The 72,089-nt window shown below is 36.5% G+C and overlaps 4 protein-coding genes and 1 long non-coding RNA gene across 5 annotated transcripts in view; all 5 read left to right on the forward strand.

The window, feature by feature from the left end:
* The window catches only part of LOC107785988 (uncharacterized), an 8,537-nt gene extending 5,809 nt beyond the window's left edge, over window positions 1-2,728 (forward strand). Inside the window, exon 3 of the long non-coding RNA XR_012700968.1 lies at window positions 2,447-2,728. This is a non-coding gene — a long non-coding RNA (uncharacterized LOC107785988). The remainder of the gene's footprint in view (window positions 1-2,446) is intronic.
* A 25,300-nt stretch (window positions 2,729-28,028) lies between these two features.
* Window positions 28,029-28,490, forward strand: LOC142171878 (uncharacterized). The gene has a single exon (XM_075235588.1). It carries the CDS (start codon window positions 28,029-28,031, stop codon window positions 28,488-28,490), a length of 462 nt encoding a protein of 153 aa, XP_075091689.1.
* Window positions 28,491-39,143: 10,653 nt separating this feature from the next.
* LOC107819166 (uncharacterized) lies at window positions 39,144-39,689 on the forward strand. The gene has a single exon (XM_016645254.2). It carries the CDS (start codon window positions 39,144-39,146, stop codon window positions 39,687-39,689), a length of 546 nt encoding a protein of 181 aa, XP_016500740.2.
* A 13,666-nt stretch (window positions 39,690-53,355) lies between these two features.
* On the forward strand, window positions 53,356-56,016 carry LOC107819167 (pentatricopeptide repeat-containing protein At5g66631-like). Its single transcript, XM_016645255.2, has one exon. The coding sequence runs from the start codon at window positions 53,645-53,647 to the stop codon at window positions 55,610-55,612; it is 1,968 nt and encodes a 655-aa protein (XP_016500741.2). The 5' UTR covers window positions 53,356-53,644; the 3' UTR covers window positions 55,613-56,016.
* A 920-nt stretch (window positions 56,017-56,936) lies between these two features.
* On the forward strand, window positions 56,937-59,205 carry LOC107819168 (serine/threonine receptor-like kinase NFP). Its single transcript, XM_016645256.2, has one exon. The coding sequence runs from the start codon at window positions 57,118-57,120 to the stop codon at window positions 58,948-58,950; it is 1,833 nt and encodes a 610-aa protein (XP_016500742.2). The 5' UTR covers window positions 56,937-57,117; the 3' UTR covers window positions 58,951-59,205.
* The last annotated feature ends 12,884 nt before the right edge of the window (window positions 59,206-72,089 follow it).

Here is a 72,089-nt window from a genome sequence, read left to right on the forward strand (position 1 = left end):
TTGGACGTATGCCCGGAATTCAATTTGGAAGTCCCTAGCTCAAGTTATAATCATTTAACGGATACTAGTAATTTAAAGGCAAAAGATTTCCAAGTTTGACCACGTGGTTGACTTTTTTATATCGGAGCCGGAATCCAGTTCCAAAAATTTTCATAGCTCTGTTATGTTATTTATGACTTGTATGCAAAATTTGAGGTCAATCGGACTTGATTCGATAGGTTTCGGTATCGAATGTAGAAGTTGGAAATTTCATAAGATTAAAGTTTCAAGTGAGTTCGCACAAGAGATAACTTCAAATGCGCCTAACTCTCATGATACGAAGTTTTGTATAGTGTATTACCTATCAAATGAAAGATGTTAGAGTCTAGTTTCTAACGCTTTAAACTGTTCATCATTTAAACATTCCTACAAGAAGTTATGACCAAATTACCAAAGGCTGACAGAATGCGATTCTGCGATCATTATGCGATCGCAAAATGGTTATGCGACCGCAAACAGGACGCAAAATGGTACAAAACAGCCCAATTCTGGGCACCGAATTATGCGATCATTTTGCGACCCGCACACCAATTGTGCGGTCCAGTATGCGACCGCATACCTGTTTTCGGAGGGGTAATTTTCCTATTTTTATAACCAGACCCCATTTTGATAAATAGGCTTTGGGGTTTATTTGGGGAATTTATCTGATGATTTTAGAGAGAAGTGAGAGTGTTCTAGAGAGAGGAAGTAGATAAAGTGTCTTGTTCATCAAATTCTTATCCAAGCCTTGAAAACCAACAAGAAATTCCTCAAGTTCTTCATCAAAGAGGTAAGGTTCTTACCCCTAATCTTCAATTTCGAGTTTGGGTAATGATGGGTGATTAAGAGTATGATTTTTGGGGTAAGTGTTCCTTATCCTATATTGATTATATTTCATGATTCCATACTCATTTAAATCATGAATCCGTGAATTTAGGAAAGAAAAATCAGATTTTTATAAAATCTTCCAAAAATAAAAATTTAATATTTGAAGGTCCATTTGATATCAGAATTGGATAATTTTTGTATGGTTGAACTCGTAGCGGAACGGGTGTTTGGATTTTGCCAGTTTTTTTTTTTAGAGATTTGAGATGTGGGTCCCACTATCAAATATTTAAATGAATTTCGGATTTTTATCTGGAAAATTAGTAAATTCATATGGAATTAATTCCTATGATTCGTATTGAGTATATCGAATTGTTTGTGAATAGATTTGAAGCTTTTGGAGACAAATTTAAAAGGAAAAGTTGTGGTCGAGTAATTAATTGGAATTTACAAAGCGAGGTAAGTGTCGTGGTTAATCTTGACTTGAGGGAATAGAACCCTTAAATTATTTGTTATGTGAAATGTATATGAACGACGTATAGGCGAGGTGACGAGTGTCTATACATCATCAAATTAATTGTTTGCCTGCTTACTTGAAAAATCATAAATTATTTTAAATCATAAATTAATTATTATAATAATTATTTCTCTCCTATCCTTTGTCAAATATTAATTCTTGAATTCATGCATTAATTATTACATGCTATTTGAATTATGTGTTTTAATTGTTATTTGACATTTAGCATATTAAACATTAAATTGCCTATTTTCTCCCTGATTTCCATAATAATTTGCTATTTATCATTATTTGTTTCATAATTAAATGATAATTATTGTATGTTTGTTGTCTTATAATTTTATATTAATTGTTATATTTATTGGGGAAATTTCTTCTATAAGAATTGGTAAATGGATATATTGGAGGATCGGGTTGCACGCACGCCGTAACAAACTTATTAAAAAGTCCATATTGGAGGATCGGGTTGCACGTCGCAACATACTTATTAAAAAGTCCATATTGGAGGATCGGGTTGCACGCCGCAACAAACTTATTAAAAGTCAATATTGGGGGATCGGATTGCACACCGCAACAGACTTATTAAAAGTCACTATTGGGGGATCGGATTGCACGTCGCAACAGACTTATTAAAAAGTCCATATTGGAGGATCGGGTTGCACGCCGCAACAGACTTATTAAAAGTCAATATTGGGGTATCGGACTGCACGCTGCAACAGACTTATTTAAAAGTCTATATATACTTGATTGAAATAAATATATGACAGACTTGATTAAAAGGAATATGTTGTGAGAGCGGGTTGCACGTTGCAACATAATTGAATGTGAATATGTTGTGAGAGCGGGTTGCACGCTGCAACAGATTTGATGGAAATGACAATTGGTTACGACTGTTGAATTGGCTTCAATTATTATAAATGAGTTACCTGATTTATTTCTATTATTTGTTGTTGTTACCAATAGTGCGTACATGTTAATGTAAGTGACCCGCCTTAGCCTCGTCACTACTTCGTCGAGGTTAGGCTCAGCACTTACTAGTGCATGGGGTCGGTTGTACTGATACTACACTTTGCACTTCTTGTGCAGATTTCGGAGTTGGTCCCAGCGGCGTACCGTAGACTTGCTCGAACATCAGCTACCCAGAGGACACTTGAGGTATAACTGCATGGCGTCCGCAGTTCTGAAGTCCCCGTCTATTTTACTTTAGCTGTGTATTTATTTCCAGACAGTTTTAGTTTATTCAGACCTTTATTTGTATTATTCTAGAAGCTCGTGCACTTGTGACACCAATTCTGGGATGGTATTTAGACACTGTTGTTTTTTATTATGTATTATTCACTACATTTCAGACTTTACTTCCACATTTATTCTTTGTTATTAATAAATTTAAAAAATATTTTTAAAATAGATAATATTATTCTAACGTTGGCTTGCCTAGCAAGTGAAATGTTATGCGCCATCACGGTCCGAAGGTGGGAATTTCGGGTTGTGACGGTTGGTATCAGAGCACTAGGTTACATAGGTCTCATGAGTCACGAACATGCTTAGTAAAGTCCGAAGGATCGGTACAGAGACGTTTGTACTTATCTCTTATCGTGCGATATTGATTTATCTTGAAACATATATCTCATATTCCTTTGTATCCACTCGTGTATGACATTGTGCACTCGATATCAGTTATGCGTCGACGGTTCGTGATGCCGCAGATGGACTATGAGAGAGCCAGAGATGCTCAGCATTTCCTCAACGTGTGATTCTAACTGAAGATGCGGACATATTAAGAGATCAACCAGTGAATCATATGAGGGGTGCAACGGACCTTGGCATCTGGTTGATTTATACGAGCTGTGAAGGTTATTATTGTGGATCATGGGACGTGGTGAACTATGACTTCGTGCCGAGTGGGGGGAAGTCCACTTTGGCCCGAAATGTATATATGTGGTACTGAAAGGTTCCCCAAAAATTTACACGTGTTTAAGGCCTGAAATTTTATAGAGGATAAGGTTGGGACTTGCGGTATGTCCGCCTACTTAATAATCCTATACTTCAGTACCAAAGGAGTTAGAGAAACAACTTTAAATTTAGAGAATGTCTACTCAGCGTGGAAATCATGGTTGCGGATTTTGGAGTGCTTCGGAGGAAGTACAGTGGTTGACGAGATTCTGGACTATGTGGTTCGTGCTAAGATTTTCCTGTATGGAGCTCTACTTTTGTGATCGTTGTGTATAAATAGGGGTAAGAGTTACCTCCGAGAAGAATCGAAGAGTATGTTAAGAAATGGGTTAGCTCAACAGTGTTGAGTCAACATTACAAAAGAAGAAATTGGTCTTGGGAGAGGTAATTCTCCACAGGTGTCCGTGACAAGCCTATGAAGAGGGCAGACCAACCAATGCAACACCGCCCACTTGGCTCAGTTCTCAGAAACGCTTTTGAAATAGTTTGTTCCCGGACTCTCCGTAATGTGTGGCGCATAGGGTTTGAACGATTGCGTCAGGTCACCATGACAGTGTCATAATATGGCATCAGGTTCAATAAGTTAGCCCGTCATATTCCTACTTTGCTTCCTACAGCCAGAGAGTGAGTCCACAGACTCATTAAAGGACTCAATTATAATCGTAAATTTTGTACAACTTGGGAGCTACAGGCTGATACTTCATTTCCGTTAGTGGTAGAAATTGCCAAGATATTAGAACGTGTTCGGTGTGAGGAAAAAGAAAACTAAGGAGACCAAGACGTCTCAAGGTTCTAGGGGATTCAATGGATTCTACTCTGCAAGTGTAATTCATTATGGCGGGAGCTCGGGCAGTCGACCATCCCAGTCCGCACATCGTATTACTCGGGGTGCTCCAGTAAGTTCTTTTAATGCACCACCGACATGAGTTTCCTACAATGGTTATTCTAGTTATCTGGCACAAACTTAATATGAGCAGCCAAACCCACAAAAAGGGTTGTTCTGAATACAGTGATACTAGGCACATCATGAGAAAATTGTCCCAAACTTGGGAGAGACATATTTCATCAAAGCACTCATGCTACGTGCACCGTTGCAGTTACTACTCCACCCACACGACCAGTTAGAGGTGGAGAATAGGCGGGTCGAAGGCGTTCTAGAGGTGGAGACCCAGCCGTCGTTATATTTGTTTTATGGAATGGCGGAGGTCATTACATCAGATGGTGTCGTTATAGGTACGACCTCGATTTAAAATAAAAGAATAATTTCCTTAACTTAATTTGGTTCTGAGTATCAGGACGAGTCCTCCTATTATGCTCCACTTATGAGTGAACTTCGTAATTCTATAATCTACTTATGTGTTTACTCCTGCTGGGAGGTTTTATGGAGATAACTATGCCTATCATTCCATGTTGGTCTCTAATAAGAGTTGTGAGGCTAAAGGTGGCTTTCTGTTACTCATTTTGGTAAGTTTTGATGTAATTTACGGATAATTAATTACAAATTGAGAATTATATGCCCTACCAGTGTAGGGTTCATTATGTGTTGTGATTTTGTTTAACGAAAGTTATTTAAAAGGAGAAAATGGAAATTTTTGATTGGCAAGATGTGCATATTACTTGCGATTCAGAACTGAGGCTGAGGTCCTCACATTTTAAAATAAATTGATATGTTTTAAACCGGGCTATGAGCTACGGTGGAAGTTATATAAGGCGAGATCCTTGTGATAAAAATTCTTGTGTTTAAATTCTCCCTTATGAAATTAAATTTGTACTATAGTACTAATAGGGAGTCATGCCTGCTAGGCTTATTTGAAAAGTTTTGTATGAAATTCTCTGTATATACTTGCCAAATTCGTGTTGTAATATTGAGTTGTAACCTACGAGGTAGGTGCCCACCCAGGTGACGTTATATGTGACTCATTAATTCGAGTAAATAATTATGAGGTCTTCATGCCTCGCATCTCGTTATTAGTATTGTGAAGGTTTGAAATGAGATTTTTGTTAACATGAAGTTAATTGACGATTCTGTAATTGATTATGAACAACTATTAAGACCAGATTGACCCAAAAGGTGCCCCATTTAGATGGTCAGACGAGTGTGAGTTGAGCTTTCAGAAACTCAAGACTGCTTTGACTACGACGCCAGTGTTGGTATTACCCACAAGTTCAGGATCTTATACGGTGTATTATGATGCATCTCACATTAGGCTTGGTGCAGTATTAATGCAAGATGGCAGGGTGATTGCATATGCATCACGGCAGTTGAAAGTTCACGGGAAGAATTATCTTATTCATGACTTAGAACTGGCAGCCATTGTTCATGCGCTGAAGATTTGGAGGCATTACCTCTACGGTGTCTCGTGTGAGGTATTTACTGATCATCGTAGCCTTCAGTACCTGTTCAAACAAAAAGATCTTAATTTAAGGCAGAGAAGATGGTTGGAGATTTTAAAGGACTATGATATCACAGTTTTGTATCACCCCAGAAAGGCCAATGTGGTGGTCGATGCTTTGAATAGAAAGGTTGTGAGTATGGACAGCCTTGCGTAAATTTCGGTTGGTGAGAGGTCGTTAACTGCAGATGTTCAGACACTAGCTAATCAGTTCGTGAGGTTAGATGTTTCAGAATCCAGTCGGGTTCTAGCCTACACAGTCGCTCGGTCTTCTTTATATGAGCGCATCACAGGGCGACAATATGATGATCCTCATTTGCTTGTCCTTAAGTACACGGTGCGGCATGGTGATGACAAACAGGTTGATGTGGGGGAAGATGGAGTTCTAAGAATGTTGGGTCGTATTTGTGTTCCTAATATGGATGGGCTTCGTGAATTAATTATTGAAGAGGCACACAGTTCCATGTATTCTATTCATCCAGGTACCGCCAAAATGTATCAAAATTTTCGGCAACATTATTTGTGGAGGAGAATGAAAATGGATATAGTTGCATATGTAGCTCGGTGTCTGAATTGTCAGGAAGTTAAGTACGAGCATCAGAGACCTGGTGGTTTGATTCAGAAGTTAGAAATTACTGAATGGAAATAGGAGTGTATCACTATGGATTTTGTTGTGGACTCCCATGACACAGAGAAAATTTGATGCAGTTTGGATCATTGTGGACAGATTGACCAAGTCAGCACATTTCATTCCAGTGGCAGTTACCTATTCTTCAGAGAGATTAGCTAAAATCTACATTCGTGAGATTGTCTGCCTTCACGGTGTGCCTGTGTCTATTATTTCAGATCAAGGTACGCATTTTACCTCACACTTCTAGAGGGCTGTATAATGTGAGTTCGGCATGCGGGTTGAGTTGAGTACATAATTTCATCCACAGACAGATGGACAGTCAGAGCGCACCATTCAGATATTGGAAGATATGCTTCGCGCTTGTGTTATAGACTTTGGAGGTTCTTCGGATCATTTCTTGCCACTTGCGGAATTTGCTTATAATAATAGCTACCAGTCGAGCATTTAGATGGCTCCATATGAGGCATTATACGGAAGGCGATGTCGATCGCCAGTTTGTTGGTTTGAACCGGAAGAGGCTCGGTTGTTGGGTACCGATTTGGTATAGGATGCCTTGGATAAGGTCAAAGTTATTCAAGATCGACTTCGCACATCTCAGTCTAGGCAAAAGAGTTATGCCGACCATAAAGTTTGTCATATTGCATTCATGGCTGGAGAAAGAATATTACTCCAGGTTTCACCTATGAAAGGTGTAATGAGGTTCGGAAAGAAGGGCAAGTTGAGCCCTATGTATATTGGACCCTTTGAAATTCTTAAAAAGGTGGGTGAAGTAGCCTACAGACTTGCATTACCACCTAGTTTATCAGCGGTTCATCCAGTGTTCCATGTGTCTATGCTCCTGAAATATCATGGTGATCCGCCCCATGTGTTAGATTTCAGCTCAGTCCAATTGGACAAAGATTTGACTTACGAGGAGGAGTCGGTGGCTATTCTAGCCTGGCAGGTCCGACATGTGAGGTCTAAGAGTTATCCTTCAGTTCGAGTGCACTGGAGAGGTCACCCAATAGAGGCATCTACTTGGGAGTCCGAGTCGGACATGCGGAGTAAATATCCACACTTATTCACCAGCTCAGGTACTTTTTCTAACTTCGTTCGAGGATGAACGTTTGTTTTAAAGGTGGAGAATGTGATGACCCAAAATGTCATCTTTAAATCTAATAATTAATTATGTGTGGTAAGACCTCGAAAAGTACTATTTTGTCACTCCTCAACTTGCGTGCGAAGTCCGTCAAATTTTCCGGAAAGGTTTTATGTGAAAAATGGATTAAACTGTGAACTAGAGCCTTAAAACTCAGCTGAGTTGATTTTGGTCAACATTTTGAGGAAACAGACCCGAATCACTATTTTGACAGTTCCGGTAGGTCCGTATTGTGATTTGTGACTTGGGCGTATGCCCGGAATTTAATTTGGAGGTCCCTAGCTCAAGTTATGACCATTTAACGGAAACTAGTAATTTAAAGGCTAAAGATTTCCAAGTTTGACCACGGGGTTGAATTTTTGATATCAGAGTCGGTATCCAGTTACAAAACTTTCATAGCTTTGCTATGTTATTTATGACTTGTGTGCAAAATTTGAGGTCAATCGAACTTGATTCGATAGGTTTCGGTATTGAATGTAGAAGTTGAAAATTTCATAAGATTAAAGTTTCAAGTGAGTTCGCACAAGAGATAACTTCAAATGCGCATAACTCTCATGATACAAACGAGTTCACGTTAGGTTTTTAGACTGGTGTGGGTGTTTGGAGCCTCGAGGGCTGGGGCGAGTTTCAGATTGATTTTGTTAAATTGTTGAGTATTGGTACTGATTCCATCGCATTTGCGATGTTTTGTTCGTAAATGCAACTCCCACATTTTTGAGGTAGTCCTCACATTTGCGAACCTGGGCTGATGGGGGAGGGATCGCATTTGCGAAGAAATGATCGCTTTTGCGAAGCCTGTAGAGTTTGCTTTTGCGAACTCTGTATCGCATTTATCATGAAGTCCTAGGCTGGGTAGGGTCACTTTTGCGACAAACTGGTCGCTTTTGCGAAGACCCGTGTCCGTATTTGCGACATTTTCTGTCTCACTTTTGAAGGCGTCAGAATTGTTCAAGCTTCGCTTTTTCGAGTTCGCATTTGCGAACCCAGTGTCACAAATGCGACATCTGCAGCTTGCTTATAACTGAGTATTCCGAAACTTAGCTTCATTTTATCATGTTTTGAACCCTAACCTCGATGGGAAACGATTTTGTGGAAGGAGTTTCATACCAAACCATTGGGTAAGTGCCTCTAATCAGTTTTTAATTATATTTTATAACTATACATTAGATTTAACATCAAATTCATGAGAATCTAAGCGAAAAATTTGGGGATTTTGTCAAAGTTTTGAAAAATAAAAATTTGAGATTTGTGATTCGAATTGTACTCGGATCTTGGAAACAAAACAAGTATATGGACTCGAGGGTCTATGAGTAGTCAAGACCTACCCTTGGACCCGGAGTTTGACCGGACGAGACTGGGGCTGACTTTTTGTTGACTTTGTTTAGAAGTTGTATAAAGATCATAGATTTGTTTATTGAAATTATTTTCTCTTGCATTATTTGATGTATTTAAGTCGTCTTGGTCTAGATTGAGCCTAGCGGAGGTGAATTTATAAAGAGAAAAGCTAATTTGAGTATTGATTTGGTCGAATTGAGTTAAGTGTCTTGCCTAACTTTTTGTAGGGGAAACAACCCTTTAGGATTCGAGTTGATTGTGCTAAGTGTGTTATGTGAAAGCCGTGTACGCAAGGTGACGAGTGGGTACACGGACTATATGTGGTATTTGACCGATTTAGGTTATCTAGACTCTTTCCATGCCTTTGAGTGAATTGTTACGACGTGTTATGTCTCTCATCGTTAATCTACTCTTATATACTTTATTTGATGTTGTTAGCACTCACTGTACTTCTTAATTGATATTTTAAACTTATATGCTTTAGTTGAAGTTGTTGCCTTCCTTATTGTCTTGTGACCTCTTAATTGTTGCGTTCCTTCCATGACTCTGTGCTTATCTGCTACTTGTTTTAATTGTTGTAATTTCACGCCTTAGTTGTCTCGTGCTTCATTTGTTCTGTCATTTTTGTAATATTTGTTGCGTTCCTTGATTTTTACGCGATTCCTTCATTGTCGTGTAGTCATACCCTATGATTGTATTAATTCTTGTAAATTGAGTATTGGATTATCGATGGTATTGATTTATTTATGGATCGGTGTGATGACCCAAAATGTCATCTTTAAATCTAATAATTAATTCTATGTTCTAATACTTCGAAAAACACTATTTGTCACTCCTCAACTTGCGTGCGAAGTCCGTAAAAGTTTTCGAAAATTTTTTATGTGAAAAATGGTTTAAACTGTGAACTAGAGCCTTAAAACTCAGTTGAGTTGACTTTGGTCAACATTTTGAGCAAACAGACCCGGATAACTATTTTGACAGTTCCGGTAGGTTCGTATTATGATTTGTGACTTGGACGTATGCCCGAAATTCAATTTGGAGGTCCCTAGCTCAAGTTATAATCATTTAACGAATACTAGTAATTTAAAGGCAAAAGATTTCCAAGTTTGACCAAGTGGTTGACTTTTTGATATCGGAGTCGGAATCCAGTTCCAAAAATTTTCATAGCTCCGTTATGTTATTTATGACTTGTATGCAAAATTTGAGGTCAATCGGACTTGATTCGATAGGTTTCGGTATCGAATGTAGAAGTTGGAAATTTCATAAGATTAAAGTTTCGAGTGAGTTCGCACAAGAGATAACTTCAAATGCACATAACTCTCATGATGGGAAGTTGTGTATAGTGTATTACCTATCAAATGAAAGATGTTAGAGTCTAGTTTCTAACGCTTTAAACTGTTCATCATTTAAACATTCCTACAAGAAGTTATGACCAAATTACCATAGGCTAACAGAATGCGATTCTGCGACCATTATGCGATCGCAAAATGGTTATGCGACCGCAAACTGGACGCAAAATGGTACAGAACAGCCCAGTTCTGGGCACCGAATTATGCGATCATTTTGCGACCCGCACACCAATTGTGCGGTCCATTATGCGACCGCATACCTATTTTCGGTGGGGTAATTTTTCTATTTTCATAACCCGACCCTATTTTGATAAATAGGCTTTGGGGTTTATTTTGGGGCATTTATCTGATGATTTTAGAGAGAAGTGAGAGTGTTCTAGAGAGAGGAAGTAGATAAAGTGTCTTGTTCATCAAATTCTTGTCCAAGCCTTGAAAACCAACAAGAAATTCCTCAAGTTCTTCATCAAAGAGGTAAGGTTCTTGCCCCTAATCTTCAATTTCGAGTTTGGGTAATGATGGGTGATTAAGAGTATGATTCTTGGGGTAAGTGTTCCTTATCGTATATTGATTATATTTCATGATTCTATACACATTTAAATCATGAATCCGTGAATTTAGGGAAGAAAAATCAGATTTTTATAAAATTTTCCAAAAATAAAAATTTAATATTTGAAGGTCCATTTGATATCAGAATTGGATAATTTTGTATGGTTGAACTCGTAGCGGAACGGGTGTTTGGATTTTACGAGTTTTTTTGAGATTTGAGATGTGGGTCCCACTATCAAATATTTAAATGAATTTCGGATTTTTATATGGAAAATTAGTAAATTCATATGGAATTAATTCCTATGATTCGTATTGAGTATATCGAATTGTTTGTGAATAGATTTGAAGCTTTTGGAGACAAATTTAAAAGGAAAAGTTGTGGTCGAGTAATTGATTGGAATTTGCAAAGCGAGGTAAGTGTCGTGGTTAACCTTGACTTGAGAGAATAGAACCCTTAAATTATTTGTTATGTGAAATGCATGTGAACGACGTATAGGCGAGGTGACGAGTGTCTATACGTCATCAAATTAATTGTTTGCCTGCTTACTTGAAAAATCATAAATTATTTTAAATCATAAATTAATTATTATAATAATTATTTCTCTCCTATTCTTTGTCAAATATTAATTCTTGAATTCCTGCATTAATTACTACATGCTATTTGAATTATGTGTTTTAATTGTTATTTGACATTTAGCATATTACTCATTAAATTGCCTATTTTCTCCCTGATTTCCATAATAATTTGCTATTTATCATTGTTTGTTTCATAATTAAATCATAATTATTGTATGTTTGTTGTCTTATAATTTTATATTAATTGTTGCATTTATTGGAGAAATTTCTTCTATAAGAATTGGTAAATGGATATATTGGAGGATCGGGTTGCACGCCGCAACAAAATTGATTAAAATGGATATATTGGAGGACCGGATTGCACGCCGTAACAAACTTATTAAAAAGTCCATATTGGAGATCGGGTTGCACACCACAACAGACTTATTAAAAAGTCCATATTAGAGGATCGGGTTGCACGTCGCAATAGACTTATTAAAAAGTCCATATTGGAGGATCGGGTTGCACGCCGCAACGGACTTATTAAAAGTCAATATTGGGGTATCGGATTGCACGCCGCAACAGACTTATTAAAAGTCAATATTGGGGGATCGGATTGCATGCCGCAACAGACTTATTAAAAAGTCCATATTAGAGGATCGGGTTGCACGCCGCAACAGACTTATTAAAAGTCAATATTGGGGTATCAGACTGCACGCCGCAACAGACTTATTTAAAAGTCTATATATACTTGATTGAAATAAATATATGACATACTTGATTAAAAGGAATATGTTGTGAGAGCGGGTTGTACGCTGCAACAGAATTGAATTAAAAGGAGTATATTGTGAGAGCGGGTTGCACGCTGCAATAGAATTGAATGTGAATATGTTGTGAGAGCGGGTTGCACGCTGCAACAGATTTGATGGAAATGACAATTGGTTACGACTGTTGAATTGGCTTCAATTATTATAAATGAGTTACCTGATTTATTTCTATTATTTGTTGTTGTCACCAATAGTGCGTACATGTTAATGTAAGTGACCCGCCTTAGCCTCGTCACTACTTCGTCGAGGTTAGGCTCAGCACCTACCAGTACATGGGGTCGGTTGTACTGATACTACACTTTGCACTTCTTGTGCAGATTTTGGAGTTGGTCCCAGCAGCGTACCGTAGACTTGCTCGAATATCAGCTAGCCAGAGGACACTTGAGGTATAACTGCATGGCGTCCGCAATTCTAAAGTCCCCGTGTATTTTACTTTAGGTGTGTATTTATTTCCAGACAGTTTTATTTTATTCAGACCTTATTTGTATTATTCTAGAAGCTCGTGCACTTGTGACACCAATTCTGGGATGGTATTTAGACACTGTTGTTTTTTATTATGTATTATTCACTACATTTCAGACTTACTTCCACATTTATTCTTTGTTATTAATAAATTTAGAAAATATTTATAAAATAGATAATATTATTCTAACGTTGGCTTGCCTAGCAAGTGAAATGTTAGGCGCCATCACGGTCCGAAGGTGGAAATTTCGGGTTGTGACAGTTGGTATCAGAGCACTAGGTTACATAGGTTTCATGAGTCACGAACATTCTTAGTAAAGTCCGAAGGACCGGTACAGAGACGTCTGTACTTATCTCTTAGAGGCTATGGAGTTTAGGAACAATTTCACTTCTTTCATTCCTTATCGTGCGACATTGATTTATCTTGAAACAAATATCTCATATTCCTTTGTATCCACTCGTGTATGACATTGTGCACTCGGTATCAGTTATGCGTCGACGGTTTGTGATGCCGCAGATGGACTATGAGAGAGCCAGAGATGCTCAACATTGCCTCAACGTGTGATTCCAATTGAAGATGCGGACATATTGAGAGATCAACCAGTGAATCATATGGGCATCTGGTTGATTTATACGAGCTATGAAGGTTATTATTGTGGATCATCGGACGTGGTGAACTATGACTTCGTGCCGAGTGGGGGAAAGTCCACTTTGGCCTGAAATGTATATATGTGGTACTGAAAGGTTCCCCAAAAATTTACACGTGTTTAAGGCCTGAAATTTTGTAGAGGATAAGGTTGGGACTTGCAGTATGTCCGCCTACTTAATAATCCTATACTTCAGTACCAAAGGAGTTAGAGAAACAACTTTAAATTTACAGAATGTCTACTCAGCGTGGACATCATGGTTGCGGATTTTGGAGTGCTTCGGAGGAAGTACAGTGGTTGACGAGATTCTGGACTATGTGGTTCGTGCTAAGATTTGCCTGTATGGAGCTCTACTTTTGTGATCGTTGTGTATAAATAGGGGTAAGGGTTACCTCTGAGAAGAATTGAAGAGTATGTTAAGAAATGGGTTAGATCAACAGTGTTGAGTCAACAGTACAAAAGAAGAAATTGGTCTTGGGAGAGGTAATTCTCCACAGGTGTCCGTGACAAGCCTATGAAGAGGGCAGACCAACCAATGCAACACCGCCCACTTGGCTCAGTTCTCAGAAACGCTTTTGAAAGAATTTGTTCCCGGACTCTCCATAATGCGTGGCGCATAGGGTTTGAACGATTGCGTCAGGTCACCATGACGGTGTCATAATATGGCATCAAGTTCAATAAGTTAGCCCGTCATATTCCTACTTTGCTTCCTACAGCGAGAGAGTGAGTACTCAATTATAATCGTAAATTTTGTACAACTTGGGAGCTACAGGCTGATACTTTATTTCCGTTAGTGGTAGAAATTGCCAAGATATTAGAACGTGTTCGGGGTGAGGAAAAAGAAAACTAAGGAGACCAAGACGTCTCAAGGTTCTAGGGGATTCAAGGGATTCTACTCTGCAAGTGTAATTCATTATGGCGGGAGCTCGGGAAGTCGACCATCCCAGTCCGCACATCGTATTACTCGGGGTGCTCCCGTAAGTTCTTTTAATGCACCACCGACATGAGTTTCCTACAATGGTTATTCCAGTTATCTGGCACAAACTCAATATGAGCAGCCAAATCCGCAAAAAGGGTTGTTCTGAATACAGTGATACTAGGCACATCATGAGAAAATTGTCCCAAACTTGGGAGAGACATATTTCATCAAAGCACTCATGCTACGTGCACCGTTGCAGTTACTACACCACCCACACGACCAGTTAGAGGTGGAGAATAGGCGGGTAGAAGGCGTTCTAGAGGTGGAGACCCAGCCGTCGTTATATTTGTTTTATGGAATGGCGGAGGTCATTACATCAGATAATGTCGTTATAGGTACGACCTCAATTTAAAATAAAAGAATAATTTCCTTAACTTAATTTGGTTCTGAGTATCAGGACGAGTCCTCCTTTTATGCTCCACTTATGAGTGAGCTTTGTAATTCTATAATCTACTTATGTGTTTACTCATGCTGGGAGGTTTTATGGAGATAACTACGCTTATCATTCCATGTTGGTCTCTAATAAGAGTTGTGAGGCTAAATGTGGCTTTTTGTTACTCATTTTGGTAAGTTTTGATGTAATTTACGGATAATTAATTACAAATTGAGAATTATATGCCCTACCAGTGTAGGGTTCATTATGTGTTGTGATTTTGTTTAACGAAAGTTATTTAAAAGGAGAAAATGGAAATTTTTGATTGGCAAGATGTGCATATTACTTGTGATTCAGAAATGAGGCTGAGGTCCTCACATTTTAAAATAAATTGATATGTTTAAACCGGGCTATGAGCTGCGGTGGAAGTTATATAAGGCGAGATCCTTGTTATAAAAATTCTTGTGTTTAAATTCTCCCTTGTGAAATTAAATTTGTACTATAGTACTAATAGGGAGTCATGCCTGCTAGGCTTATTTGAAAAGTTTTGTATGAAATTCTCTGTGCATACTTGCCAAATTCGTGTTGTAATATTGAGTTGTAACCTACGAGGTAGGTGCCCACCCAGGTGACGTTAAATGTGACTCATTAATTCGGGTAAATAATTATGAGGTCTTCATGCCTCGCATCTCGTTATTAGTATTGTGAAGGTTTGAAATGAGATTTTTGTTAACATGAAGTTAATTGACGATTCTGTAATTGATTATGAACAACTATTAAGACCAGATTGACCCAGAAGGGTGCCCCATTTAGATGGTCAGACGAGTGTGAGTTGAGTTTTCAGAAGCTCAAGACTGCTTTGACTACGACGCCAGTGTTGGTATTACCCACAAGTTCAGGATCTTATACGGTGTATTATGATGCATCTCACATTAGGCTTGGTGCAGTATTAATGCAAGATGGCAGGGTGATTGCATATGCATCACGGCAGTTGAAAGTTCACGGGAAGAATTATCTTGTTCATGACTTAGAACTGGTAGCCATTGTTCATGCGCTGAAGATTTGGAGGCATTACCTCTACGGTGTCTCGTGTGAGGTATTTACTGATCATCGTAGCCTTCAGTACCTGTTCAAACAAAAAGATCTTAATTTAAGGCAGAGAAGATGGTTGGAGATGTTGAAGGACTATGATATCACAGTTTTGTATCACTCCAGAAAGGCCAATGTGGTGGTCGATGCTTTGAATAGAAAGGTTGTGAGTATGGGCAGCCTTGCATAAATTTCGGTTGGTGAGAGGCCGTTAGATGCAGATGTTCAGACATTGGCTAATCCGTTCGTGAGGTTAGATGTTTCAGAATCCAGTCGGGTTCTAGCCTGCACAGTCGCTCGGTCTTCTTTATATGAGCGCATCAGAGGGCGACAATATGATGATCCTCATTTGCTTGTCCTTAAGTACACGGTGCGGCATGGTGATGACAAACAGGTTGATGTGGGGAAAGATGGAGTTCTAAGAATGTTGGGTCGTATTTGTGTGCCTAATGTGGATGGGCTTCGTGAATTAATTATTGAAGAGGCACACAGTTCCAGGTATTCTATTCATCCAGGTACCGCCAAAATGTATCAAAATTTTCGGCAACATTATTTGTGGAGGAGAATGAAAATGGATATAGTTGCATATGTAGCTCGGTGTCTGAATTGTCAGGAAGTTAAGTACGAGCATCAGAGACCTGGTGGTTTGATTCAGAAGTTAGAAATTCCTGAATGGAAATAGGAGTGTATCACTATGGATTTTGTTGTTGGACTCCCATGACACAGAGAAAATTTGATGCAGTTTGGATCATTGGGAACAGATTGACCAAGTCAGCACATTTCATTCCTGTGGCAGTTACCTATTCTTCAGAGAGATTAGCTGAAATCTACATTCGTGAGATTGTCTGCCTTCACGGTGTGCCTGTGTCTATTATTTCAGATCAAGGTACGCAGTTTACCTCACACTTCTAGAGGGTTGTATAATGTGAGTTAGGCACGCGGGTTGAGTTGAGTACATAATTTCATTCATAGACAGATGGACAGTCAGAGCGCACCATTCAGATATTGGAAGATATGCTTCGCGCTTGTGTTATAGACTTTGGAGGTTCTTCGGATCATTTCTTGCCACTTGCGGAGTTTGCTTATAATAATAGATACCAGTCGAGCATTTAGATGGCTCCATATGAGGCATTATACGGAAGGCGATGTCGATCGCCAGTTGGTTGGTTTGAACCGGAAGAGGCTCGGTTGTTGGGTACCGATTTGGTACATGATGCCTTGGATAAGGTCAAAGTTACTCAAGATCGACTTCGCACATCTCAGTCTAGGCAAAAGAGTTATGCCGACCATAAAGTTCGTCATATTGCATTCATGGATGGAGAAAGAATATTACTCCGGGGTTCACCTATGAAAGGTGTAATGAGGTTCGGAAAGAAGGGCAAGTTGAGCCCTATGTATATTGGACCCTTTGAAATTCTTAAAAAGGTGGGTGAAGTAGCCTACAAATTTGCATTACCACCTAGTTTATCAACGGTTCATCCGGTGTTCCATGTGTCTATGCTCCTGAAATATCATGGTGATCCGTCCCATGTGTTAGATTTTAGCTCAGTCCAATTGGACAAAGATTTGACTTACGAGGAGGAGTCGGTGGCTATTCTAGCCCGGCAGGTCCGACATGTGAGGTCTAAGAGTTATCCTTCAGTTCGAGTGCACTGGAGAGGTCACCCGATAGAGGCATCTACGTGGGAGTCCGAGTCGGACATGCGGAGTAAATATCCACACTTATTCACCAGCTCAGGTACTTTTTCTAACTTCGTTCGAGGATGAACGTTTGTTTTAGAGGTGGAGAATGTGATGACCCAAAATGTCATCTTTAAATCTAATAATTAATTCTGTATTCTAATACCTCGAAAAGAATTATTTGTCACTCCTCAACTTGCGTGCGAAGTCCGTAAAATTTTCCGGAAAGGTTTTATGTGAAGATTAAACTGTGAGCTAGAGCCTTAAAACTCAGCTGAGTTGATTTTGGTCATCATTTTGAGGAAACGGACCCGGATCACTATTTTGACAGTTCCAGTAGGTCCGTATTGTGATTTGTGACTTGGGCGTATGCCCGGAATTTAATTTGGAGGTCCCTAGCTCAAGTTATGACCATTTAACGGAAACTAGTAATTTAAAGGCTAAAGATTTCCAAGTTTGACCACGAGGTTGAATTTTTGATATCAGAGTCGGTATCCAGTTACAAAACTTTCATAGCTTTGCTATGTTATTTATGACTTGTGTGCAAAATTTGAGGTCAATCGAACTTGATTCGATAGGTTTCGGTATCGAATGTAGAAGTTGGAAATTTCATAAGATTAAAGTTTCAAGTGAGTTCGCACAAGAGATAACTTCAAATGCGCATAACTCTCATGATACAAACGAGTTCACGTTAGGTTTTTAGACTGGTGTGGTGTTTGGAGCCTCGGGGGCTGGGGCGAGTTTCAGATTGATTTTGTTAAATTGTTGAGTATTGGTACCGAGTCCATCGCATTTGCGATGTTTTGTTCGTAAATGCAACTACCACATTTTTGAGGTAGTCCTCGCATTTGCAAACCTGGGCTGCTGGGGGAGGGATCGCATTTGTGAAGAAATGATCGCTTTTGTGAAGCCTGTAGAGTTCGCTTTTGCGAACTCTGTATCGCATTTATCATGAAGTCCTAGGCTGGGTAGGGTCATTTTTGCGACAAACTGGTCGCTTTTGCAAAGACCCGTGTCCGTATTTGCGACATTTTCTGTCTCATTTTTGAAGGCGTCAGAATTGTTCAAGCTTCGCTTTTTCGAGTTCGCATTTGCGAACCCAGTGTCACAAATGCGACATCTGCAGCTTGCTTATAACTGAGTATTCTGAAACTTAGCTTCATTTTATCATGTTTTGAACCCTAACCTCGATGGGAGACGATTTTGTAGAAGGAGTTTCATACCAAACCATTGGGTAAGTGCCTCTAATCAGTTTTCAATTATATTTTATAATTATATATTAGATTTAACATCAAATTCATGAGAATCTAAGCAAAAAATTTGGGGATTTTGTCAAAGTTTTGAAAAATAAAAATTTGAGATTTGTGATTCGAATTGTACTCGGATTTTGGAAACAAAACACGTATATGGACTCGAGGGTCTATGAGTAGTCAAGACCTACCTTTGGACCCGGAGTTTGACCGGACGAGATTAGGGCTGACTTTTTGTTGACTTTGTTTAGAAGTTGTATAAAGATCATAGATTTGTTTATTGAAATTATTTTCTCTTGCATTATTTGATGTATTTAAGTCGTCTTTGTCTAGATTGAGCCTAGCGGAGGTGAATTTATAAAGAAAAAAGCTAATTTGAGTATTGATTTGGTCGAATTGAGTTAAGTGTCTTGCCTAACTTTTTGTAGGGGAAACAACCCCTTAGGATTCGAGTTGATTGTGCTAAGTGTGTTATGTGAAAGCCGTGTACGCAAGGTGACGAGTGGGTACACGGACTATATGTGGTATTTGACTGATTTAGGTTATCTAGACTCTTTCCATGCCTTGAGTGAATTGTTACGACGTGTTATGTCTCTCATCGTTAATCTACTCTTATATACTTTATTTGATGTTGTTAGCACTCACTGTACTTCTTAATTGATATTTTAAACTTATATGCTTTAGTTGAAGTTGTTGCCTTCCTTATTGTCTTGTGACCTCTTAATTGTTGCGTTCCTTCCATGACTCTGTGCTTATCTGCTACTTGTGTTAATTGTTGTAATTTCATGCCTTAGTTGTCTCGTGCTTCATTTGTTCTGTCATTTTTGTAATATTTGTTGCGTTCCTTGATTTTTACGCGATTCCTTCATTGTCGTGTAGTCATACCCTATGATTGTAGAAATTCTTGTAAATTGAGTATTGGATTATCGATGGTATTGATTTATTTATGGATCGGTGTGGTGACCCAAAATGTCATCTTTAAATCTAATAATTAATTCTATGTTCTAATACTTCGAAAAACACTATTTGTCACTCCTCAACTTGCGTGCGAAATCCGTAAAAGTTTTCGGAAATTTTTTATGTGAAAAATGGTTTAAACTGTGAACTAGAGCCTTAAAACTCAGCTGAGTTAACTTTGGTCAACATTTTGAGTAAACAGACCCGGATAACTATTTTGACAGTTCCGGTAGGTCCGTATTGTGATTTGTTACTTGGACGTATGCCCGTAATTCAATTTGGAGGTCCCTAGCTCAAGTTATAATCATTTAATGGATACTAGTAATTTAAAGGCAAAAGATTTCCAAGTTTGACCACGTGGTTGACTTTTTGATATCGGAGTCGGAATCCAGTTCCAAAAATTTTCATAGCTCCATTATGTTATTTATGACTTGTATGCAAAATTTGAGGTCAATCGGACTTGATTCGATAGGTTTCGGTATCGAATGTAGAAGTTGGATATTTCATAAGATTAAAGTTTCAAGTGAGTTCGCACAAGAGATAACTTCAAATGCGCATAACTCTCATGATACGATGTTGTGTATAGTGTATTACCTATCAAATGAAAGATGTTAGAGTCTAGTTTCTAACGCTTTAAACTGTTCATCATTTAAACATTCCTACAAGAAGTTATGACCAAATTACCAAAGGCTGACAGAATACGATTTTGCGACCATTATGCGATCGCAAAATGGTTATGCGATCGCGAACAGGACGCAAAATGGTATAGAACAGCCCAGTTCTGGGCACCGAATTATGCGATCATTTTGCGACCCGCACACCAATTGTGCGGTCCATTATGCGACCGCATGCATGTTTTCGGAGGGGTAATTTTCCTATTTTCATAACCCGACCCCATTTTGATAAATAGGCTTTGGGGTTTATTTGGGGAATTTATCTGATGATTTTAGAGAGAAGTGAGAGTTTTCTAGAGAGAGGAAGTAGATAAAGTGTCTTGTTCATCAAATTCTCTTCCAAGCCTTGAAAACCAATAAGAAATTCCTTAAGTTCTTCATCAAAGAGGTAATGTTCTAACCCTTTATCTTCAATTTCGAGTTTGGGTGATGATGGGTGATTTAGAGTATGATTTTTGGGGTAAATGTTCCTTATCCTATATTGATTATATTTCATAATTCCATACTCATTTACATCATGAATCCGTGAATTTAGGGAAGAAAAATCAGATTTTTATAAAATCTTCCAAAAACAAAAATTAAAGATTTGAAGGTCCATTTGATATAGAAATTGGATAATTTTTGTATGGTTGAACTCGTAGCGGAACGGGTGTTCGGATTTTGCAAGTTTTTTCGATATTTGAGATGTGGGTCCCACTATCGAATATTTAAATGAATTTCGGATTTTTATCCGAAAAATTAGTAAATTCATATGGAATTAATTCCTATGATTCGTATTGAGTATATCGAATTGTTTGTGAATAGATTTGAAGCTTTTGGAGACAAATTTAAAAGGAAAAGTTGTGGTCGAGTAATTGATTGGAATTTGCAAAGCGAGGTAAGTGTCGTAGTTAACCTTGACTTGAGGGAATAGAACCCTTAAATTATTTGTTATGTGAAATGCATGTGAACGACGTATAGGCGAGGTGACGAGTGTCTATACGTCATCAAATTAATGGTTTTCCTGCTTACTTGAAAAATCATAAATTGTTTTAAATCATAAATTAATTATTATAATAATTATTTATCTCCTATTCTTTGTCAAATATTAATTCTTGAATTCCTGCATTAATTGTTACATGTTATTTGAATTATGTGTTTTAATTGTTATTTGACATTTAACATATTAAACATTAAACTGCCTATTTTCTCCCTAATTTCTATAATAATTTGTTATTTGTCATTGTTTGTTTTATAATTAAATTATAATTATTGCATGCTTGTTGTCTTATAATTTTATATTAATTGTTGCATTTATTGGGAAAGTTTCTTCTATAAGAATTGGTAAATGGATATATTGAAGGAAAGGGTTGCACGCCGCAACAGACTTATTAAAAAGTCCATATTGGAGGATCGGGTTGCACGCTGCAACAAACTTATTAAAAAGTCAATATTGGTGGATCGGATTGCACGGCGTAACAGACTTATTAAAATTCAATATTCGGGGATCGGATTGCACGCCGATTAAAAAGTCAATATTGGTGGATAGGATTGCACGGCGTAACAGACTTATTAAAATTCTATATTCGGGGATCGGATTGCACGCCGCAATAGACTTATTAAAAAGTCCATATTAGAGGATCGGGTTGCACGCCGCAACAGACTTAATAAAAGTCAATATTGGGGGATCGGACTGCATGCCGCAACAGACTTATTTAAAAGTCTATATATACTTGATTGAAATAAATATATGACAGACTTGATGAAAAGGAATATATTGAGAGAGCGGGTTACACGCTACAACAAAATTGAATGTGAATATGTTATGAGAGTGGGTTGCGCGCTGCAACAGATTTGATGGAAATGACAATTGCTTACGGCTGGTGAATTGGTTTCAATTATTAAAATGAGTTACCTAATTTATTTCTATTATTTGTTGTTGTTACCAATAGTTCGTACAGGTTAATGTAAGTGACCCGCCTTAGCCTCGTCACTACTTTATCGAGGTTAGGCTCAGCACTTACCAGTTCATGGGGTCTGTTGTACTGATACTACACTCTGCTCTTCTTGTATAGATTTCAGAGTTGGTACCAGCGGCGTACCGTAGACTTGCTCGGATATCAGCTACCCAGAAGACACTTGAGGTATAACTGCATGACGTCCGCAGTTCTGAAGTCCCCGTCTATTTTACCTTAGCTGTGTGTTTATTTCCAGACAGCTTTATTTTATTCAGACCTTTATTTGTATTATTCTAGAAGCTCGTGCACTTGTGACACCAATTCTGGGATGGTATTTAGACACCGTTATTTTTTTTAATGTATTATTCACTACATTTCAGACTTTACTTCCACATTTGTTCTTTATTATTAATAAATTTTTAAATTATTTTAAAAATGAATAATATTATTCTAACGTTGGCTTGCCTAGCAAATAAAATGTTAGGCGCCATCACGGTCCGAAGGTGGAAATTTTGGGTCGTGACAATCGGGTTGCGCGCTGCAACAGGAGGAATAAGAGAGGTTTTATATTGATACATTGGGATCGAGTTGCGCAGCGCAACAGGTGAAATAAGGGTGGATTTATATGGTGAAATAAGGGAGGATTATGATATTGACTTTGATTATATGGTGGGATTGGATTGTTGATGGTAGGCTAGAAACTCGTGTTTTAGTCGCTTATTGCACTCTAATTCATTGCACTTTACTTATGTTGAGCTTTAGTTAATAGTGCTTTGCACTTATTATGTGTTTTATGATGTGTAGGAGTGATTCCGAGTTATTTAGATGTTGCGGAGCGAATTCGAGCTAATTGGAGCTTTGAAGTATGAATAGAAGCCTAAGGGATTAAACCGGGATCGCGTTTGGGGGTCGAGGACCAGGCCCAGATGTCAAAAATTGGAAAAACGAACTACTTTGAGAAAAATGTATAGTCACGCCGCATGGGCCGGGGTGGGAGTGCAAAATCTTCCCAGAATCCATTTTGCAAATCATTCTAGAATTCCTCACAAGCGCGTCGTATGGTGCGGAGCGGTAGTACAAATTTCTTAGAGTATCGTCCCATTTCCACTAAAAAGGGTATTTGGTCCGGGGTTAATTGGGGGATGGCTTAAATACATGGAAAATACCATTTTCGGGACTTTTGGATAGATTTCGGCCTAAGGAGGCTAAGGAGGACTTGGAAGAACACAAGCACAAGGATTTCATCATTCCTTCCTTACTCAAGATCCGGGCTTGGATTGTATTTATGTTTTCCTATACTTTTGTTATATTTGTGAAGACCCTCTTTATGTCTATGGAGTAGATCCTTTTGGGTTTTGATGGTTTTGGTGTATTAATGATTATTTGTGGATTATAACTCTAGTTTTATGTATTTGAATCGTTTTTGGAAGATTTGATTGTTGCATCTATATTCACTTGTTCTTGTAATCGAAAGAGGCATAACTTGTGATATCTTTGCATTATATTGTTGGTTGAGTTCATAGATTCTTCGAAGTAATCAAAAGAGGCTAGTTGAATCATTGATTAAATCTAGTTAGGAGAATAATCGAAAGAGGTTTTCCTAAAGACCGATCCACTACGCATTGTTGCATATCTTCGCAGAGCATAAATTGGTTCATATTGTGAGGTTGAGACTTAATCAAGAGAGGAGTTTCTACTAAACATTTGCATGTGATAATTAAGTGAATTCGAGAGACTTACTTGATTATTGGAAGTGATTTATCTAGAGTTAGATCCCGAACAATTATCTTGCACTTATTCCATCAAAACCCAATCCTCTCCCACTGATAAACTTCCTTACTTACCTTTGTTGTGATTGTCATTAGTCAATAGCTGTAGATTTTAGATTATCAATGATATAAATCTCAATTGTTGATCCTCCTGGATAGCAATCTAGCTACAAAATACGATAATACTGTCTAAATCCAATCCCCGTGGATACGATAATTATACTATACTATCTATGACTAGCGGGCATAATTTAAGTGTGTTTTGCGCTCGTCAGTTGCGCGCCGCAACATATATTTATTAATCGTTATTGATATTTACATTGTGAAATAAGGGAGGATAGTATTGTACGGTGGGATCGGGTTGTGCACCGCAATAATTTATGTATTTTGTATTTTTTGTTGTATTGTGTTGGCTTCAGTTCTTTCGTACGAGACTTTGAGGATTGGTATTTCTGGTTCTTAATAGTTTTCGAGGATTGAGTTGTTTTCATTAGTTTACCGTTTTGCCGTCATTTCCTGTTTTTCTTTCCTATTACTATTATTTTGGTGAATTAATTTTCAAGATGAATTTGCTACGCTGAGTCATTATCTCATACCCCGTTGAGTTGTTAGTAATACAACGGTTTTAAATAAAATAATTAATAACATGCTTATCTTATGTGGCTCTTAAATAAAACTCGTCGTTTCATTCGGTAACTTACTATTTTTAATAGTCGTCGTATTTCACTTTGATCGATTTCTCAACTTAATCTCCTTACCCTATCTAACGTTTCTAATTTAGGTAAAAAAGAATTGCTATTATGTTTTAATTTATTTAAATCTTGTATTCAAATCAGTAGCGTGTCTAATGCCTTAGTTTATTTGAAAATATTATTCTCTTCACCCAAATATTTTCCAAAATAAACTCATTTCTCATTGATTTCCTGTTTGGTCCAGAAACTATAATTTTACTTTATTATATATGAATTGATCACTCGAATATTATTTATACATTTGACACGGATACTATGTACCTGGTATCATGTGGATTTTGTCATGCGAAGTGATATGGAAAATGTGGGCACAAGGTGCCATGTGTGTTAAAGGTTTGGAAGTTGTGATTTATAATCTCAAATTATGAAAAGTGGGATTGTTGAAATTCATGTATTAGGAATGATTTGATTGGTTGAGTTGTCATCATGTTTTCTACTTGAACACATTCATACTTCATCTGTACCCCGACTATGTTGTTGCTTAATTACTTGGTTATTTCTCGTTGCCATTCGTGTTCCCCTTATCTTCATCGTTGATTGTAATTAAAATTCTTTCTACTATTTACCTTACATTGATATTCCTTCCTTGTTAGCTTTATGTCATATCCTACATAGGTTTACTTGTCCGATAGGTATCTTGACCTGGCCTCGTCACTACTCTACCGAGGTTAGGCTTGATATTTACTTGGTACCACTATGGTGTACTCATGCTACGTTTCTGCATATTTTTGTGCATAACCAGGTACTTCGGATCAAGTTGGTTTTTAGATTTATGTTTGGCGGCTGGAGACTTCAAGGTACACCTGCTGGATGTTCGCACGCTCCAAAGTCATCTTTTGTTGTATTTATTTCCATTGTTTCCTATAACAGTGATGTATTCATTATATATAGTTACTCTTAAAAGGCTTATGACTTGTACTACCGGTTTTGGGATACTGTGTCATGTTGAGATTATTGGCTTTTGCAGAGATTTTCGGTTCATATTAAATAGATGTTTAGTAGACTTTGTTATCAGTTTGGTATGTGTTACGCTTACCTAGTTCTAGAAACTAGGTGCCATCGCGGCTCCTTCAGAAGGATTTTGGGTTGTGACAACCTTTTTTCATATTTAATCAACCTGGAAAAGGCGGTCCAAAACGTAGTCCAACATGATTTTTTGACTGAGATAGAGATAAAGTCAGCTACAACACATGTTCTACTAAATTATCCCGAAGTCCAACCTTATTATACGTAAGTGTACATTTATATTACCGACTTATATTCAATCTCAATTATCAATCATTTTAACTAATGAAAAGTTTCAAATCTGTTGGACAATTAGTTTGTGGGTACATATGGGCATGAGCATATGTATCCTAAGTTTGCAGAATGGTTTAAACACTTTGTAAGTATTAGCGAAGTTTCTTCCAATGCAAATTATTATTAGGTGTACGTACTTTTTAATTTCTAATTAACTATTATATATTGCGTTCGATCTAGGTTCATAATCCAGATAATGACGTAAATTATCAATTTTTGCGTGACATTGCTTGGGGACCTAGCCCTAAGGTCAGAATGATGTCTAAGTACTCCGTCAATGGGTACAAGTTTCATACAAAAGAATGGTCCAAGGGCAAAAAAACTAATAATAGTGGTGTGTGTGTGTGAAAGTTGATGGTGATGTTAATTATTATAGTGTGCTTCAACAGATATTAGAACTCGAGTATAGTGTTGGTTAGCCGAAGAAAGAGTTGGTACTCTTTAAGTGTAAATGGTATGATCCAACACCTACTAGAGATACAAAGGTGCATCCGCTGTATAAAATAGTTGAAATAAAGCACACGGGGAGGTATAGACTCTATGACCCATTTATCATAGCACAAAATGTGAAATAGGTGTATTACGTACCTTATCCTTTATGCAAGAAAAAGGTTGTATAACGGGAAATGATAAGAACAAACCCGTGGGTAGAGTTGAGTTTGAGGATGCATTAGATGTAGCGTACAAGAATTACATTTCAATTGTTGATGCAATGGTGGATGATGAACTAGCAGGTGAATTGCATGATAGTGAAGACCTTTATGAGGAATTAGAGCCTTCAGTCCTTAGATCAAATCAAAGTGATTATGAGGAAGGAACATCCATGGCAAACGAGGATGGAGATTCAAGTGATGAATATGAAGAAAACAAGGATGAAAAATTATATGATGAAAATGAAAAAAATGATGATGAAAATGAATATGATCAATATGAAGAAAGCGATGATGATTGAGTTGTTTTTGTGTTTTATGACTTGTTTGATTTCTTGTGTTATTTCTTATTGATAGGTTATATGTACCTTATTATATTTTGATAATCTAACAAACTTAATGACAAGAACTAAATAAGGAACCTGATACATACCCTCAAGTACATGGGAATAACAAGTCTCAAGCTGGAGATGTAAATCAACTCTTCAGTCGACAAAGAAACAACAAGGGGAATAGATGGACATCAGTTTCCCTGGTGACTGTACCCAGTCAACTCTCCAACAGTTGCAAAGTTGTTGCCTGCACACGCAACAGTGCAAAACAGTGCATCAGTTAACTTCATTGGGAATGCTCCTGTACCAAACATGCTTGCATCATTCAAGTGATGTCACCAATATTATATTAACATTAAACCAAAGGAAAAACATCACTTGAACTTTTGGAAGAATCCATCAAGCCCTCTCTCAAGTGACCAATCAATCTGGCAAGTGATTCTAAAGAGCATCAAGAACAAAGAACAACATAACAACGGACCAGTTCCCTGTATTGAGTTATTACATGTCCTTAGTTGTGTTTCACTTTTGTTAAAGTTATTTACTTATAATTCCTACTTAGCTTAGTTAGAAGCGTTGTGGAGAAAACCTTTGTAAATCATAAACACTTATGTTTGTGTCTTGGCTAGAGTTAGTCAAGTTGTAAATCTTTGTAATAGAGTTATTACAAAGTGGGTTGTAATAGAGTTGTTACAAGTTAGTGAGGGATTAAGAGGTTAATCCCTAGGTTACAATAGGTTGTAATCTAAAGTTTTCTCAATAGTGAAGTTGAAATCCTACAAGGGTAGGTCGTGGTTTTTAATCCCGTGAGCTGGGAGTTTTTCACGTAAAACTTCTTTGTGTCATTTACCTATTACAGTGTGTGTGTGTTCTGTGGGAACTAATAGAGAACCTAGTTCTCTATATAGTTTGGTGGACCCTTAGTTTCTATCAATTGGTATCAGAGCGGGATCTTTCTATCAGGCTAATGCCTAGAAAGGATCCTCATGGCTACTCCACCAAACTTTGAAGAAGGTCAATCTACCTATAGGCCACCAAGATTCAATGGCCAATACTATGGATGGTGGAAGACAAGGATGCACGACTTCATCATGGCTGAAGACTCAGAGCTCTGGGACGTCATATGCGAAGGACCCTTCGTCCTTACAAAAACCAGTGGTGACCCAGCAGTAACAGTTCCCAAAACAAGAAAGGAATTCAATGATGTTTATCTCAAGGCCATAGAGAAGAACTTTCGAGCAAAGAAAATTCTTGTCTGTGGTATTGGTCCTGATGAATACAACGGGATTTCAGCATGCCAATCTGCTAAGGAGATCTGGGAAGCTCTCCAAACAGCTCATGAGGGGATAACCCAAGTTAAACAATCAAAGATTGACATGCTTACTATAGAATACAAGTTTTTTAGGATAAAAGGCGATGAGTCCATCCAGGACATGCATACTCGGTTCACCTCCATCATCAATGAGCTTCATTCTCTGGGAGAAATCATTACAAGGAAAAACTTTGTCAGGAAAATAGTTAGTGTTTTACCAGTTCCTGGGAAAGCAAACTGAATGTTATTACAGAGGCAAAGGATTTGCAGAAGCTAACAATTGATGAGCTTGTTGGTAATCTAAAAACTTATGAAATGAAGAAGAAGAAGGATAATGAGAGAAGAGAGCCCAAAATGGAGAATAACCTGGTCCTCAATACGAATAGCAATGATTCAAGTGGTGAGGATGCTGATATGGCTTACCTAACAAAAATATTCCAGAAAATGGTTCACAGAAATAGAGGCAATCTAAAAAGGGGCAGCTCCAGCAAGACAAAAGGTTATGACCTATGTCATAAGTGCGGTAAGCCAGGACATTTCATCAAGGATTGTCATTTACTCAAGCAATATCAATATAAACATAACACTGACAAAGCAGCTAAGAGGAACCCGGTTCCTGACAAACGTTTCAAGAGAAAAAATGTCGCTGACAATGTTGTGAAACAAGCTCTTGCTGCATGGGGAGACTCTTCCAGCGAATCTGAAAAAGATTATGATCAAGGTGACAGCTCCATGATGGCATTGGAAAGTGAAGCAGCTGAGTATGACTCTATATTTGCCTTGATGGAACAGTATGATAATGATGAAGATGACGACGAGGTAAACTTTCTAGATGTTCAAAGAAATCTGAAGTCGTACTCTCCAAAAAAACTCATGTCCTTGGCAAATGTTTTAATTGATGCTTATCACAGTCTTATAAATGATAAAAATACATTAACTGTAGAACTAAAAGACATAGAACATGAGAGAGATGATCTAGTGGTTGTTGTGGTCGATCTAAAAAAGACTATTGAGTGTGTTATAAAGGAGGAAGAATCTTTGACTAAAAAGGGTGCTAACATAGAGCATGAGAGAGATGACCTATTAGTAGTAGTTATAGATCTGAAGGATACAACTGAGGAACTAAAAAGAGAAGGTAGGCATGAGATTCTTCAAAAGGGAAAGGAAGTTGCGGATGAAACACATCTTAGGCTTGAAGATGAGATAAAATCAGTGAAATCTAGCTTGTGTGTTGAGCTCGAGAAAAACAAACAACTTCAAGAAGAATTAGGTAGAGTCAAGAGTGATTTTGAAAAATCACTCAAGTGTATATGGTCCTCTCAAGCTATCACTGCCGTGTACACGAACAATGAGGGAAACAAGCAGGGAATCGGATTTTAAAGGGAACAAACTCCCTACAACCCTCATAGCAAGTGCATTACTGTACCTGACAACTGGCTCTACACTCACTATGGTAACACTGGGCACTTTAAGGAAACCTGTAAGGCCAAGTTTCAGTCTCAATAGAAAAATAAAGTTTTTGCTAAAAAGGTAATTACTGTTAAAGAACCTGGTCCCTCATATAAAAGATGCATAATGCCTGCTTGGACCAAAAGAACCCTCATTCATCCTTTTCCTCATTACAAGGGACCCAAACTTGTTTGGGTTCCTAAGTCTAACCTTTAATTTCCTTGTACAGGGAACAGTGAAGGGGAGCAACCAATAATGGTACATGGATAGTGGTTGATTAAAACACATGCCTGGAAGTACAAATAATTTCCTTTCACTAAAGGCCCTGCAATGAGGGAATATATCCTTTGAAAATGGAAAGAAGGGATACATTCAGGGAGTTGGAATGATTAAGAAGTCTCTCTCTCACTCTATTGAAAATATGTACTATGTGAACGGATTGAAGTACAGCTTGCCGAGTGTCTTCCAAATCTGTGACAAGGGAAACAAAGTGGAATTTGTATCAAAGATATGCACAGTCACTAATCTTGTGACTGGTGAAGTGGTGTTAGTGACAAAAAGATACAAAAACATCTATGTTGCTGACTTTGAATCTCTACAAAATGGAGATCTCAGTTGTCTGAGTGTTGTGGATGACGATGCTGAACTATGTCATCGAAGATTGGGTAATACAAGCTTTATGTTGCTGAATAAGTTGGTCAAGAAGGACCTGGTTCGTGGCCTGCCCAACTCAAGCTTCAAGAATCACAGAGTGTGATTCATGTGTAAACGGAAAGCAAGTCAGATCTTCGTTCAAGCCCAAAAAGGAAGTCAACACCTCAAGGCCACTTTATCTCCTTCATATGGATCTATGTGGACCTATGAGAGTGCCAAGTAGAGGAGGAAAGAAGTACATCTTTGTTATTGTGGATGACTATTCCAGATTTACCTTGACTCTGCTTCTCAGATCCAAGGATGAACCATTTGAAGTATTTATTGCATTCGTAAAAAAGATCCAAGTGAAGATGAGCCATAATGTTGTGAGTATAAGATCTTATCATGGTACAGAATTCGGCAATGCAAAGTTTGACTAGTTCTATGCTGAAAATGGTATAAGTCACAGTTTTTCAGCTCCAAGAACACCTCAACAAAATGGTGTCGTGGAGAGGAAAAATAGGACTCTTGAGGACGTGGCTAGGACAAAGATAATTGATAGTGGTGCTACAAAAGGTTTCTTGGCAGAGGCAGTCAACATTGTATGCTACTTGGTGAACAAGTGCATGATCAGGTCCCTCATGAACAAAACCCCATATGAACTGCCGAATGGGAGAAAACCTAAGCTAACACACTTGAGGACATTTGGTTGTAATGCTTTGTTCTCAACAATGGTAAGGAAGCTTTGGGAAAGCTTGATACCAAGAGTGATGCAGGAATGTTTCTTGGATATTCATCACAAAGCAAAGCCTACAAGGTATACAATAAAAGAACTCAATGTGTTGAGGAAAGCATACATATGATCTTTGACGAAGCACAACACCCTCTTGGAAAAGCTGCACATGATAAGGCTGATCAAGATAGAGAGTTATCAAATGTCCCTGGTGAAGTTATTAACATAAAAAATGGAAAGGCCGATATGATGAGTCAGGTCAAGGATTCAAATGACAATGGCACAGCTGAATCTCCAGTTGACATAAAGGAACCCGGTTACACAATCACAACAACTAAAGCTAAAAACAGAGTTGCTGATGCAGTTCAAGGGACCCCACATACAGAGAGAGAATCACATTCAAAAATACCTAGACTATCCCACAAAAAGGTTCAAGTGTCTAACTGGAAACACAAAAGTTCACATCCTCTGGATAATGTGATCACTCTTCTTGATTCAGGAATTCAAATCAGATCAAAGGCAAGAAATGCGCTTACCTTCTTAGCTTTTCTCTCTCAAATTGAGCCCAAAAATACCAATAAAACATTAAAAGATGCTAATTGGATTACAACTATACAACAAGAACTCCATCAATTTGAGAGGAACAGTGTATGGAACCTGGTTCCACGACCTGCTGACAGAACTATTATAGGAACCAGGTGGGTATTCAAAAACAAACTTGATGAGTTTGGAAACACAGCCAGATATAAGGCAAGGCTGGTATTTCAAGGTTACAATCAAGAAGAGGGGATTTACTATGATGAAACATTTTCTCCAGTTGCTCGAATGGAGGCAATCAAAATTCTCATTGCCTTTGCGTCTCATATGGAATTCAAGTTATTCCAAATGGATGTCAAAAGTGCATTTCTGAATGGCTTTCTAAAAAAGAAGTCTTTGTCAATCAACCTCCTATATTTGAGAATCATGAACATCCTGAGCATGCTTTCAAACTTGACAAGGAACTATATGGGCTAAAGCAGGATCCTCGTGCTTGGTATGAAAGGTTGTCCAAATGTTTTCTAGAAAATGGCTTTACAAGAGGAAAAATTGATAACATCTTATTTCTGAAGAAACGAGGAAGGAACCTGCTCATTGTACAAGTCTATGTTGATAACATCATCTTCGGAGAAACAAATGATTCATTGTGTGAGGAATTTGCAAAACTCATTGGAAGTGAGTTCGAGATGAGCATGATGGGGGAATTGAATTTATTCTTGGGTCTACAAGTCAAGCAAACTCCTCAGGGAACAATGATAAGTCAACAAAAGTATATCAGAGAGCTTCTGAAGAGATTTGATATGGAGAGTACAAAGATCATCGATACACCTATTCCCACTGCCACTCGCCTGGATATGGATGAACTTGGTTCTCCTATAAACGATACTATGTATAGATGCATTATTAGGTCACTTTTGTATCTCACAGCAAGTAGACCAGGCATTGTTTTTAGTGTGGGACTATGTGCCAGGTTTCAATCCAATCCAAAGGAGTCTCATCTGAAGGCTGCAAAGAGAATTCTGAGGTATCTCAAAGGAACGGAGGACCTGGTTCTCTACTATCCCTCAAGAGATAGCTTTGACTTGATAGGGTATGCTGATGCTGACTATGTTGGTTATCTGGTGGATAAGAAAAGCACTTCTAGTATGGCATATTTTTTGGGTTCGTGTCTAATCTTATGGGGCACAAGAAAACAAAACTAAGTGGCCCTTTCAACTGCTGAAGCTGAGTATGTAGCAGCTGCCTCTTGCTGTGCTCAACTGTTGTGGATCAAGCATCAGCTAGAAGATTTCGGTGTGTTCTCTGATTGTGTTCCCTTATTGTGTGACAATACCAGTGCACTCAACATGACCAAGAATCTAGTTCAACATAAGAAAACAAAGCACGTCAATGTGCGACACCATTTTCTCAGAGACAATGTTGAAAAAAGGCCCATCTGTATGAAATTTTGCAGCACAAAAGATCAAATTGCAAACATATTCACCAAAGCATTGAGTAGAGAACACTTTGAAAGAAATCGCTTGGCACTAGGGTTGATAAAACCAAGCTGAGGACCTGGTCCCTTGATGATTGGATATGAAAGAAATATACAGGTAAATTAGCTAAAAAGTATTTTCTGGCAAAGTCTAACTCATATACCGTTGCAGGTAGACACGCATGATGATTACAGAGCAAACAAGCAACTAATGTATTGCACGTTGGTCAAAGGATGAGGCTTACATTTGCAAAATCTATTAGGGAACCTGGTTCCCCAAACACAGGTTAGTAGTTTCTCTATACTCTCATGCACAATTTTTTAAACGGTTGAAATGGTGCCACGTCATTACAGTGTCAATTTCTTTTCTTTCTCGATTTGTGAACCCAAACGTCTAGCCCGTAATGAAGCGACCCGACTACCAAAATTGCTACATATTCCTAACCGGTCCCTCACCCCTCTTAAATACATCAATTTGCACTTTCACATCAAAAATCCAAAATTGCTCTTTTTCTTTCTTCAAACCAAAACTCTCTCTTTTTCAAATCACTGCACTCTACCATTTCTGAACACCAAGAAACACAAAATGTTCCAAATGTCATCCCCACTGTGTTCTCACCTGTTGAAACGTTAGTGATAGAACCCACACTCTCCATTCCGACCAGTCCAAACCTTAAGATAAAGTCACAACCACCCTCTGCTTCCTCTCCAACCCAATCGAGTACTGGTTCTCATCGGAGTCGTAAAACTTCGACTCCCAAGAAATTTATGGTTGTGACCTCTCCTTCTACCTCGCCAGAAAGAATGGTTGAAGAAGATACAGTAGAAGAAGAAGAGAATCAAGAAATTTCCAGTCTACCAATGGAAGAAAGCTCTGATAAAGATCAATATGTTGGTCATATTCATGCTGAATCTACAATGACTGCCCCTGGCCTTGAGTTTACAGGTAATATTCCTCCTACTTCTGGGTTTACCATGGGGACACAAGAATAAGAGGCCATAGAAAATATGTTGTCAATAGCTGTTGAGGGATGTGTTATTAAGGATGGTGAAGGTGTGTCTGAGTCTCAAGGGGAAGAAAATAGTACACTAGTGGAGAATAGGGAACTTGTGCCTGTTGAAACATCAGCATCGGCCAGTACTACTAGAGCACCAACTGAGGGACCTGATCCCTCCACCCAAGAGGAGCCAACCCTTGGTTCCTCTCAAGCACCCCAGGTCAGTACTGATCTTGCTCCATCTCCTCACTTCTACACTGAGCCCTTGTCCATGGTTGTTCCTGAAATGCGATCTTTATCTAAAGAGAAGAATGAGGATAGTGAAGATGATTATGATAATATGGCTATTGCTAGTTTTATCAGGGCTAGGAGTAGACGGGCCATTACTCAAGCGCCAACTCCTAAGAGACCTACCACTAGGTTGCAAAACAAGGAGGCTCTTGAGTCTGTTATTAGGAAAAGCCAAGAACAACAAAAGAGGAGAAGATTGGTAAATGATAGGAAGATTGTGAATAAGAAAGTAGTGCATGTTGTCAATGTTGATGATGAAGTGGATGAGAAACCTGATTCCTTAACTCACAAGTTTTCACAGAAGCACACTATCCCCAAGTCAAAAAGGGAGTCCTCTGTGAGTACGGAGAGTTTAAACAAAGTTGAAGGTGACAACTCTGATGAAAAGGTAGTTGAGGAATCTATAGACACAGTGACAGAAGAATCAGTTGAAAAAGTATATGGGAAGAGGATGTTTGAGAACTCTACTAAGAAAGGAAAAAGTACTCGCAAATCAGTAAAAAGGAAGGGTGATGCTAGTAAAGAACCTGGTTCCTCCAAAAAGACTAAGGTTGATGATACCCAGGATGCTGGCAAGGAAAAATTGAAAAATCAAAAGGTGTTGTGGGGTCGTACATTTTCCCCCCTGATATTTTGGATATGGCTGGCATGCGCCAATTGGTGGAAATATGTGAATTCCTACAATGGAGACACCTGTTCACAAGTGACAGTCCCAAAGTTTATGAGGAAGAAGTGCGCAGCTTTTATGCCGACTTCTTTACAGTTGAGGATGATCATATTTGTATGATGGTGAATGGTATTGATTTTGTGATGGACTCTGCTGTGCTGGGACGTATTTTGGGAGTGCCCGTTAAGGGCTTGTCTTCTGTTCAGGGAACCTGCTCTTCGAACTTTAGAAATGCTATCTTGAAGGATAAGGCAGTTTAGCAAGGGGAACGACTACACAAGAAGGCCCTCCTTCCAGTGTACCAACTGCTGTTTGAATTGGTGAACAAGGTTTTGTTCCCTCGTGCAGAAAGAAGGTCCATTACATCTCGAGCAAACCTGGTTCTCATGGAAGCACTTGATGGATACACAACTATCAACCTGTTTGGCATCATGATAGAACATATGTAGAAGGTGACAGAGTTCAAGGATGGTAATCATGGGCTGCCTTACGAGTTCCTCCTCACTAAGGTTTTTGAGTTCTTCAAAGTCCCTTTGGAAAAAGCTAATGTGGGTACTCGTAAGCAAACCTTCTCCAAGACCACACTCGAGGAATGTGAGTGCATTGATAAGGTTGGAGAGGTTGGCAGCACTTCTACTATCTCCCAGTTGATCAACACCCAAAACAGTGCCACTGATGAGATAAGGAAGCTGAAGGCAAGGAATGTCATTCTTAAGGGTCAGCTAAGTCAGCTTTAGGAGGCACCTGGTTTACGCAGCTCTCACAGCACAGAGGTGGCCCATCTGACCAAAGAAAATGCCTACCTCAGGAAACAGGTTGAGGACTTGAAGGAGAAACTGCGAAATGAGCAGATATCAGCTAATGCTCAAATTGACATCCTTCTTAAAACCCTTGCCTCTTCAGCTAAGTCTTCCCCTTCTAGTTCTCCCTAGAAAGTGTTCCCTTTCCGGTGTCAAATCTTAGTGTCTGTCCTTTATTTTAGTTCTGATGATGTTTATGACTGGTACTTCTATTTTTGTTGTTTTTATTTTGTGGATGTGTTGGTAACAATGGAACTGCTCCCTGCTTAATATCCAAATATTAATGAAAGTTTCCTTCTTTTGTTGTGCATGTCTTGCTCATTTGCTCTATTTTTAGTTATGATTGTGTGCACACATGTGGCATGAGTTAGCCAAGCTAGACTTCTTTTTGCTTATTGCTTGTTACTGGTCTTTTTATGATGCCAAAAAGGGGAAAAATAATTGATGGGGAACAGATTCAGGGGGAATACAGGTTATGTGTATGTCATTCTGGTTCTTAGGGGGAACTTCAATTTTAAGTTTGTCATTCTCAAAAAGAGGGAAATTTATAGGTTATATGTACCTTGTTATATTTTGATGATCTAACAAACTTAATGACAAGAACCAGATAAGGAACCTGATACACACCCTCAAGTACGTGGGAATAACAAATCTCAAGCTGGAGATATAAATCAACCCTTCAGTCGACAAAGAAACAACAAGGAGAACAGATGGACATCAGTTCCCCTGGTGACCGTACCCAGTCAACTCTCTAACAGTGATAAAGTTGTTGCTTGCACATGCAACAATGCAAAACAGTGCAGCAGTCAACTTTATTGGGAATGCTCATGTACCAAACATGCTTGCATCATTCAAGTGATGTCACCAATGTTATATTAACATTAAACCAAAGGCAAAACATCACTTGAACTTTTGGAAGAATCCATCAAGCCCTCTCTCAAGTGACCAATCAATCTGGCAAGCTATTCCCAAGAGCATCAAGAATAAAGAACAGCATAACAACGGACCAGTTACATGTCCTTAGTTGTGTTGTACCTTTGTTAAAGTTCTTTACTTATAATTCCTACTTAGCTTAGTTAGAAGCATTGTGTAGGAAACCTTTGTAAATCATAAACCCTTGTGTTTGTGTCTTGGCTAGAGTTAGTCGAGTTGTAAGTCTTTGTAATAGAGTTATTACAAAGTGGCTTGTAATACAGTTGTTACAAGTTAGTGAGGGATTAAGAGGTTAATCCCTAGGTTACAATAGGTTGCAATATAAAGTTTGCTTAGTAGTGAAGTTGAAATTCTACAAGGGTAGGTCATGATTTTTAATCCCGTGAGTTGGGAGTTTTCCACGTTAAACTTCTTTGTGTCATTTACCTACTACAATGTGCGTGTGTTCTGTGGGACCTAATAGAGAACCTGGTTCTCTATATAGTTTGGTGGACCCTTAGTTTCTATCACTTATGTTATTGTTTTATTTTTATATCTTGTTGGACTTTATATATGTTCTTTTTTTAATTGTTATAATATGTAGAGCAATTGCTTTATATTATTACCTGTTGATTTTTTTATTAGTATATTTTATTTTCTTAATTTGCACAGATAGTTTCTAAGGGTAAAGAACTGAAAAAATCTAAGAAGAAAAAAAATATTTTGCCGGGTGATCATATTCCGGCCTACTCAAATTTGTATAATTATAGTTCAGAAGTAGAGGTATGTGTCGGTGTCCGTATTTCATTTTTGTTTCTTCTTTTTCTTCCCATTTTATATATTAGGCTAATGATGACCTTGAAAAGGAAATTGTTATTCTTTATACTCAAAATTTCATTAAATTCTTTCAGAAAAGATAATAATAAATGAGTTTCATTTCTATACACTTAGATATTAATACTTTAACGCTATAAAATTACTTAAAGATAACTATATTTAAATAAAAACTCATATTGAGTGAAATTAGACACGAAATTAACCACAATATGCAACAATCAATTGAATTACATAAATAAATAAAAAATACTTCATCGTTGCATAAGGTAAACACATTAATAAGTAGAGTATAAAATTGGTAAGCCTAGGTAGAGCAGTGAAAAAGGTAAGAATGGTGAAGAAGGTGAAAGTTCGTTTTTCGTACGAGGAAGCGTTAACTCCAATTCTTAACATCCCTTTTGCCTAACGGAAAAATGAAAAAGAGAATGATGCAAAGCAATATAGAATTCTTTTGAACAATCACCACCAGTACGTCCCATCTCAACTCCCAGCGAATATCTCAACACAAAATCAAGACAAGAAACAAGAAAACGGAAAGGAAACACCAGAACACACCATTCCTCTAGTCTAGAAAAGTCATTATCATTTACAAACATAGACGTACATTCCAGGGTCGTTTGGTTTGAAGACAAGTTATACGAGATTAGTTATGCTGGAATTAGTTATACTGAGATTAGTTATTTTGATATTATTTTTTATTGTCTGTTTGATATGTTGTATTAATTCGGGGCTTGTCAATTTTACTGTTTTATCCCAGGATTACTATTCCACCATCTAGCAGGTGTAAGTTATCTCGATACTATTTTTAATCCTGAGATCATTTATCCTAGAATTAGTAACCAAAAATGAATAAGGTGGTACTGTTATGAATAGAATTGTACTTAGAGTGAATGTCTATCTTTTACAAAGTTTGTTACTTTATGACTAAGTCATTTTCCCCCTATAAATGTTTTACCCTAGTGTAAATCATATGAAATTCAATAAGAATTACCTCTCTTTTCCTTGCAATATTATTCTTTTCCTTATTGTTTATTTCACGCTATCAGCACGAGACTCTACCGTCTCAAGAAGCTCTTTGAGAAGACTAAGGTATAGTTTTTCTGCTCTTTTAATAATGTCTGATATTATGAAACGAAAGTCCGTTGCCCTTGAAATTTCGAGCAAGAACTATATGTCGTGGGTGTTGGATGCATAAATCCATTTAGATGCAATGGGTCTTGGAGATGATATTAAAGATAAAAATAAAGCATCTACCCAAGACAATGCTAAGGCCTTGATTTTCTTGCGCCATCACCTTGATGAAGGGTTGAAAATAGAATATCTCACAGTCAAAGATCCACTTGTTTTGTGGAATGGTTTAAAGAAAAGATATGGCAACTTAAATTTGGTAACACTTCCACAAGCACGATATGATTGGGCTCAACTGAGGTTCCAAGACTTTGAGTCTGTTTCTGAATACAATTTTCGATGTTCAGAATTACTTCTAAATTGAAACCGTGTGGAGATAATATCACTGACTATGATATGCTTGAAATAACGTTCACAACGTTTCATGCCTCCAACATGGTACTGCAACAACAGTACCGAGAGAAGGGTTTCAAGAAGTACTCTGAGTTGATTTCTCTTCTCCTTACGACTGAACGAAATAATGACTTGCTCATGAGAAATTACAAAAATCGGCCCACTGGGTCCACACCATTGCCTGAAGTGGATGAGGTGTTTTCCCATTATGCTAAGCGTGGAAAAAGTCGTGGCCCTGTTCGTAGTCGTGGCCGTAGCCATGGTAGAAATTTTTCTGGTGTTAATCACCCCCCAAAGAAAAATAACCACCAAAAGTGGAAAGGGAAAGATGAGAAGCCAAATGCAAAGAGTTCAAAAATCGAATGCTATCGTTGCGGTGGAAAAAGGCATTGGGCAAATATTTATCGTACATCAAGACATTTGGTTGAGTTTTATCAAGCATCTCTAAAGAATAAAAGCCTTGAAGCTAATTTTGTCTATGATAATGAATTTGACATCACCCACTTGGATGTGACAGACTTTTTTGAGCACCCTGATGAAAAAATAGACCACTTAATCGGTGGTGGATCCGTGGTTAAAGATGATTGAGTAGTTTGGCTTAATTTTACCTATTCGTAGTAGTTAGTGAATAAAGATCATGTAATCGTAGTCTTTACATGAGTAGTAGTTTTTCAATTAGTATCAATTAGTTTAGCGATAGTCGTTTATTTAATAAAGCTTTCATTCTATCTGACTTTGTTTTGATTAATCATTATTTATTATTGATTTGGTTTACTTAACTTTTCTGTTGACTAGCAAAACAACAAATTGATAATTGGTTAAGTACTAAATAGACGAAAGAGGATAGTAAAACGAAGAACATCAACACCAAAGAAATGAACTTAAAGTTCTTTATTCTTGGATAATAATAAAACTTGGAGTTATCCGTCAATTTTGATATTTGAGAAGTATACTGAACCCATGTCTACCAAAATGAGTTTAAGCTTGCATGTTTTACATTCAAAATTATTGGTGGAAAGTTTTAAGAATCGAAGCAGAGTGATAAGAGAGAAATTAACGTCTTGTTATGTTAACAGTCAACTCGTTCACTATTACAGTTTTTAAATCATATGACAACAATTGCATTATTTTATTTGTATTATAATCAGAGTTTGCTCGAAATTGTATTAAAAGTCATTATTGAACCATTGATTTAACTTTATTTATTTTTCTTTTAATCTGATAATACTGATATTTATTTGTATATTTGTTTTGTATGTCAAACCATGGGAAGTAAATATGGATACCTCACAAAGCAAACTTGGATCAAAGTTTAATTGTAAATCATTATAATTGATTCATGTACGATACATACAATATTCAAAGAGAAAAAATATTTCTCTCATTTAAGTATGTATAAGGCAGATGTTACTACAATTTTTGGTAATAGTAATCTAATTGAATGCTCTGGAAGAGCCACTATAACTCTGCCTAGGGGAACAATATTTATCATAGATAATGCAATGTTCTCATCAAGTCCAAGAGGAACTTGTTGGGTTTTAAAGATATCATCCGAAATGGATATCATATTGAGACAATAAATGAGAATAATCTTGAATATCTCATCGTTACCAAAAATGTCAATGGCCAGAAAAGGGTTATTGAGAAGTTTTCATCTTTATCTTGTGGCCTGTATTGGATAAGAATTAGTGCAATTGAGGCACATTCTACCGTAAACCAAAAGGTTACTGATTCCAATACATTTGTACTTTGGCATGATCGATTGGGACATCCTGGATCAATTATGATGAGAGATTATAGAAAACTCAAATGGGCATCCATTAAAGAATTTAAATATTCATTTAAATAATAATTTTTCTTGCACTTCTTGTTATCAAGGCAAGATAATTATTAGACCATCACCGACAAAGGCTGGATTTGAGTCCCCTGCATTTTTGGAACGTATACAAGGGGATATTTGTGGACCTATTCACCCACCTAGTGGGTCGTTTAGATATTTTATGGTCTTAATAGATGCATCTTCTAGATGGTCTCATGTGTGCCTAGTGTCATCTCGCAACCTGACGTTTGTAAAATTAATGGCATAAATAATCTGATTACGGGCATAATTTTCTAATAATCCAATTATGTCTATTAGACTTGATAATACTGTTGAGTTTTTATCCCATACATTTAATGATTATTGCTTATCACTTGGGATAAAAGTGAAACATCATGTAGCTCATGTTCACACTCAAAATGGCCTTGCAAAGTCTTTGATTAAACGTCTACAATTGATAGCAAGACAGTTACTCATGAAAATGATGTTATCTACTTCTGTTTGGGGTCATGTCATTTTGCATGCAACAATACTAATTCGTCTCAGACCGACAAATTATCAAAAATATTCCCCGTTGTAATTAGTTTTGGGTTATGAACCGAATATATCCCATTTAAGAATTTTTAGATGCGTAGTATATGTACCTGTAGCACCGCCATATCGCACCAAAATGGGTCCCCAAAAAAGGTTAGGAATATATGTTGGGTTTGAATCGCCCTCAATTATTCGCTACCTCGAAACATTAACGGGAAATTTGTTCATTGCTCGATTTGCAGATTGTCGATTCGATGAGACGCTTTTTCCAAAATTAGAAGGAATAATTGGTGAAACCGAACGGGAAATTTTATGAAAAAATCCATCAATGTCTCATCATGATCCACATGTCTCCATTTGTGAAAAAGAGATGCCAAAGATCATTCACTTGCAGAAAATAGCAAATCAAATGCCAGACGCATTTACAGATCTAAAAAGGATAATAAAATCACATATCCCTGCAGAGATTGTTCCAATCCGTATTGATGTTCCTGTTGGACAATCTTCTAGTGTCATGGCTAATGAGTCAAAAGCACGCCTAAAGTGTGGCAGACTATTGGGTTATAAGGATCGAAATCCTAAAAAAAGAAAAACAAATGATCAAGATGTCACTACGAAAGAGTCTCATTAATAAATCCACGATTTAACCAATCCTGAGATTCATGATGAAATCATTGAGCATGAGACTCAAGAAAATAAGGAACTACCAATAAATCCAATCAATATTGAGACAGATTTAAATTGAATGGATATAGTGGTAGATTATATCTTTGCATATAATGTTTCATCTAGCATTATGCAAGATAGTAAGGATCTTGAACCTCAATCTGTTGGAGAATTTCGACAAAGACGTGAATGACCAAAATGGCAAGAAGCAATCCAATCCGAGTTGGATTCACTTGCCAAACATGAAGTTTTTGGGCCTATAGTCCAAATACCTAATGGTGTTAAGCCTGTTGGCTATAAATGGGTCTTTGTACATAAAAGGAATGAGAAAAATAAGGTACAAAGATATAAGGCACGCCTTGTTGCACAAGGATTTTCATAAAGGCCTGGTGTCGATTATGAAGAGATGTATTCTCCTGTTATGGATCTCATTAGTTTTACTGTCCATAAAAAGCTTGACATACATTTAATGGATGTGATTACAGCCTACCTTTATGGCTCACTTGATAATGAGATATACATGAAAATTTTCGAGGGATTTAAAATGCCTGACGCACAAAATTCAAAGTCCCGGGAAATATTTTCAATCAAATTGCAAAGATCTTTGTATGATCTAAAGCAATGAGGAAGAATGTAGTATAACCTCCTTAGTGAGTATTATTAAAGGAAGGTTATGTAAATGATGTCATTTGTCCATGTATTTTTATAAAGAAAGCAACATCGAAATTTGTTGTACTTGTCGTATATGTTGATGACATAAATCTTATTGGAACTCCTATAGAACTCCAAAAAAGCAATTGATTATTTAAAGAAGGAATTTGAGATGAAAGATCTCGGAAAGAGAAAATTATGTCTCGGTTTGCAAATTGAATATTTGGCAAACGAATTTTTTTTTCATCAATCTACCTACATAGAAAAGGTATTAAAAGTGTTTTACATGGATGGAGCACATCCATTAAGTACTCCGATGGTTGTTCGATCACTTGATGTGAATAAGGATCTGTTCCGACCTCAAGAAAAGAATGAAGAGATACTTGGTCCTGAAGTACCATATCTTAGTGTAATTGGTGCACTAATGTATCTTGCTAATACTACAAGACCTGACATAACTTTTTCAATTAATGTCTTAGCAAGATATAGCTCTGCTCCTACAAGGAGATATTGGAATGGAATCAAATATATATTGCGGTATCTAAAAGGGACTACCGATATGGGCTTATTTTATGGAAATAATTGCAGTCCGGACTTGTTGGTTATGCCGACACTGGGTATTTATCCGACCCACATAAGGCTCGATCTCAAATATACTATGTGTTTACATGTGGAGGCACTGCCATATCTTGGCGATCCATTAAGCAATGAATCATGGCTACTTCATCTAGTCATACTGAGATAATTGCTATTCATGAAGCAAGTCGAGAATGTGTGTGGTTGAGATCTATAATACATCTTATTCGAGACAATGTGATTTGAAATGTGACAAACTACCTACGATTTTGTATGAATACAATGCAGCATGCATAACTCAATTTAAGGGAGGATTCATAAAAGGAGTTAGGACAAAGCACATTTCACCGAAGTTATTTTTCACACATGAGCTTCAAAAGAATGGTGATATCAATGTGCAACAGATTTGTTCAAATGATAATATGGTTGATTTGTTCACAAAATCTTTACCGACGTCAACCTTCAAGAAACTAGTGTATAAGATTGGGATGCGAAGGCTCAAGGATGTGAATTGATACTCTTATAAGGGGGAGTTAATATGCGTTGTACTCTTTTTCCCTTACAAGGTTTTGTCCCATTGAGTTTTTCTTGCAAGGTTTTTAACGAGGCAACCAAAAGGCATATTTCTAAACATGTGTACTCTTTTTCCTTCTCTAGAATTTTTATCCTACTGAATTTTATTTTAGTTAAAGTTTTAACGAGGCACATTACCTATTGAGTAGACATTCAAGGGGGAGTATTATGAATAGAATTGTACTTAAAGTGAATGTCTATCTTTTAGCGTATTTGTTACTTTGTGGATAAGTTATTTCCCCCTTATAAATAGAGAACTCCATTTTTAAATCATCTGAAATTCAATAAGATTTACCTCTCTCGTTTCCTTACAATATTATTCTTTTCCTTAAATGTAAAAACAGAGGCATAAAATGAGATGGTTATTAGTTTCTTCCTTCTTCTTTTTTTTTTTTTTTTTTTGTGTGGACCTTTCGGCATCAATCAATTAATCTCTTTCCTTTCTAGGATGCTTCCTGTCTTTTCATTCCCTCTTTTGAGAACAATAATTTTACAAAGTTTTAATTTACTATACAGGAGTGACCACATTCCCATTGAAAGGGGCTCTTTCATCCTTCAATTTTTATGGGGATTGCTAGCTAGATTATCCTCTTTTGACTACAAACTCAACCACATAAATAATATGGTGGCCAAAATATTTCCTACAAATGATCACCTTGGAAATCTTAAAGTTGTGGGTTCATCTTCCCCTTTATATCTCCTAGTAAATTCCAATTTTTTCAACACAATCATTTCTTTTGGGTTATGTAAACTAATGTCATGCATTGACTGAACCAAGTCTTTTGCTAACTGGTCAAGCACATGGGCGAATCTACCTTACGAGGTAGGGGTACCACGGCACCCGCACGTTTCGCTAAAATTCTTACTATGTACATAATATTTCTGTGAAAAAATGTATAAATGGATAAAATGACACCCAGAAGTCGCAAAGTGAAAGCGGGTGCCATTGGTTCAGCCTTTCCTTTAAAGGCTTTCCTTGAGCCCTAGGGCCTCGCCTTCTTTTTCTATTTTTTCCCTCCTTTTATTACTTGCTAAGTCTCTCTTCTTCATTTTTTTAACTTTCAGTCCTCATTTTGTTTCTATCATTATACTTTACTTTATGAACAATTATTTTCTATAGGTAATTTGAATTCTTTTTAATTAGCATATAATTTCTTTATTTTTAATGAAATGATATTAATTTATATATTGGAATATAATTTGAGCAATATCTTCTATTGGGTTTTGAAAAAAATTAAATTGCTTGATTGATACTCGTTTTGAGTCGAATATTATAGGTTGAATGTTGAAGGTTTTTCTTTGAAAATAATTGTCATATAACTCAACAATTAAGATGGAAAAATAAACAAAGAACAATACAAGTAAATTAATCTAGTCAAACAATGAATATATAGTGTAGTTAAGGTATTCTTTAAGCAAATATTTATATTGGAGGCGCTCTTTCATGAAATGTTATTTTTCTTTTGTATTTTTATTTAGAATGTGTTTAAATTAAGCGTTACAAATTTGAACTAAAATCGAACTTATTTGCTTTGTGAATGAAAGGCATATTCAAATTAACCAAAAACTAACCGAACCGACCCATTATTCCTAATCTGTCTTTATAGCTACTGACATGTATACTGTATATATAATATGGTGGCACCCACAACCTTCGAATCCAGGATCCGCCTCTGGTCAAGCATAACCAACTTTTGCGGAGTTGCACACTCATTAAAATATAGGTTGCTGTCAAAACTTTAGTTAATGGCATATTGGCATTGGAGGCGAGGTGCCGTTGCTGAAAATGATGGGAAATGTTGGGTAAGTATTTAGGTGTTTCTCTTTTAACTAATACTAGGGTCAATTCCTTCCATTTTGATAACACCAGTGAAAAGATCCAAAAGAGGTTATTTGGTTGGATAGCCAAACTTTTATCTATTGCAAATAGAACTACTCTTATCAATTCTGTAGTCAATATCTTACCAATGTATGTACTAATGCTCTTCCTATTAAGATGTGTACAAAGATATATCGAATTAACAGGAATTTTCTATGGGGGTGACACGGAGGAAAAAAAAGAAAGTACACCTTGTCAATTGAAATACTGTTTGTAAAAGTAGACGGAAAGGTGGTTTGGGTATTAGAAAATGTAATGAAACCAATCTTGCCATGCTCGCAAAATATGGTTTCAAACCAATCTTTGGACTAATGTGCTTAGATGTAAGTATGTTCAAAATCAATCATTATCCAATTGGCAAACCAAAATGCTTTCTGAAAGCTAAGACTATTTTGACTAAGGGGAAAAAATAAATTTGGGACATAGTAGATTAATAAACTTTTGGCTCGATTGGTGGTGTGGTGACGAGCCACTTATCAATAATATTAACATTGATATTTATTGGATTGACACTTCAATTAAAGTATCTGACGTGTTGCAGGATGGCGAATGGGATCTTTCTAATTCTGTAGATTACTGTCTTGAAATGGTCGAAATTAATTCTATTTTATCCCATTTTATTGCTGATAATGTTATCTTTGCAGATAAAATCACTTGGAATGGAACAAGTAATAAGAAGTTTAGCACAAAATCAGCACTTGTGATGATGAAACTACTCAAAATGACAGGAGATGAACTAATATATATGGAAAATTCACATTATTATATATATAAAGTATTATATATATATATATATATATATATATATATATATGGCTTGTAATATAAGACATAATAAGCTTATGTTGTTACAAGGAAGATCATAGAATTACAAAGATATGAACGATATGATGCTGTAGAGAATTCTTCACATATTATCAAGGTCTGTTCAAAGTCTAAACAGATATGGAACAAGTTCATCTCATCTAAGCTATGACTGCTAAGCCGCTGCTAAATGTATGATATTATAAATAATAAACGGCACCCACCATATAGTGCTACACTTTTATTTTCAATTATGTGTGGCATATACATATATCGGAAGAGCGAAATAGGAATTTAATTTAAAATAAATATCTGTTTATTGATGTCATTTGCAAACAGATTAGTGACTATGCTAAGGTATTGATAAAGTGCTTCCAAGGCCAATCTCTAATTTTTCGTCAGAAGAAAATAAAACTAGCAGGAAAAGTATATCAAAACAAGAACCTTTTACCTAATGATGTAAAACCCCAACCATCAAAATTTCCAAGGACTGATACTCTATGTATGTTCGATTTTTAAGCAACCGAATGCTAAGCAAACCAAGGTTTGAATATTTTACTTATATAAATATTAAAGGATGGTGACATCAGCCCCACCCAACGTTAAATATGTTATTGGTACAAAAAGTTGAAAAACATCCAGGCTGAGAACTTGTATTAGGAGGAATGTATTTTTTGATGTAATGATAACAAAAAGAGGACTATTTTCATTACAATAATGTTAAATGTTGTCCATTTCAAACGTGGCATTTATGTTACACACGAGTGTATATGTCAAGTTCCTTTTTAAACGAAATCAAAGCCTTTTCATTGTTTAGTTATGCACAATCAATCCCATTTGATAGCCTTCACAAAGTACACGAGTTTTAGTATAAAATACAAAGTATATAATATGTTGTTTTAATATATATATATATGATCGAATAAAACAACGATCTCCTACGAAGCGGCATTCAAATATTGCAAATTGCTTAGCACTAACTTTTTAAGCTTCATAGTAACTCAATGGGAAGGATGTGAATTTTCTTGATTATTTTCTGCTATTCTTGTTCCTACGGATGCGATTAAGATATATAATAATATTTGAGAAGTAACTACAAATTTTTAATATTCCACATCAGATATGTAAATTATAAAGATTCCAAATATTTAATATATTGACTTAATTTTTTTTAAAGGTAGATTTATATATTCTTTTTGTAAAATTAGAATCAATATTTAATAAAAATTTAAAATATTCAAACCAATTAATCCGAAGCCGAACTTAAAAAATTCGATCAAATACGAAATTATTTGAATTATCATTTTTTCAATCCAAAAATTATAAATTCAAGTCATAATTTTTATATCCAATTCAAATTGCTCGAACTCTTAGCCCTTAGGATAGAAGGGAAGAGTTCTATTCCTTTCTTCTCTTTTCTCCCAATTGCCAATTTTACTGGCAGATTGGAGCTGGGCCTGAGGCCTTACCCAAAAGCCTTATTGGTCCAACCTTGGGGGTCAAACGTGAGCAGGGCCGGCAATGTATGGCCCAGTCCATGTGGGAGCTGTGGTCCATGTGAAACATGAGGTGTCAAAAAGCGACACGTGTGCCACAGAAACGTGACAGATTAGGCAAAGAGGGTAAGGAAAGGAATATGGGGAGAGGTGGTATGAGAATCCTACGTATTGATTAACTAGTTTTTTTAATCAAGGCCTCGTTTAATCCTACCGATGCCTCATTTGTTTTTGTTTTTTTAAGATTAATACGTCTGAATATTAAGATTAAAATATTTAAATTTGAATACACATCTAAATATTAAGATACGTATTAAGATCTGAATATTAAATGATTAAAACTGTTTTATTTTTAATATCTAAATATATAAAATTTATCTTTATTTGAAAATTAATAAATAGAAAATTCAAATAAAATACTAATTAATCTAATATTCTATCGTTGATTATGGTGGCAGCTATGATTGAGGATGATGGTGATGATGGTGGTTGAGTATGGTGGTGGTGGTGGTGGTGGTGGCATGGTGATAGTTGATAATGGTAGGCGGTGACGATAATTAATAATGAATATGGATGATAGCATCTTAATGAAATTAAGTATCTGTTATGGATTTTAATCATACAGACCTATTCAGGCTCATTAAGTGGTTGTGAAGTTAAAAAAAATAAACATGCTTAATGATTAAGATTTGAATAATTAAGATTCAGATTTTAAAAACAAACGCACTAAATGTCTGAGATCTGAATGATTAAGATTCAGACCATCATTAAGTGCAAACAAATGAGGTGTAGCGTACGTGTGTTGCACGTGAGCGTCGTGTTAATCAATATAAAATTTATACAAATTATTAAAAAATAGCAATGGAGGTTAAACTAAGCGCATCATGTATTTAAATGATGAAAATAAATACTATTGCATTGACACAATATAGTTGAATTCAATATTTCCTTAATAAAATTAGTATAATTATTTCTACAGTGTTTATAGTTATAAATATTTTATTATATAAGATGAAAATATGCTATATTATTGTATCTCACCTAGCATCTTTTTATTACGTTCATATGTCATTATACAAGATTTAAAGTTTATCAAAATTATAGATAAAGCTAAGTTGATTTCTTTTTGTGTAAAAAATTTGCCTAGATTCTTATTAATCTAAGTCTAAAATTTCTTCTTTGCACGTTCATCTAAACACTAAATAAAAGTTAATACTATCCTAAACTCACTCCAAATAAACTCTGCCAATAACGATTTTGAAATTTCAAGAGTTCACCACGTTGAGGTCAATTTTGTAAAATTATAGGGAAACAATTACAGATTTATAGTTATTTCAAGAGCTTCAAATACATTAGTTTATCTTAAATTTGAAAAATTAACGGTAGTTACAATTTCACATAGTATGGTTGTAGCTTAATTTATTTTTTAAATTAACGTCATATTAGTTTAGACTTCTAGAAATTTAAACATAAGATTAAATCAAAACTCTTAAAAAGTTATGAGGAAAAAAGTGAACAATATGCATTGAAGATGTAAAAGAACTATAATGGCCACGTATTAAACTCCAAAAGGAAACTTTAAAATCTAGTCAAATAAGGAAAGATAATAAGGTTAATTTTAATTGAATTTGAAGTCCTAAATATTAGGATGTTCTTAAATTAAATTTTAGTTGATTTTGAAGTTCTAAATATTTAAAAAATAATTAAATGACTATTTTGTTTAGTGTGAAATCAACTTTTAAAGGGTAAAAAAGACAAATGACATTTCGATAAGACCTTCGTTCTTTTAATATAGTATAGATATAGATAGATGTTAATTAATTCAATCAAAAATGGGTGAAGGAAACTCTAATAATAAATAATGTTGTAATCTTTTATGGATACTGAATTTAGTATTTACATATTGGTTTGACTATCCAAATATTAATTTGTACATATTGAACACCAATAGTTAAAATATTAAAGCAATTTATTTGAAAATATTTTAACTGAAATAATAATTTCAACTTACAAAAATCTGTAATTTCTTTTCTAAGAGATCTATAATCTAATACGACTTCAACTTTTAAAAAATAATTTTTTCAAGTTCAAATACTCTGTTTTCTACCGAATCAGTGAAAACTCTCAACAATTTTGTTTTTGGGTAGGAGTATTCTGTCTTGGATGGAGCAGATTCTTGTTCCATTGCATTACATTAAAATGTAGAAGAAAAGGCAAAAATAAGAGGAAATTGTTTTCTGCTTAGTAAATGAACATATTTGCGAGGAGTTAAACATATAAAATGCTTCCACCTCTAACGATAGATTATTATAGATTTTAGTCGGGTAAAAAAATGAGTACGTGTTGATCTCTAATGGTAAGTAAAAAGAAAAATAAAATAACAAAAAAAGGGAAATGTTAATACTTGTAACTCTCAATAGTAACCCCCAAATTAATACATTTTGGAGCATTTGTAGAACAAGATTCAGAATGAATATCTCTGTCTGATACAATTGTAAGTCATATGGTAATAGTAACAACAACAACCCAGTATAATCCTACTAGTGGGGTCTGGGGAGGGTAGTGTGTACGCAGACCTTACCCCTACTCTAGGGTAGAGAGGCTGTTTCCAATAGACCCTCGGCATCCTTCCCTCCAAAAACTCCTCACCTTGCTATTGGGGTGACTCGAACTCACAATCTCTTGGTTGGAAGTGGAGGATGCTTACCATCAGAGCAAGAGAGTAAGTAATACTAATAACAAGGGATATTAGGTAAACAAATTCAGGGGCGTCCTATTTGTTCATCACTCGCTCCTATTTAATTTGTACCTATTTTTAAAAAAAATATTTAACGGGTACCTGTGTAGCGGCATTTCATATTTTTGCCATTTTTCTTGCTTCTTCTGCTTCCATTCTACTCCTTCAGAAAAGTTTTATAGGCTACGTTGTACTTGCTGAAAAATCCAACAGGGTCTATTCTTTTCTCGTCATCTGCCGGCTCCTTTTTGTACTTTGCTAGTTGTTGTTTGCGCCAAAAGACGAGTTTAGCTTAAATGTGAAAGAAATTCGAATTGAATTTGTTAGAGAGAGAGAGAGCATGGTTGATGCTAATTAGGAATACCTATGGTTTAAGAAAAGAATGTTAACAATCTATATAACTATATAGGCGGATCCATGATTTAAAGTTTATAAGTTACTATATCGACCTTAAATAAATATACAATAAGTAAATGAGTTCACAATCAAATATTTATGAATATTTAGTGGATTTTGTAATATATATACATGGTATATACAAAAGTTATTGGGTTCCCGAGAATCCACATGTAATAGGCTGGATCCGCCCATGTATTACTATTATATAATATTACGAAACAATAAATTTTTGTAACAGAAACAAGTAAAACGGAAAATTAGACAGAAACTGGAGATTATCAGAAACCAGAATCAGTAAATATATTTTGGAATAAAATCGAGCCCACTGAATGCATAGTGTGTTCTTAAGGAAATTATTTCCCTCAAGTACCCGATGTATTGGAATATTATCTCCCCAGGATATAACGATTTAACTCACCAAAGTGTTGGTACCAAAAACGCGGGTGAAACAACGAACCACTTGAAAGTTGTAAACCACACTGGAATTTAATTGTACAGAAGAAGGAGAAGAAGTTTAGAAAATTTCGTGAGAAAAGATTCTTGGATTAAGCCATATTTATAGCCATTTTCTGGCACTGTTTCTGAAAAGTTTGCATCCTTTTCAGAAATAATTGAATTTCTTTTTGTCCAAAAAGATTAATCAATCATTGACTGAAGCCGAAGTGAGCGAGCGAGCGACGACGACGACGACGCGAGACTTACTTTCTTTCCAACCCATTTAACACCAAGGGGAGTGTTTTCTCAATATAAGCATATTTCATCTTTTTTTTTCATCCTCAATGAGGGACACTTGCTCTTTCCAAAGCAAAAGGGAGTTCACTTTCTTCCCTCAATTTCCCATTCACCAAATTTCAATCCCAACAAAGAAGATAAGGTATTTACTCTAGAGATATGAAGTTAGGACTGCCTCAGGTAAACTTCAGACGCGATTTTGAAGTTGCATGGAAGTTATAGAAGAACTTCAGATCCGATTTTTTAAAGTTAGATTGAAGTGATGTAAGAACTCGATTTTCTGAAGTTGAATTGAAACGATGTAAGAATTACAGATTAGATTTTGAAGTTGCAGTTTGAAGCGATAGAAAAACTTTTGATTTATAATATCCTAAATTTATAACTTGCGAATTCTGAAATGTATTTCGAAGTGGGTAAATTTTATAAATTTTATGCAATACGGGTATGACCTTAATGGTGACCCAAAAATCAAGTATATCTACACTACCCCGAGATAGGCAGTATCATGCTTCTCTCCTTCATCAGCATCCACAGCCCATTACATGAAGCCCAAAAAGGTTAAAACATAGGCTCGATAATTTAGGGTGAAGTACACAAATAACCCTCAAAATGGATGGTTTTGATTTTTTGTTTCTGCTTGAGTAGAATTTCAAATTTAATAAGTGTTGCCCCTCTCTTACCCCATTGACTATACTTTTAACTTTTGACCTTAAAGAGTTATGCCCATGGAACAAGCGGGGGTCAAAAGTTAAAAGTGTATCGTCAGCCCCCAAAAGTGCTTTCCTTCTCGCGCGAAAGAAAAAAGATGTTTAGCTTTTTTGTCTGCCTCCTTTACCTATCAAAGATTCTGTTAACATTGCAGATGGCACTCTCTTACCTCTTTCACACTGTGGGTCTATGTCTTCATCCCGGATTCTTCATGATAGATTCCATGCAATTTCTTAGATAATTAAAAAATGCAGCCCACAAAAACTCATCCTAATCTTTAGAATTTAGCCCTAAATAATGGGCTTAGTCCCTTTATCTACTCATCGTGAATCTTTAGAATTTATGGGGGGAAATCAGAAATAGCCAGATTTATAACTGATAATTAAAAAATTGCCACAATTTTAAAAGTAATCAAAATTTAACAATATTTTCATGTAAAGATAAAAGCTGAACAAAAACACCCTTAAAAATTCGGAAAAATCCTGTATAATATGCTGGAGTTGAAATTTTTTACACAAGAGATTCCAGCATAACGTGCTGGAATTTCATAATGTGCTAGAGTTTTAACATAATATGCTGTAAGTTTATATACATGATTCAACAAAATAGTGATTATTTTTTTAGCCCTAAATAAATAACGGGCTTAGGCCCTTTATCTTACTCTTTGTTGATCTAACCACGGCGTTATCTGTTTTTCGCAAAATCGTCGAAATTCCTAAAATGAGCTGTCCAGGACTCCAGGCACACCACCTGTTTGATATTTGTCGTAAATCCTTGAAGTTCCTAAAGAGCTGTCCGCGCACACCACTGTTTGATATTCTGTCGCATCACTCTTATTCCTCATCTCCTTCCTGGTAAAAATCCTGAACTTTTGTCCTCGTAACACCTTTCAAATTCTAGTAACTCTTCTGTTCCTTAAACTACATTCTTACCTAGCTTTTCTTAGGTTGTCATTTGCATGTAAGCTATATGTACTTCAACCGATTCTACAAAATAAACAGCACCTTTAATAATTTATCTTTGCATTTTCGCCGTTTCTTGAGAACCCAAAATGTAAATAAAGTAGATTTATATTTCCAAAGAGCGAGACTTATCGATTCAATCAGAGTCGCTCTTCGGTCTAATTCTCCAGATAATCTTATTCCCCATCTCAAGAATCCTACTTTGGACTCTTTTGTAGTCACTAATGCACTTCAATCAGCTCCCTCTCCTGATTCAGCTCTCAGTTTGATTGAGAATCTCAAAACAATTCCCCATTTCGCGCATACCCACAACACACTTTATGCATTGGCCAAGGTTCTTGCTAAGGCGCGCGAAACTGCTAAACTCCAAGTCCTTATCAATGCCATTAATTCGGGCAAGTTCATTAATGTTGCGCGTGTTAGTTATATGGATCAGATGCGATGGTATGCTATTAGTAAAGAGTTTAACGAGGTTGTTCGTGTGTGGGACGAGTGGAGGACAACCCTTCAGAAGCATCCGTGTACTGAGTCTTATAATATTGTAATGGGACTATGTGTTCAGTTGGGTAAGGACAGTGATGCTGTGAGGGTATTCCATAGAATGATCGAAGAAGGGGCACTTCCTAATTGCAGGACGTACACTATTCTAATTGAGCATCTTGTTAGATCGAGAAAGTTGGATTCAGCGATTGAGCTTTTCCATATGTTGCCTCATGTTAGGATGAAACGGACATTAAAGCAGTATTCTGTTCTAGTGGAAGCATTCAGTATCGCCAATCAATTAGATGTTGTCAAAATTTTGCTTGATCAGATGAAGAGTGATGGAATATTGCCTGGTCGAGCTATGCTTTGGTCATTGCAGCAGATGCAAGATGCTGGTTATGATGCTGAGACAAATGAATTGCTATGGGACATGTTACCGGATGGGAGGATTAAGAAGATAGGTTACTCTATGGACAGTAGTGAAGATGATAATGATGATGAAGATGAAGATAAAGAGAGTGACTGTAACCATACTAATGCTGTGGATCAACCTCACCTGAAGCCATGGTTGGATCCAGCTTCTTTAGCTAATGCTTTGCAGAACTGGGGCGCTGAGGAGGTTTCAGCATTGGTAGATGCAAAATTAGTTTGGACGACTAGGTTGGTTTGCAAGATGATCAGGAGCTTCAAGTCAGCAGAAACAGCTTGGCAATTCTTCTGCTGGGTTGCTTGTCAACCAGGATTCACTCATGATATATACACAGTTTCAAGAATGATCACAAGATTAGCTCGGCAAGGATGTGTCGATTTGGTTGATCAACTTTTGTCCAAGGTTGAAAGAGAGGGCATTCAATTTTCATTCAACACGATTCGGTTAATTATAGATTTTTATGGGATTTCTGGTAATGGTGATCCCGCCCTTAGGGTATTCAAAAGCATTAAAACGATCTGTGGTCCCATATCTAAAAGCAGTCAGTTGCTTCTGTACTCATCTCTTCTACGGACTTTGGTAAAATGTAACATGAATTTGGACGCCTTAAATATTCTCGAAGAAATGAGTTTGCTAGGGATTGTTCCAGATTTGCAAACATATTCTGGACTAATGAACTATTTTGCGCTTCATGGTGATATAAAAACTGTGCAGAGGCTTTTCGGGATGGTTAGGCAGAGCGGTATAGAGCCTGATGCTTATATGTATAAAGTTCTCATCCATGCTTATTGCAAATGTGAAAGAGCTGCTCTTGCGCTCAGGGTTTTTGAGGACATGAGGAACTCGGGGTTGTTGCCTGATGCTAACACCAAACAGTTGCTTGTCAAGAGTCTCTGGAAGGAAGGCAAGCTTCGAGAAGCTGCTTCTGTAGAAGAAAGAACTGAGGAAATAAGTGATGCTCTTCCCCTTGCTTTGCCTGGACATATGTTTACTGTGAGCTCTGAAGATCTTTCAAGAGTGTATAACATTTACTCTAATAGTTTCCAGTCGACATGTAGTTGAAGGACTAATGTCATTGATCAAGATATAGAACTGCAGTGCTTTTCCAGGTCAATTTAGCAAATGTCCTCCTTCATATTTCAGGTCAACATCATCAAGTCAACTCTCATTAAGGAGGTCTGGTTATATGTTTATAGCATTTTGATTATGTTGATCAGAAGTGAAAGCGTTGATCTTTGTAATAATGTTGCTGAAAATCACGAACGATCAACTGGCCTTTTACTTGGCATCTGACCAAAAATCCTAGTTGTCAATAATGCAACTGTTTTACTTATATATGTGGTGATATCACAATTCACCCATTTGCTAGGGTTTAGTTTCTATCTTGTATCTTTCTACTTTGTAATCAAGATATACTCGTGATATATGTTTTATCAGAGGGTACAGCGTTTGCCTTTTTATACTCTCTAGGCTTTTCCAGACCCCACTTATGGGATTACACTGAGTTTGTTGTTGTATGCTCTAGGCTTTTTGCTAGTTCATCCCAGGACCACCGTTCACATATGATGGACTTAAATTACAGTTTTTGCATTGTCATTAAGGACTTTCTTGGGTCTTTACCTTATTTCCATGCAAAATTAGTTTTCACCTCAACTTTTATCCTGGAAACCAAGCAGCCCTCTGTCTCCCATATCATTTCAGTCGGAAGGGCAGAAATCTTGTCAAGAGAGGACTCTTCAGTTGGTATTTGATGAATTATTTTAGTATATAAGATTGTTTATGACGTCCAAGTGTTGTTTAAAACAATGATATTAAAGAGTTAAATTAATTGCGAAGATGGGAGAAGCCATTTTCCTCCTTTTAGTGAAAAGTGTTTTCCTTGGAACATATTTTTTAGCAACCAAGCACCAAAAAACGACTTATTTCTTGAAAATATTCACTGAAAACTATTCTTCGTCATACCAAATACACCCGGAATGTCTCCAAGAAACTGACAATTGTAATTTTTATTTGCTTTATTATGTCCCTCTCTCCTAAGGTAAGAGAAGGACACAAGCTCGACTTGCCTGTGTTAAGCATATACCTAGGCTACTGGCATTGACAACCGCCTCTAAGACTTCATGCGTATCTCTAATTTTTTATTCTTAGTTGTTTACTAAACGAACTTTGATAGGAAGGGGGAATCCGTGCCGTCTGGATTTGGTTCTAGTATTAATCTAATAGCTGAAGCTTCCTTAGAAAAGGTTCGAAAGGGAATGTCTTAGTCAAGGAGAAAGTAATGATTATATATACAAATGATTTCCTTTTGCTTATTGAGAATATTTTATGAAGCATTGTTGCATAGTGACAGAGACAGCAGCACAGAATATGAGAGTAGGCAGAGAAGACAAGAGGGTATCTCACAGACAAAGCTACAAACAAGTCCTCCTAGACAATATTATATCCTTCCAAATTTCAAGAATTTCCGTAGCTTTCAGATTAACGTTTAATAAATCCCTAAAATCAACTCTTGCTCGAGCTACCAAATAAACTTTCTAGCTGGTTCCTTGCTATCTAAGCTTGCAGCAATGGGAGTTCCTCTTGTCTCCTTGTTTTACAACTTTTTCCTCTTTCTCATACTTTCATCCTCTAACATAACTGCTCAAACATCTAGTACACACACAGACTTTTCTTGCTCGATAAACTCTTCCTTGTCTTGTGATACTTATGTCACATATCGTGCCCGTCCACCAAATTATTTTGACGTGGGAAGTATCTCTGATCTTCTTGAAGTTAGTCGTTTAAGTATAGCTAAGGCCACAGGTCTAGTTTCAGAGGATACTGAGCTATTTCCTGACCAGCTTTTACTCGTGCCCGTTAAGTGCTACTGCAATGGTTCTCATTATTTCTCCAATGTCACCTACCAGATCAAGAAAGGTGACAGCTTTTATTCAGTTTCAGTAGGAGCTTTTGAGAACCTTACCGACTATCATGTGGTGCAAGATATGAATCCAACACTAGATCCAACCAACTTGACAGTTGGGGCGGAAGCTGTTTTTCCTTTGCGTTGCAAGTGCCCTGCACATTCTGATCTCGAAAAGGGACTTCAGTACCTTGTTACTTATGTATGGCAGCCTTGGGATGATATATTTCCTGTAAGCAATATGTTTGGAGCATCTGCACCTGACATTCTGGCTGCAAACAATTACAGAAATTTCACTGCTGCAATATGTCTTCCTGTCTTGATACCGGTAAAATTTCCTATTATTCTGCAATCTTACCCCTCTCCTACGAGCAGTAGAAAATCCAAACGTGGACGGATCCTCATTGCTGTTTTAAGTAGTATGGGGTTTCTTGTAGTTTTCTCATTGTGCTTGATGGTATACATGCGTCTTTTACACGACAAGAGGAAAACATTGCCCCGTAATACTTCTACTCTGGAATCTTCTGATCTTATTCAGACCAAGAAAGCCTCCAAAAATCAAATTGTGGAGCATAAGACCATTCAAGATAAGCTTCTTCCTGGAGTTTCTGGCTATATTGGAAAGCCAATAATGTATGACTTGAAGATCATCATGGAGGCGACGAGGAACTTCAATGAAAGATACAGTATAGGAGGATCAGTGTACAAGGCCACGATCAACGACCAGGTTGTAGCGGTCAAAAAAACTAACCAAGCTTCAGAGGAATTGATGATACTTCAGAAACTAAATCATGCAAATCTGGTGAAAGTAATGGGCGTTTCATCAGACAATCATGGGAATTTCTTTTTGGTTTATGAATATGCTGAAAATGGCTCACTGGATAAGTGGTTGTTTCCCGGATCATCTGCTTCTGGCTCAGAGGTATCGCTCGGTTGGAGCCAAAGGTTACATATAGCATTGGATGTTGCAAATGCTCTGCAATACTTGCATGAACATAGTCAACCTAGCATTGTCCACATGGATATCCGAACGAGTAACATACTTCTTGATTCAAGGTTTAAAGCCAAAATTGCAAGTTTCTCTACAGCCACACATGCTACCAACTCAATGATGTTGAAAGTCGACGTGTTTGCTTTTGGGCTTGTGCTCTTGGAGTTGCTTTCAGGGAAGACAGCAATGGAGTCAAAAGACAATGATGAGATTCTGATGCAGAAAGAGATTAATGGAATCTTGGAAGTTGAAGATAACAGAGAGGAGAAATTTAGAAAGTGGATGGATCCCAAGTTGAGCTTTTACCCTATTGATGATGCTCTAAGCTTGGCTGCCTTGGCGAATGCGTGCATATTCGAGAAACCAACAGAAAGGCCTAAAATGACAGATATTGTCTTCAACCTCAGTTTTCTTACTCAATCATCTTTTGAAATGTATGGAAGGTATTCAACTTCAGGTGAAGCTGAGGCGGCTTTTCAGAACGTCAGTCCAGTAATAGCTCGTTGACTTAAAGATGCAGAGTAAATCTAGCCAAGAATTTTGGTCAGTTCATCTCAAATTTGTAACATATTCTGGATTATAAAGCAAGAGGAACTATAAGCTCTCTCCAGAATATATTGCAAATTCGAGCTCTCATGTGCAGTTATTCCCTGTATTTTTCTCGCCGCTATAGAGCAGTTACTATTGTAAATTTGTAGGATGCTTTGCTAAACCACTCAACTTTGGAATAAGTGAAGAGCAATTTGATATGTATTTCCATCTTTCACCCTCCAAAACAAGAAGAAAAACTATATTTCTGAAAGACGTTACAAACTCGTTCTTATTTATATTTGGTATCTAAACGATACAATTTTATTTTGTAAGCAAGTTCTCTAATTTTTTGCATCCATCTGTATTTGATCAAGTTGATGTTAATTTTCATAATCATATTTACGGCGGAGTCTCATATATATATATATATATATATATATATATATATATATGCGCGCGCGCGGAGTAAGCATAGAAAATGCTATATATGCATTTTAGAACCAACTCTATCAACTCAGAACCCACCACATCTAAATTCTGAATCCATTAAAAATACTCTCTCTGTTTCAATTTAGATGACATAATTAGAGGTGGAGTCAGGATTTAAATCTTATGGGTTCAATTTTAAGGTTTTTAACATTGAACCCATTATATTTTTAAAGTTATGGGTTCATATCCACTATTTTTGCAATTTTAATGAATTTTTAAATCAAATTTTTACTCCGCGTCGAAAGTTATGGGTTCAGTTGAACCCGTAGGTAGTACACTGCATCAGCCTCTGGACACAATTTCCTTATTAATCTATTCAAAAAAGAATGACAGATAATTGAAAATAATTCAACTTTAAACTTTTCATTTTACCCTTAACGAGAAACTTTTATAACGACACAAATGACATGGCCCCACAAAATTTTACTCTTTAAGCTTTTAAGACCACAAATTTCAAAAAACTTTTTATTTTTTTAAACTCCGTGCCGAGTCACACTATATAGTAGTAACCTCTTTGCCCCTCCTTATTTCAGTCAGAAGAATCCCAAATGTATAAGAAATCTGTCCTCAGATTAACCTGACCAGCTTCAAGATACTCAGGTGCGAAGAAAGCCTTTTCTACCCTGGATAAACCTTTTAGATTAATCTTTGTTCCTGGCCTTTCCAGCCAGAGACAAATATAGGACGGGTTCAAAATCTACAGCTTTTGGTTTGAACTAAGTTTAGTCGCGCAAATAAATAAATAAATAAATAAATAAATAAATAAAAACATATAAAATGCAAGCCTAAACGTGCTAATAGCCCCCAGTTTCGACAGATCTTTCTGGCTATTTCTTATATCTATTAGACATATTCATAATAGATTTTATCATGTACTATCAATGTTGAGAATCTTACTCAACTTTAATAATAGGAGCTATGTTGCTTTTAAATTTTATTTCCTACTTTTTGTAAGACTACAAGACAGCTTGTTTTTTGGATTTATTATTACTATATAAAAAATAGCCCTAGGCACAAGGAGCGGCCCGACGTATTTTGGGGCCTAAAGCCAAATTTTAATGAGGGACCTTAATGTTTTAATTTTTTTATTATTATTTGAAGTCAATTTTTCTAGTTTTTTTAGATGCAAAGTTACTAATAATTTTTTTATAATCAATTTCTCCTAATAAGTCATTCTCAATAGACAATATAGTTAACCCATTTGACCTCTCTTGAGACATTGTTGATCTTAGGTAAGATTTTATCAATTTTAATTTTGAAAAGCTTCTTTCCGCTGAAGCAACAGTAACTGAAATTGTTAACATTATTCTATAAGCAATATAGGCATTTGGAAAAGAATCAAGTCTCTTTATTTGATTGAGTATATCGATTAAACTATTATCTTCTACTTGTACTATTTCCCTTAATACTTTCAACTCAGAAAATAAATTTAAACCATCAATATCGGATTGATTATTATGATTTAAGAAAAAATCAAGATTAAGGCAATGTGTTTTTAAATTTTCATCATTTAGTGATCTTAATTTTTTACCACTAAATAGAAAATCAAAAATATTTTCATATGCTTCAAATTGTTCAAATCTATTTTGAAGTGAAAAAATAGCCTTGTCTACTATGTATAAAAAGTAATCAACTCTAAAGGACCCTTCAAGAGACTTTGAGATTTCATTATCAACATTCTCATCAAATTTTTTCTTCCTAGATATCACACATTTCTTACGAAATTCGGGTTCTATATTCATTTCAAATGAAATTTCCTTGGCAGAAATCATAGCAGTTACAAATCCTTCTTCTCTATATTTGTTAAAAAAAGAAATCAAACCTTTTAATTGATCTATGACAACATCAATATGCATGTCTTTTGACTGCATACTTTTGCTAACTGAATTAACAACAAATAATATATCATACCAAATAGTCATACCCAATAAAAATTCAAAATTTTCGAGTTCATATGTTACTAAGGAATTAGTTTCACTTTTAGTTTTTGGATCATCACTAATTTCTACTAATTTCAATAAAGCATCTCTTATTTGTGGAGTTTGAAATCTTATTGCTTTAATACTTTCAATACGACTTTTCCAACGAGTTTGTGACAATGATTTAAGAGTTAGATTAGGTACACTATTCTTTAATACTTTCCATCGCTTAGTAGAAGATGAAAATAGTGAATATATACGTTGTACCACTCCAAAAAATGATATAACTTTTGTACAAGAATTAGCCATATCACAAAGTAACAAAAAATAAATTCTTCTTCTTTTCTTGAGTTTTTCATAACCAGATTCACACTTTCTATTTGACATACTTATCTTCTAATAAGTAATAAATAATCTAAAAATGTACTAAATAGCAAAATATTAAATTTTAAATGAGAAAATAATAAAAAGATAGAATAAATAGCAAAATATTAAATTTTAGATGAGAAAATAATAAAAAAATAGAATAATAGAACCTGGTTCAAGAACGGATAGCTTGATATGAAATTAAATTTTCTGTTCGAGTATGCTTGTTGTAAGACTAGAATTATGAAAATAGAACAAACAAAAATACTCCACTATTTCTTGAATCAATACACTGAACTCTGAAGTCTCAAGATCCACAATAAAGCTTTGATCTTTGGCTATTGAAGAATGGAGTGTGATTAATTGAAGAACAAAATATAAAAATATAATATAGTGGTATAGTGTTCTTCACTTTGCTCGACAAAGTCAGTTAGTCACGTTGTCCTCACTTCGGCAGCTCCATGATAATGTTGGCTATTGAAGTTGAACTGTTGAAGAATGGAGTAAGAACAAAGTATAAAATATAATATAGTGGCATAGCTATTAGTGCACAACGCACACGTTGTCTACTTATCTTCACTTTGCTCAACAAAGTTTTGTTTGAGAAAGTTGTGGACTTGTGGTCCACTATCTCAAATTTGTGTTCAAACTTCCCGTTTTATTTAATAATAATTTTTAATTATATATATATATATATATATATATATATATATATATATAATTTAGATATAACCAAAAAAAGGGGCCCCATAAATATGGAGCCTAAAGCAATTGCTTTACCCGCTTTATGGAAGGGCCGCCCTGCATATAACACCGCCAAATAAATTTGCTGGAAAAAAAATAGTAAGAACATGCTTATTCCAGACCTATTAACTCTAGATCCTGAATTTCCCTATTTATAAGCTACATCTTTAAAAGTCTGTGTTCTATGAACTCAAAAATAAGAGCATCTATTAACCACCTAAAACATATACTTTTGTAGAGCTGTTTAGAAGTTGTGACAAAAATTCCTTACTTCAAAATTATACCCCTCAGATGTTAAAGAGAGGATTCCTCTCCATCTTGTTATAGATTCATCACCGTATTACACATACTACAATGACATGCACTCGCATCCAAATTGTATTGAATTAGGCATGTCCACCTCACATATAGCATTTGAGAAGGTTCGATTGAAGTAAAAAACTTTTTGGTTCTTAACGTACAAGTCAGGGGTCAATACCTAATCCCGCCACCACGACGGCTTTATTTGAAACTTAATAACAAGATGAGATACTTGATAATGCTCGAGCATAATATCAGAGGTAAATCTATGATTTAAAGACCACTGCATCCACTGCTATTTTGTTGCGTCAGTGTGTACTTAAGTATTACTTTTAAATTCCTTTTCAATTATATACTATTTCGCACTCACTACCCAAATACTACAACGTCCCTGCACCATAGTGGCCAATTAAATAGAGGTGGTTGATCTATATTAGACAATAAACAAGATAAAACAGCGGACAACAAGGTAAATACTAGTCATTGACATTTGCTTTTTGTTTGGGCCTTTATTGGAAAATAGATGAAGGCTTAAGAGATTTCCTTCAGTAAGAAATAATAAGTCTAATTAATTAGACTCAACTTCTCTCACCTCTATTTACTATAAAGTTTAACTTCTATAAATTGAGAGTGTAAAAACTATTTTACACTATCAAGTTATCTAAGAGATTTCCTGGGAATGTAACATGGAAAATAAGGCAGTCTCTTACAATTCAAAAGGTCAAAGTGCACTAATAGTATACGAATATTTCTCTGTTATAGTATATAAACAAAATCCTTTTTGGATTCCTCGTTTATGAATTACTAAAGAACTTGGTTCATTACCTTACTTCCTTACGCGTAAAGTAAAATAAGCAGTAAAGTAAACACAATAATATTTACGTGAAAATCACCCGCCTCAAAAGGTGCAAAAACCATGACCTACCACGTAGGATTTTTAACTTCAACTTCACTAGAACAATGAGCCAAATGTATCGATTATAAATCTGTAACTCAATACTCTCTAGTTCTTCTACTTCAACTATTTAATTTACAAGTTACTCTAACTTGCAAAACCAAACACTCACTCCAACTTACTGATTTTATATGACACTTTGATTACAACCTGATTTTCTAACACATATTTACTAGACTGACTCAAGAAGAACACAACACTGGTACTCGACTTAAGTGTAGAAAATGTAGTTCTTCATTTGATGTGTAAAAGGATAATCTCAGCAATCCAAAAAGATAGTATTTAAATTTCTTGGACTCTGAGATCTTTTAGGAGTCCTATGCGTAGTCAGCTTCTCCGTTTGATAGGACTCCTACTGCTCCAAGGACTCCACAAGTCTTGGGACTCTTGTCTCTCACTTGTGCACGCGTATCTTCTTGGGTAACAACCCTTATCATGTTTAACAGTCCTCTTCCAACAAATTCGGACCTAGGTAACTTTGAGATAAGGTTACTGTTGGCAAGACGTACAATTATCAACCTTGAGGAGCTGGTTTTTAACCCTGAGGAGTTGGTTCTTAGAATAGTTAAGCAGCTAAGTGGAGGACCTGATTCTTAGAGAACAAACTTTGTTAATCATCAAAATATCAATACTCAACAAATTACCCCTTTTTGATGATGACAAACTTTGTGCATATTAGAACCAGGTAATCACCTCATATCATCATATCACCATACTATGACCAGAATAGGTACAACCTCTATACAACAAGCACACAGACAGGAACATCAACACCAACACCAATACCCCCAACTCTATCTTCTCCATTTTGGCATCATCTAAAAAATAACAAAAAGATGTTAGACATACTAAGCAAAGTTAATGAAAGATTTATGGCCAGTTAGGCTACATCACAAGCTCAAGAATTATCAAAGAAAAACAACTAAGCTGATAATATAACCATGTGCGAAGCATTAAAACATTATAAGAGAAGTCATTTAGTATTGCCAAAATAAGCCTAGGGCCTTGACTCAAAACATTAGAGAAAAATAAGCTAAAACTCTTGCAACCTACTCAGAACTAGAACAAAGGAAACAAGAACTAAAGCATCACTGGGATAACATAATAAGCTAAAGACACTAGGAGACAGACCAGGTTCATGAGTGAGAGGAAGATGGGGTCAATGATTTCACAAGGGTGGCAATCTGTTGGGCATGAGCTTCCCTGTCCCTTCTGAGCTCCTCGCTAAGCTGCCTGGTTTCTTTTATTAACTCATCATTGTCTTCTCTAACTTTGTCATTCTTCTTAAGAGCTAACTCCAACCTCTTAGCGAGCTCCGCTGCCCTACTACTACTAGGTAGAATAGCAGAACAAGTTGGTCCCCTAGCCTTGATCTCCTCATAGCCACACTGCTTGAGGGTAACAACATCCAAAACATTATTGTGGTTTCCAAACTTAAGCTCAGGTAAGGCAATATTGAGCTTGTCAAATAGCTCAGCTAACATGAAGCCATAAGGCATAACATGCTTAGGCTTGGAAGTGTCTGCAGTCCTTGCCATGTGCTGAATCATCAAGCTAGGGAGATTGATAGCTCTACCAGTGTTAAGCAGTTCCATCACAGCCATGTCCAATAGAGTAGCCTCGTGCCTTCTCTCAGATCTCTGCAAAATGCAGGAGTTCACAAACTGAAACAACAACTTGTGAAAGGGAGTCATATCAGTCTTACACACCTTCTGTGGAGTAGCCAATTCAAATTTATTGGAGAACTTCCTTGTGACTACAATTCCTGATTCCACATCATTGTCTATGGCTGCCCATTTTTTCTTCAAGTAATTATCAAAATCTAAGGAGGGAATATTCAGAAACATCCCAAGCTCTTCAGCATCAAACTCCATCTCAAACCCCCTTACATTACTCTTGACCACTTTCCCATAAAATTGGAAGTTTGCATAGCACTCCACCATAGCAGGGACACACAGAGGAGGAAAAGCCTTGACAAACATGTGTCTCCATCCCTGTAGCTCAAGTTTATCAACTAACTGAGCCATCCCTTTCTCATCAGTGTTTGCAAAACTTTTCCCATTCAGCACTTTTGTGTTCCTGAACTCAGTGAGCTTATCAACCACACCAGGCATACCCTTCCTTTCCTTTCCTTTACCGGCCAATTTTAATGGGGTAGCTGCCTTGGTAGATTTGACAACCTTTATCTTTTATGCTGATGCCTTTTCTTGCAAAGTAGAATCAGACTCATCTTCTACATCCAACTCAACAACAGGTTTAATAACTGGAACTTGCTTCCCTGGCTTCTTGGAACCTCTGGACTCCTTAATGATTTGTTCATCAACAACCTTTCTTTTACTCCTTGTGAAAGAAGTACTAACATGAAGAGCCACTTCTTTTCTTACAGGGATAACTGACTTTGTTGCTTTCATTGAAGCCTTCTTGTGTTTCTTCCATGCTACAGACATGGGTAAATTATCCTCATTTCTTATGACCTCTTCATCTCCAGTGAAAGGAGTTAACAAGGGCTCAGTTTCTTCAGTACTTTTCTCTCCACTTACTTCTTTTGAAGGGGCTATGGCAATGTTCCTAATAGCCATAGATCCTTTAGATTCCCCACTTGCATTCTCATTCTCTTCCTCACTCTCTTTATCCTCACCTTCACTCTCAATGTTCCTAATAGCCATAGACTGATGCTCCTCATGACTAGCCACCAATCCTCCTTCTTCCTCACCTTCATTATCATCATCATCCTCAGTCCAGCTGAAAGAGAGACCATTAGAAGCCTCCTTATTTACTGATTCTTTATCACCTTCTCTCTCAACCATAGGCATAACATTAGAGGTATCTACCCTTTTCTCCTGAGTTGCTATGTCTATTTCTACAGTAGTTTCCTTCACTCGTGGTTTATCACTTGTGGGTGGAACAATATCTATGGGTGCAACATCAATGGTAAAAACTAGAATATCTAAATTTGATGGAGGTAATTTTACCTGAATTGTAGTAGTTGACACTGATCCCCCATGAACCATAACTTCCTTAACTACTGTATCTACCTTAGCAGCATCATCAATCACCACCTTGTCACTTTTAACAGATTTTCTTGGAGTAGACTTTACTTAATGGACTTAGAGGTGTTTTTCGAAGTAGATACAGGTTTGGAAGTAAAGGTCCAGTAGAGGTGGGAATAGTGTATGCAAGAGCAGTTATAGATGCATGTTCAATTGATGATTTTGCACATCTCTTTGATTTGGGATTCATATTCTTGGGTTTGTCTTCAGTCTTGGAAGATGATTTTGCTTTAAAGGAGTTTGGCTGGATTTTGGCATGGTGATGAAAGAATGAAATCATTGAAGGGAATGAGAGCAGTTATAGATGCATGTTGTCATAAGGGGGCTTTTAAAGAAGTAACTCCTGATTTGACTGGAAGAAAGAGAGTAACCGAATTTGAGTTCTAATTGAGACTCTAATAACAATTACTTTTGACCATTAGAATATAAGGAGTAATTAAACTCTAATTGCTCTAGGATTCCACCTTAATCTTTGACTAGATAAAAACTAGGAGTGATGCTAACAGGATTAGAAAGTCTGAGTATAGCAGTAATTTAAGTTACTAAGCCCCTATGATTAAGACAACATGGCACGTACCTGAGTCAAAGAACCAACTCCTTAGTAACTTCTTACTCATTTCTGTAATAAAGTTTCAGCACTATAGGTTAGTATCATAAGACATAGTTATCAGCTAGACTTTTCGGGCCAAGTGTGTGTTCTCAAAACAAGCACGAGACTGAATCAAACAAATTGTACATGACCATCTACATCTAATTATACATTTTCTAGCCAATCATTGGGGTTCAACCTTTTTGGAAGTATTAATTAGACCCAGTTCCAGTCTATTACTTTCAAAGTGATCCCTACTCAGAGCTTAGTAAAAATATCAGCAATTTGGTCTTCAATTTCACAGAAGTTAGTTGAGATATTCCCTTTTTCAACGTTGTCTCTGAGAAAGCGATGCCTATGTCAATGTGCTTGGTTCTCTTGTGTTGGCAGAGAGTTTTAGCAATGTTTATGGCACTAGTGTTGTCACAGAAAATAGGAACACAATCAACGAAAATACCATAGTCCCTTAGGTATTGTCATATCCACAACAACTGAGCACAACAAGATGCTACTGCGACATATTCACCTTCAGCTGTAGATAAAGACACTGAGTTCTTCTTCTTTGTTCCCAATACACCAGGCAAGAACCAAGAAAATGTGTATTCCTGAAGTATTTTTCCCGTCAACATAAAAATCTGCATAGTCAGCATCAGCATAACCAACTAGATCAAAGCTATACCATCTAGGATACCATAGACACAAATCACGAGTCATTTTAAGTTATCTGAGTATCTTCTTGACAGACTTGAGATGAGAGTCTTTGGGATTTTCCTGAAATCTTGCATACAATCCCACACTGAATACAATATCTAGCCTGCTTGTCGTAAGATACAACAGTGACCCAACCATTCCTCTATATAGCTTCTGTTCAACACTTTTCCCTTCTTCATCAAGGTCCAGCTTTGTTACAATGGCAAGGGGACTGTCTATGCACTTAGAAGAGTCCATGTTAAATTTCTTCAAAAGTTCCTTGATATATTTTTGCTGATGTATCATGGTTTCAGTAGTTGTTTGCTTGATTTGTAAACCGAAGAAGAAGTTCAATTCACCCATCATGCTCATTTAAAACTCATTCCCCATCATCTCAGTAAATTCCTTGCACATTATTTCATTAGTAGCTCCAAAGATAATATCATCCACATATACTTGTACAATCAGAACATTTTTGCCTTTACTCCTCAGAAATAGTGTGTTGTCCACCTTTCCTCTTACAAAGTTATTGGTTAAGAGGAATTTTGAGAGTCTTTCATATCAAGCTCTTGAAGCAAGGCTTTGTCTAACTTTAACACATAGCTAGGAAATTCATCACTCTCAAACCGAGGAGGTTGTTTATCAAACACTTCCTCCTTCAGGTAGCTATTCAAGAATGCACTATTTACATCCATCTGATATATGGTGAACTCCATATTTGCAAATGTCTCATCATAGAAAATGCCTTATTCTTGATTGTATCCGAGAACCACAAGTCTGGCCTTGTTCCTTGTGATATTTCCTTGTTCATCCAGCTTATTTCTGAACACCCATCTGGTACCTATGACAGTTCTGTTCTTGGGTCTTTGTACCAAGTCCCAGACCTTGCTTCTTTCAAACTGATTTAGCTCCTCTTGCATGGCTATAATACAATCTGGATCCTTTAGATCTTCCTTTATATTCTTAGGTTCAACCTGTGAGAGGAATGTTATAAGTGCACATAGATTTCTCAGAGATGTCTTGGTTTGCACTCCAGCATTAGGATTAGAGATGATGTTCTCAACAGGGTGTGAAGTTTGATGTTTCCATGGTCTAATTTGCATCCCCAGAGATGGTTCACCTAAGGAGTGATCCAAAGGTATAGTGTCAGTAGGTACAACTTCATTAGTCTGGTTAGTAGTGAAAATAGTTCTCTTTTCTTCTTGTTCCTCATGATCATTTTCAGCTTCCTTAGGATCTCCTAATCCATCTTCAAATGTGGTTAAGGTTCTTTAGAAACTCCTTCATCAGTGAGTCCTATGTCATAGTCTTCATCCTGCAGATCTTTCTCGGCCATGTTTTTAGATTCATAAAAAATAGCATGAACATTTACTTCTACGCACATAGTTTTTTTATTAAAAACTTTATAGGCTTTACTATGTGGTGAATAACCCAAGAAAATTCCCTCATCACGTCTGTCATCAAACTTACCTAGAGCTTATTTGCCATTATTGTGCACAAAACATTTGCACCCAAAAGCTCTCAAGTGAGTGATGTTGGGCTTTCTCCCTCGAAGTAACTCATAAGGAGTTTTCTCAAGAATGGGTTTGACCATGCATCTGTTTAGCAAGTAACAAGCAGTATTGACTGCCTTCACCCAAAAGCTCTTAGGCAGTCCACTAGCAATCAACATGGTCCTCCCCATATCTTCTAGAGATATATTCTTTCTTTCTACAATACCATTTTGTTGTGGAGTTCTAGGTGCAGAGAAGTTATGATCAATGCCATGTGTGTTACAGAACTCAAGGAATTTAGAATTTTCAAACTTAGTTCCATGGTCTATTCTTATACTTAAAACATTATAGCCCAGTTTCTGTTGGATCATTCTGACAAACACACAGAAAACATCAAAAGTTTAATCTTTAGATGCAAAAAACAGGGTCCATGTGTATCTCGAAAAGTCATCTACAATGACAAATATATACCTATTGCCTCCTCTGTTCCTCACTCTCATTGGTCCACATAGGTCCATATGAAGGACTTCCAGGGGTTTGGAAGTGCTGTCAACCTTTTTAGATTTAAAAGATGACCTTACATGTTTTCCTCTGACACAAGCATCACATACCTTGTCTGAGGTGAACTCAACTTTTGGTAGTTCAAGGACCAGGTCCTTTGCTGCCAATTTGTTGAATTGGGAAAGACTAGCATGACCCAATCTTCTGTGCCGTAACAATGGGTCATATTCCACTACACTTAAGAATGTGTTCTCACTCCGAGGAAGGGACATAATAAATATCTTGTAGACATTGTTATGTCTCTTACCTTTTAACACAATTTCATCAGTATCAAGCTTAGTGACCGTGCAAATTTTGGAATTGAATTTTACCTCATTTCCTTTATCACACATTTGAGAAATTCTAAGGAGATTATGTTTAAGGTCTATGACATAATACACATCTTCTATAGCATGAGAGAGTGACTTACCGACCTTACCAATACTTGTTATCTAGTCCTTTTTCCTATTTCCAAGAGACACACTCCCTCTTTGGAAAGATGTCAGTGAGAGAAAGTTTTTCTTTTCTCCAGTCATATGTCTTGAGCAACCATTATCTAGATACTAATCTTGATTGTTCCCTCTTACTTTAGCCTGCACCAAAAATCACAAGTTATTCTTGAAAACCCAGACAAGATTGGGTCCCTCTTTATTTGAAAAAGGATGAATCAGATATCTTCTTGGCAAACGAAGGGAAGATGATTAATAGATATTTTCTTGTTAACCTTAATCCATTTAGTTTGGACAAGAGGCTTGACTTTTGGTTCTTCTTCCTTCTTCACATTTTTAGCAAGACCAAAAGTATTCTTAAACTGAGCATGAATTAAGGCATGTCAAGTATCTCTAAAGTGTTCTACCTTCCCACAATGAGTGCACATTTTGTTATACGGAATTACTACATACTTTGGATCAAATTTGGGAACAGGTTTTCTATAGCCAATTCCTGATTTGTTAGTGCTGCAGTTTTCATTCAGCCAATTTAATGCATCAGAAGATCTATGCCACTTGCTTAGCCTATATCATTCAAAATTAGCTTTTTCTAGATTTTCTTGCAGTACTTTATTCCTACATTCAGCATCACAAAGATTATCTTTAACCCCTTTTTAGTTCCTTTTCAAGCTTATCTTGCATATCAATCATTTTTCCTTTACCATGTGTATCAGGTGACTTCTTATTTTTAGAAGTGAACTTAAGAACCTGGTTCATCAGGCCTTTGACCTGTCCTTCAAAATCAGCTTTGTCAGATTCAAGTTCTTTGAGGTCAGGTTTGACACATAAAAGGTTGCTTATTAACTGATCATTTCCAGCACTCATCATGTCAATCTCACCCATCATGGTCATAATTATGACCATCAACTATTTTTAGACATAACATGAATGTTTTCTTTAAAGTTAGAGATACTTACCTGATTGATTTCATCTTCAGTCTCTGAATCACTCATGGCCATCATCCCTATCACTTCTTCTTCTGTTTGGCTTTCTTCAATTGCCATCAGCGCCATTACAATATTTTCATCTCCAAAATCAGCTTCCAAGATCCTCCATATATCATGAGCAGAGTTGCAAGAAGATACCTTGTAGAGAATATTTCTAGGAAAACTTCTGTAGGGCAGGTCCTTTGCTTTAGTATTTTTCTGGATTACTTGATGATCTTTATCATCATAATCCTCTTCTCTCTTGTTACATTTGTTTTTTTCACCATCTATTTTGGTAGGGATGATTGGTCCATGACTGACAATTAGCCATAGATCAAATTCAGCGGCCTGAAGGAACGTTTCTATACACATCTTCCATTCATCATAGTGATGTCCATCAAATAGAGGAGGTCTTCCAATGTGCATTCCAAGTTATACTGGAGGTTGTGTCTCCACTGTTTGATGTGCATCAATTACAACATAGAGACTTATGGCCTCATCCTCCTTCTCTTCCTCTTTATCACTTCCACTGTCCTCATATGCTGCTAGAAAAGCCTATTTCATTG

Source organism: Nicotiana tabacum, chromosome 17, assembly GCF_000715075.1.
Source record: "Nicotiana tabacum cultivar K326 chromosome 17, ASM71507v2, whole genome shotgun sequence".
NCBI lineage: Eukaryota > Viridiplantae > Streptophyta > Magnoliopsida > Solanales > Solanaceae > Nicotiana > Nicotiana tabacum.

Excerpts from the sequence above, each read along its gene's own strand:
- LOC107819166 (XM_016645254.2), top strand. The coding sequence starts at position 39,144 with ATGGTACTGCAACAACAGTACCGAGAGAAGGGTTTCAAGAAGTACTCT.
- LOC142171878 (XM_075235588.1), top strand. The coding sequence starts at position 28,029 with ATGGCTGAAGACTCAGAGCTCTGGGACGTCATATGCGAAGGACCCTTC.
- LOC107819167 (XM_016645255.2), top strand. The coding sequence starts at position 53,645 with ATGTACTTCAACCGATTCTACAAAATAAACAGCACCTTTAATAATTTA.
- LOC107819168 (XM_016645256.2), top strand. The coding sequence starts at position 57,118 with ATGGGAGTTCCTCTTGTCTCCTTGTTTTACAACTTTTTCCTCTTTCTC.